Source organism: Ranitomeya variabilis, chromosome 2 (genome assembly GCF_051348905.1).
Source record: "Ranitomeya variabilis isolate aRanVar5 chromosome 2, aRanVar5.hap1, whole genome shotgun sequence".
Taxonomy (NCBI): Eukaryota; Metazoa; Chordata; class Amphibia; order Anura; family Dendrobatidae; genus Ranitomeya; species Ranitomeya variabilis.
This window is the reverse complement of record NC_135233.1, coordinates 1,004,802,633-1,004,861,782: the sequence shown is the minus strand read 5'-3', so window position 1 is coordinate 1,004,861,782 and position 59,150 is coordinate 1,004,802,633. Positions and strand designations below refer to the sequence as shown.

Genomic DNA, 59,150 nt, shown 5'->3' with positions numbered 1-59,150 from the left:
TTTGTGCGGAATCCACAGCGTTTTTACACCTATTCCATTATAGGAATCCGCAGGTGTAAAAACGCAGGCAAAATCCACAGGTAAAACGCAGGTCATCATTTTACCTGTGGATTCTGCAGAATCCGTGCGGAAAAATCCGTAATGGAATCCGCAACGTGTGCACATACCCTTAGTCTACATTAATTTTACACATGGTCCAAAAATTATTCTTCGGTGAAGGGGATGCCTGCCTCGCCAGTGTTTATTCACAGGAGGTGCAAACGTAAAAAGTAGTTGCTTTTTCACATGAGGTGGTGCAAAAATTCTGTTTCATGGAGTTCCAAGAGTTTTATTCTTTCCTAAATGAAGAAGCAAAAGTGTTTTCACAAGGCGTCTGGAATGTATCTATTTAGGAAAACTGGTTTGCTCAGCAATATTAAAAGTGAAGATGTAATAGCTTCACCAACAGTAGTGAAGAATTATCTCTATTTTTGGGACCTGGACATGTTTGCTATTTTTAAAAATAGTAAACAATTACAAAGGCTTTTTTATCAAGTCTTCCAAGAGTTATCCCTTTTTTAATTTTTTTTAGGAAGCCGTAAAGGGCTAGATATTTTTAAAGTGAAAAAGCAATCCTTTGTTGTTAACAAGCCATTGCAAAGATATGCCCTATTTTATAAGCGTATAGTGTGTGTGTGTGTGTGTGTATGTAATATATATATATATATATATATATATATATATATATATATATATATATATATAAAATCCATGTACTCTCGAAATTACGTTTCACATCAGCAATACACATCAATATAAATGACCGTGAGTAGCCAGGAGCTGTGCGGCTGGCTTGGCAATGGCAGAAGCCACACGGTAAGGAATTAGAGGGGGTCAGGCAAAAAGATGTCTAGTAGTGCAGGGTCAGCAACTACAGCTCTGAAGGCATCAGTAATGTTTAGCACTTAAAAACATAGTGGGCAGGCAAGTCGGAGGTTGGTAGCTGGCATGGCTGTACAATGGCAGACATAGAAGCTGCATGGAGCATTAAGATATGTCTGAAAATTAAATATTCCAATTGCCTCTTCATGCTTTGCACTGACAACTGTTAACATCATGAAACCCTGTGTCTTCATATTTATATGACAAGGGTTGATATTTGGAGTTCAAGTCCTCTCAAGTCAAGTCTGTTTGCGTACCCAAAAATCATTCACGATTTTGATAAAAATGGAAAATTTTGTTAAAGAAAATATTACATGGAGAACTGTAGAACCTGCAGGGAGCAGAGACATTTGTTAGTCAGTCATCTGGTCAACAGCCGTTTGTGCTGTGAAAGGTTCTCCAAGTAGCAAACACAGCTTATCATCGTAATACGCCAATTCACCCACCCCAAAAAAATTATCAATTTCAATAAAAATTTAAGAGTTTTGGTTTCAGAAGTTACAATAATGTTGTTCTTTGTGCCCTGGCCATTGCTAGGATATAATCCTGTCGAGGGTGCTACTGGGGGAAAGTACCCCAGATTTTTGTACAATACGATTCAGTTTCAGCCAAATTTATAAGTAGGGGAGGCCAGGCCTCAAACTGTTCCTGATACTGGGACCCTAACTACCCCTGTCTCGGTGCTACTCTTGATGGTAGAGAGGCCCGAGTCTCTGATCTTACTATGCTCCTGTTCATCCCTTGTCTGTCCCCTCCCCCACCCCATGAGGCATGGGACAGAAATGTAATGTGAATGATACAGAAGACAAAACGGATAACAGAAAACCTCTATCATACAAAAGCACCAACTAACAATAGGGAGGCGGATAGGGACAGGGAGGCATAAACTAAACGGAAAAGGGACCAGGAGATACACATGTACTACAGAATACCTCCACAACAACTTCTCTAAACACTTAGCTTAAGCACCCAGCACAGGAAGGCAAATCTCCAATAGCAACAACAAACTCCTTTTCAGCATATTATCTCCAAAGAGCAAGGAAGTAGAGCTTTCATTGGCAAGACAGAAAGGGTCTCGCCAGGTTTTATAGGAAGAGGTAACGACTGGATCAGAAGCAGCTGAAAAATGGAGCAGCAGGTTTCTTACCAGCACAGAAAGTGTCGTTAACCTCCTCAGCACTAAAGAAAACCAAATTCATTTAATATGGGACCCAAACACACAGGCTCAATGGAAAACCTGCGATTTACAAAAAGCAGAGATCTTCTATTCCCAGATCTCCCAGGTAGACGTGACAGAAGGTGAGAGTTGTGAGATGTATTGAAATTTTCATGCCCAGGGGGCATATTGCATTTTGAGCCAAAACCTGTCAGGCATTTTTTTTTAAATAAAATAATGGCAGCGAATTAGCTTACATTGAGACAGATTGCACACAGTCACATTGCAAAAGTCAGCACAATAAAGGCAAAGTCCAGGTGGTTTGTGTGTGGTGTGGATTGATTGGGATGAACTTGAACACGTGGAAATTCAGTTTCCATACACATGACTGGACGCATGTTTCTTGGGCAAATAAAAGGCTGATGGCTAGTGATGAGCGAGTGTACTCATTACTCAGGTTTACCCTAGCACACTCAGGTGGTCTCCGAGTATTTGGATTTGCTCGGAGATTTAGTTTCCGTCGCCGCAGCTGCATGATTTGCGACTGCTAGACAGCTTGAATACATGTGGGAGTTGCCTGTTTGTTAGGGAATCCCCGCGTGTTCAGCCTGTCTAGCAGCTGCTGCAACGAAAACTAAATCTCTGAGCAAATCCAAATACTCTGAGACCACCTGAGCGTGCTAGGGGAAACCTGAGTAACGAGTACACTCGCTCATCACTATTGATGGCGCATCACAGGGAGATAAGGAAGCGTATAGAAAGCAGTAAGTGAGGATAATGATGAGGCTGATGACAATGTCAAGGCACTACTTGTGGGTGCAGACTGGTTGTCAGAAAGATAATGACAAATAAAAGGTAGCTTGAGCCTTCCTCATCTTGCTGGTGCTTTTGCCACCCCACATGAGCAGGTGATGCCGTTTCACGGGCTGATCGAGTGATGTAGTTCCTAGTCAATGTGTACCAGTATGTACAAAGCTTATTTTCCAGAAGTAAATCCTGCACACTACAATAGGTTGGTCCACTGACAACATGGAAAAGAAATCCCATACCTGAGATGCTCACACATAGGCAGCACCACCACAACTTTCAGACTCTGTTGAGACCCCCCACCAACACTATCACCTGCTTCAGATTTTGCCCAGAGGATTTTTTGACTGCGTGTCACCTGTGCTGTGTATTGGAGGGGCCAACACCTTGCTCTTCTGATTTCACCTCAGCAACATTGACTAGTTCCCACCACAGAATCATCATCATTTTTCATTGCCAATTCAGCTGACAGTTGCCTTTGTGTTGGAAATAGCCGTAGCTCCTCTCCCACCCACCTGATTACCACCTTAAAATTTTCTTAAAATGTTGTTGTGGTTTTATCTCCTTTAGCCTTGGGTGCTGTGGTTAGGGGACTAACGGTCTAAACAGAAACAGGTGTCATTTATGGAATAGAAATTCAGTCCTGTACAACATTAAGTATTATGGCAGCAGAGGAGGTGGACTGTGCAGAACACTGACTCCAGCAGATGGTGTCGCTGTCAGAGGCTATTTCATCCTTCTGTGACCGAGAAGAATGTAGCGCCCGCATCTCTGCCTGCAGTCCCTCTCTCCCTGCAGAGACACCAGCGTACTCACCGACAAGGCTCCCATCCTGCTCCCTCTGGGTCTGCTGCTGCCCGGGGTGCACCCACTCCTAGCAGGTCTCCAGGTACTGTGCTTAGAGCGCGCGCACACTTCCTCTTTCTTAATGGGGTGGTGCGCATTTCTCTAAAGTGTCCCCAGCCAATAGCTGGAGGTCTCTTACTATTTAAACTGCCTCTTCCAACATGGAAGTGTCTGTGCAATGTTGTGAGTTTGTTCCTAACACGCTTGTAAGTTCTCAGATCCCTGTAGTAGCATTCCCTGTACTATCTTCCTTCAACGGTAGCCGAGTCTGCTGCACCCACCAGTACATTTTGGGCACAAATATAATGTTTAGGTCCTCTACCAAAATCTGGAACCATTACACATCTAGCGAACTCTGAAAAACAGTGGAATAAACCACAACTGTAGAGCAGGAACTCACGTGATGGACAAAAAGGATAATGAAGTTCCGTAATAATGGGGTGACGCGCATGTGTCTCTAGTTCACAATATAAACAAGTGTGCCAAAACAGGCTAAATAAGTCAATTTACTCTAATAATGTCTATTCAAGCAAATTAATTACCCCAAAATCAAACATATAACAACAAATCAATGCCAGGAGGTAGGAACACAGTGTCAAAATACAGCAACGACCCACAGTATAGTTGTCGGGTGTACGACTGGCAAATTGAAATAGTCAAAAAGGGCTGCAGAAAGTAAATCATGTGTATAATATTTTCACATTTCTATTTATATATTTTTGAAGCCACGATTATCCCCTCTGATCAAAAAACCTAACCGAGAATGTTAAGTTGTTTTAGGTCCACGCACAGTAAGTAATTTACAGCAACAGCATGTGGCTTGTATATATTGTTAAATTTGACTACTAAAACATTTGATTCTTAAGCCTTAACCATTTTTTTTGTTTTCCTTTTTTTTCTAAATTATTCCCCCCTTGCGAAAACATGCGATGTACATAACACTAATAACTATGTTGGAGAGAAGGTACACGGAAGAGGCACAGAAGGTATTTTGCGGTATCAGCCAGCAGGATTGTTCTCATGCGTCCGTTGTTAAATTTGACTATTGCTGTGGCCTCCGGCGGCCATTTTCCCAGAGGCCACAGCATCGAGGCAATAGAAGTGTGGGGGCTTTCACAAAATGTTGCCAGGGCCCCCCGCCTCACCGAGCACCGCTGAACCTGCTGCACCAGCCGCACCAGGCTGGGATGGGAGCGAGATCATCGCCCTGCAGCGTCGGACCACCAGAAGAATCGCCCGACTCCTGCTCCCACCACACTAACAGTATGTACATTCCTACTATAAGACTCAACCCCATTTTCCCCAAAATTTTTGGGGAAAAAACTGTCTTGTTGTCCGAAAAATGCGGTAGTCATCCATACAGTATTATGGGCACCACATAGTCCTCTATACAGTATAATGAGCCCCATATACTGATTCATACAGAATAATGAGCCCCATTTAGTACTCCATACAGAATTTTTTTGAACAGCACGTGCACCAGCAGAACAGAGTACAAGTCTGACATGTTATGAACGACTCAAGAAGATGGTGCAGGAGTATCTTGTGCTTAATGTCAATTGAATTGTTGCTTTCATTTACACAACGCAAGTGCTAAGACTGAACACGCAAAGTACATTTTGAAGGTCAACTTGTCAAACACAACTTCAATCCCAAGTATTTAGGCCTAATGCTTGATAGAAGCCTAACCTTCAAATCTCACTTTGATAAGACAGCACAGAAAGTGAAAGCACGCAATAATATTATTCAGAAACTCTGTGGATCTTCCTGGGGTTCCTCCACACCTGTCTTGCGAATGTCTACCCTTGCCTTGGTGTACTCTGCCGCAGAATATTGTGCTCCAGTATGGCTGAATAGTTGTCATGTGAATGCAATTGACATTCAGCTGAACAACTCTATGCGCATAATATCTGGTGCTGTCAGACCTACACCCGTCCACTGGTTAGCTGTCTTGAGCCATATCGCACCTGCAAATCTGAGAAGACAAAAGCTCCTACTTAAAGAATACACCAAAGTAGTGAATGATGAAAATCTACCAATACATCAAAATATCCATGATGTTCAAATACAGCGACTGAAATCAAGACATCCACCCATCTGAACCGCAATTACACTGTATGAGCACGATTTCAATTTAGAAGAGAAATGGCGTGAACTTTGGGTCAGTGCAGTAGACGGTGAGCCTCAAAAGTTTCCTCACTTTCAAAATCCACCACCAGGCTTCAATCTGCCAGGGAAAACCTGGGTCACTTTGAATCGTATCAGAAAAATTTTGGTGTCTGTGCAGATCTTATGCATAAGTGGGGAAAATCTGACTCTCCTACTTGTGACTGTGGAGCTGACCGTCAAACAATTCAGCACATTGTTGAGGAATGTCCCCTCAGATATTACACTGGTGACAAGAATGATTTCTACACCGGAAATGATAACGTTATTGCATACATAGAAAACCTCGATATCCAACTCTGATTTCCGTTCCTTTGCTCATTTCAATCACTTTTTATTGTTGGTTATTTATGCTTATATGATGTGAAATATACGTCCATACGATTAAATAAATAAATAAATGTCAATGCTATCAGGGGGAATGTGGATCCTTGTGCATTTTGGTCTTCAAAAATGGAAGATTGGCCTGAGCTCGCCTGTCAAGATTTGGAGGTTTTGTCATGCTTGACAACCAGCTTTATCTTAGAACGTGACTTCAGCGCTGCTAGTGGTGTCCTGATAAATAAGCACATCCGGCTGTCCCCTGGAAGTGTAGACTACCTAACTTTCATCAAGATGAACAAGTCATGGATTTCCAATGTCTTTTGCACCCAAGTCACAGACTGGGCAGACTACGCAATGGTGCAGGCTTTAGTGTGATGCATTGATCTCGCATTACTGCAGTCTGTTACACTTTTGTCGTGTCTTCAGTGCCTGCTGTTGCTACTGCTGCTGTTACAATTTTTTTTCTCAATATGGTGACTCCAAGTTGGGTCTCCATCTGCAGAGTTTCCTGTAGTTTAACCCCTTAACCCCCAAGGGTGGTTTGCACGTTAATTACCGGGCCAATTTTTTCAATTCTGACCGCTGTCCCTTTATGAGGTTATAATTTTGGAACGCTTCAACGGATCCTGATGATTCTTAACATTGAAACCCCCCCACAAGTGACACCATTTTGGAAAGAAGACCCCCTAAGGAACTTATCTACCATATGTGGGAGGGAACCATCGTTTGGGCGCATGGCAGAGCTTGAAAGGGAAGGAGCGCCGTTTGGAATGCAGACTTACTGTAGATGGATTGGTCTGCAGGCGTCACATTGCATTTGCAGAGCCCCTGATGTACCTAAACAGTAGAAACCCCCCACAATTGACCCCATATTGGAAACTAGACCTCTCAAGGAACTTATCTAGATGTGTTGTGAGAACTTTGAATCCCAAGTGTTTTACTACAGTTTATAACACAGAGCCGTGAAAATAAAAAATCATTTTTTCCCACAAAAATTATTTTTTAGCTCCCGGTTTTGTATTTTCTTAAGAGTAACAGGAGAAATTGGACCCCAAAAGTTGTTGTCCAATTTGTCATGGGTACGCTGATACCCCATATGTTGGGGTAAACCACTGTTTGGGCGCATGGCAGAGCTCAAAAGGGAAGGAGCACTGTTTTCCTTTTTCAACGCAGAATTGGCAGGAATTGAGATCGGATGCCATGTCGCATTTGGAGAGCCCCTGATGTGCCTAAACAGTGGAAACCCCCCAATTCTAACTGAAACCCTAACCCAAACACACCCCTAACCCTAATCCCAACCATAACCCTAACCCTAATCCCAACCGTAAATGTAAACCAAACCCTAACTTAAGCCCCAACCCTAACCTTGACTTTAGCCCCAACCCTAACTTTAGCCCTAACCCTAACTTTAGCCCAAACCCTAACCCTAACTTTTGCCCCAACCCTTACTCTAACTTTAGCCCCAACCCTAACCCTAACTTTAGCCCTAACCCCAACCCTAACTGTAGCCCTAACCCTAACTTTAGCCCCAACCCTAACCCTAACTTTAGCCCCACCCTAGCCCTAACCCTAACCCTAGCCCTAATGGGAAAATGGAAATAAATACATTTTTTTTATTTTTTTATTTTTCGCTAACTAAGGGGGTGATGAAGGGGGATTTCATTTACTTTTATAGCGGGTTTTTTAGTGGATTTTTATGATTGGCAGCCGTCACACACTAAAAGACGCTTTCTATTGCAAAAAATAGTTTTTGCGTCTCCACATTTTGAGAGCTATAACTTTTCCATATTTTGGTCCACAGAGTCATGTGAGGTCTTTTTTTTTTTGAGAGACGAGTTGGCGTTTTTATTGGTACCTTTTTCGGGCAAATTACATTTTTTGATCGCTTTTTATTCCGATTTTTGTGAGGTAGAATGAACAAAAACCAGCTATTCATGAATTTCTTTTGGGGGGAGCTTATATCATTCCAGGTTTGATAATATTAGTAAAGCAGTTTTATTCTTCGGTCAGTACGATTACAGCGATACCTCATTTATATAATTTTTTTTATGTTTTGGCGTTTTTATACGATAAAAACTATTTTATAGAAAAAAGAATTATTTTTTGCATCCCTTCATTCTGAGGACTATAACTTTTTTATTTTTTCGTTGATGATGCTGTATGGTGGCTCGTTTTTTTGCGGGACAAGATGACGTTTTCACCGGTACCATGATTATTTATATCTATCTTTTTGATCGCATGTTATTCCACTTTTTGTTTGGCGGTATGATACTAAAGCGTCGTTTTTTGCCTCGTTATTTTTTTTTTACGGTGTTTGCTGAAGGGGTTAACTAGTGGGACAGTTTTATAGGTCGGGTCATTATGGACACGACGATACTAAATATGTGTACTTTTATTGTTTGTTTTATTTAGATGAAGAAATGTATTTATTGGAACAATATATATATTTTTTCTTTATTTAGGATTTTTTTTTTTTTGCACATGTAAATATTATTTTTTTTACTTTATTACATTGCCCCGGGGGGATATCACACTATAGTGACAGATCACTGATCTGACACTTTGCAATGCACTGTGTCAGATCAGCAATCTGACAGGCACTGTAGGGAGGCTTCCAGGCGCCTGCTCTGAGCAGGCGCTTGAAAGCCACCTCCCTGCAGGACCCAGAAGGCCCCCGCAGCCATTTTGGATCCGGGTCTGCAGGGAGGAGGAGGTAGGAGACCCTCGGAGCAACGCAATCTGATCGCGTTGCTCCAAGGGTCTCAGGGAAGCACACAGGGAGCCCCCTCCCTGCGTGATGCTTCCCTATGCCGCCGGAACGCTGCGATCATGTTTGATCGCAGTGTTCTGGGGGTTAATGTGCCAGGAGCGGTCCGTGACCGCTCATGGCACATAGTGACGGATGTCAGCTGCGATAGTTGACACCCGGCCGTGATCGGCCACGCTCCCCCTGTGAGTGCGGCTGATCGCGCTGGGCGTACTATCCCGTCACTGGGAATTAAGTCCCAGGTCATCTCGACGGGATAGTACGTCCAATGGGATTAAGGGGTTAAAGGGTGTCAGAGGCTCATTATACTAATTGTGCTTTGGGGAAATTGATGTCACTTTGGTGGTGTGTGACAATATTTTTTTTAAATGTTTGCACTCCAAGTTGGGTCTCCTTCATGTGTGTTGCCTGTAGCAGTAGGGCTCCCAGACCGGCAGGCCTGTGCTTACTTTCAATAAACTACCTGTGTTACTTACCTTAACTTTTTCTAACATTATTGGTCTACCAAGCTGATATTTGTAGCACCTGAGTGTGGCTGAGCAAAAATCCAGTTGGAGCTGCTGCATGAGGTATTAGGACCCCCCAGCACAGCAGGCTTATGCAGCGCCCCAGGGTCCTGGTCGTTGCAGTAATGTCATTCTCCTCTAGGCAGGAGTGATGTTATGTTTGAAGGCAATAAAGGAGATCTAACTAACAGGTAACACCAACACACAACACACTTCATACTCCAGTCCACCAGGGGGAGCTATGCTCCTATTTATTAAGGCACTCTTCACAATTAGGTAAAACTGGTGGTCTGGATAGAAAGTTAGTCAGTTGCTGGCTGAGCTTCACTCAGGCAGTTGGCCCTGACAAGGGTGGGATCCTGTCAGAGGCCTAGACAGAAGGCCACGGAGCTGCGCCTGCCCAACGTGCGGCAGCTTCTAGAAAGAGACACGAACAGAGAACTGTATTGTAAAGCGTGAAGGAAGTCATAGCAAAAAGGAGAGGAAACCAGAAGGAGTTCTGCCCTGCACAGGCTGCCTCCTTCAGAGGCTCAAGATCCCGTTAGCTGGAACACCGAGGGAGCAACAATCTTTTAAGCCTTGCTCCAGAGACCGGCAGGACAGCTAATTTCACGTTACCTGCCTGCCCTATACCCAGGAGGCAAGGTGGCACCCACGAGAGGCTGGGGCGTGCTAGAGTCCCTGTAAAAAGCCTCAAGCCACCGGTCATACGGGTTTGTCCTATCCATCTGGGGGACAGAGAGACACAACATCTAGAACATCCATCACAGTTGTGAGGACCTTATGAGAGGCTCAGCAGTAAGGTACTACAACACCCAGGCACTAGAGGAAGGCTACTGATTTCCACCTGGATAAGGGGACTCTGGATTTGCCTTCAGACCGGCCGGACTCTGCCTACCCTGTGATCTGGTGCTCTGGACTGTGGATGCTGAAGCCTTCAGTAAAAAGTAAAGAGACTGCAACCTTGTGTCCTCGTTATTCCCTGCACCTTACATCATCCACCATCAACACACTGGGAAGCCCTGGGGATACACTTCACCTGTGGGAAGGTATACCATCTAGCTGCCATAACATCACCCCAGCGGACCCATTAAAGCAGCGTCGGTCATCCTGATTGAATACCACAGGTGGCGTCACGAAAACTTTCCCTTTAAAGACCTTTCCCCCATTTACAACGGATGTCCCTAGGGCCACGGACCGGGTCAGCCACCGTGACATCCCCCTTGAGAACCGAAGGACCCGGTACCGAGTACCCCGCTGCCCAACTGGGGGCGCTCCACTTACACTTGTCCCTCAACCATCTAAAAGATTTGTTTAAGACTTGTGTGTTACCAAGGAGGCGTGGCTCACAGTATTTTCTCGGGGTGTGTCTTTAGGGTGTTTTGCATTATTATTCTGTATGCCACACCCATTTAGTAAACACCATAAATTATTAATAAGTAAAAAGGCTCATATCTATAAAACTGTAAAGAGCAATAAAAAATGGATTACTGTTCGAGCAGCAGGGATAAAAGCAAAAGAGCAAAAATTGCTGACTTTTGGCCTGGCAATAGGTCCGCTGTAGAACATTCTGAGTTTTAAAGCGTTAAAGGCAAGACAAACATAATTATTTAAAATCAACAACACTTGACTGACAATGATTGAGGTTGGCTGTCCCCAACTGACTGTGTCTTCTGCAGAAACCTCACTTTATAAAGTCATGCCCTTTGTGGTTTCAAAGCTTTTCCTGTAATGATCTACTCTTCTCAGATATGCAAATTGTTGAAAAGTAACAAAATGCAAAAAAAAAAACTTCACCAAAAAAATTCAGCTTTGAATGGAGCTTGTAAGGTCTCCAGATGTTATTTACCTGCAAATATAGGGTTTTTCTGCAGATACATAGCATTGCAATGCTATCCAGCCATTGTACTGAAAGTGTGGCTACTGGGAAAAAATGAATTTATACAGGCTCAGACTGGCCCACAGGAGAATAGGAATATCCCCTGGTAGGCTCCTATGCCGGAGTAAGCCACTTACTCCCCAACATGAGCAACAGCTGGCCCAATACCGCTTTGCTTCACTCTGTACAGAAAAAAAGCGCCATCTCTTCATTCACTAAACAAACTACAGTATTATTACTTAGAAGCAGAGGTAAATTTGTGAATGAGGTCAATGCAATATTTGCATGAAGGTGAACAGTGTGCCACCAGAGTCAGTGTTACTGGTGGGCTTTTGGCACCTCAGTCTGACACTGAACTTATTTCCTCCCAGGATTCACCAGCTTTCAGCCATAGAGACGAGCACAGAGCGGCTACAATCACCTTTCAGTGAACAGTGAGCTGTAAGCATGCCCAGGCACTTTGACAGCTTGCTCTTCACAGTTGAGCGGTCAATCCAAGTTCCACGGTGTGCTTACTGCCTCCATCCACTGTAGACAAATAGGTGGCTGTACCTGCTGCAGGCCCGTCTCTATGACTGAAAGCTGGTGGCTGCCATGAGGATGTAGGTTAATTTTCAGCCAGTAGCCACTCTTTCATGTGATGATGAGATAAAATGGTGTCCCTGATATAGTTCAGTTTTCAGCCTAGCCTAGTCACGTGTCAGGTTGCGCTGCAGACTAAAGACATAAAAGCTCCAAAGACCCACATCTCATGTGACAAGAGCTGTATCACACATACCTCCGATGGAGGTAGCGGCCAGGAGCACGGCTGTCATATGTGAAGAAATAAATCACTTCCTTGCTGAGCACAAGGAGGGAGTTATTTCCAGCTTCATCCTCCTCAATGTTTATTCCAGTTAGGTGCAGTCTGTCAGTCTCTGTGTACTGCTGTAAAGCTGTCAGCCTGATGGAGGAGGGGGAGAGTCAAGCTGCAGATCTCTGAGTTAAAGGGAATCTGTCACCTACTTTTTCGTATATAAGCTGCGGCCACCTCCTTTAGGGGCTTATCTACAGCAGATTCCACGTCACGTCCCACAGTACACCCCGAATACGTTACCTTCCCTTCACGTGTTTCCAAGTCCATCGTCCCCTGTACGCCAGAGGATAAGACACTTTCCATGGTACCTGTACGGAGCCTTGAACTCCCGACGTTAAAGGAATGTCCGCAAGGGATTCCAGTAAAGCCTCTTACTGCCATGAATGATACATCCTTGCTGACACTAGCAGTGCACTTGAACATGGCCTTGGTTAATGTACTTCCCTATCTAACTAACTACTAGGAAGCAGTCCCTTTTTACTGGGACTTGTCCCTCCTACTATGGGCTAGTCATAAACTTTAACTATGTCTGTCCCTATAGTATGTAGCTGGGCAGATCACCTTCACAACATTATACAATACAATTCACTTCTGTAAAATCCTATTACATTTAAAGTCACTTATCTTTACATTATAGAGAATACCTGCTGCACACTACAGTATGTATATTGTGCTAAAAATCCTTAAAATCCTTATCACACTCTATACGTTATACATTTGATATATTACACTTACATTGCTTATCAAGTACATCTTACATCCTAAATCTTATCTTGTACCACTGCTACAGTGTACACTATAGATACCACAGTATATATATAAAATGCGTAACCTTATTCACACTATACTACAGTGTGATCGGTGGCTTCATTGGTAGTAACGCGACAGTACAGTCCTCCACTCTTTCATCGGCACTGTGTCTCCTGGAGCTCATGTGACTTTGTTATACCATGTGAGCCCTGCAGACAATCAGCAGTCGCTTTTGGTCTCCTCTGCTCTCGCTTCCATCTAACAAGTGGAAGAAGTGAAAGCACAGCAGCTTAATAGCAGTCACTGATTGGCTGCAGAGCTCAGGTGGCATAACAATGTCACACAAGCTACCGAAGACCAGGCGTCAACATTGTCCAGGTACTAGACAACCCCTTTAGTTCTTGATAAATCTTCCCCACGCTCTATCAAGTTTACTATAGAGTCATACTTTTCTTCTATTAATTATTAATGAGTCTGATGAAAAAAAAAATTATTTGTTCCACGTTCATCGTCTTAAAGTGGGTTGACCGGCCTTAAAGGGGTTGTCCGGTCTTAACGTGGTTGCTGGTCTAAATTGATAAGTCTGCAGTCACTCTGTTTCACTGCAGACTTATGAATGCCCCCAGCACACACACTGTGTGCTGTGAGGTTTCGTCAGTTTCTGAGCCAGGAACAGCGGTGATGTATGCGATATACATACTCCCTGGCAGAAGCAGTCTAGTGGGCGCGTCCTTGCTCCATACACTTGCATTGAGTGGGCCGCGCCCCTTCAATCCCTCTAAGCTAAAAGTCTGCAGTCACATAAAGTGACTGCAGACTTGAGAATCCTCATATCAGGCGTATTGCGTATTGTGAGGACTCTCTGGCACTGGGACTGGGCGGTCATGGGACCACAAGTATACAATTTCCCACATTCCGAATAGACTTGTCCTGCCTCACTCAATACAGTTACATTGAGAGGGGCCGCACCCATCTAGTTGGCATGTGATTGCATATATGCACAAATCAAATACTGGAAGTTATGTGCCTGCAGCTCCCAGCATCAAAGAATTCTCACTACTCGCAGTACTCACAATGAGACTGCAGACTTGTAGGTCAAGACCAAACAACCTGCTAAGAAACATTCTCCGAATAGCCTCCATTCAGGCCCCATGCATTTGGCTTTGCCTAAAACCATGCAAAATAAGTGAGTTTTTCATGTTGTAGACCCCATTCCTCACACGCAGTTCATGTAAATAGACTTAAGAACAATGTGACACTAAAACCTGAAGAAAAATATTGCGAGTCACCCAGAAAGTCTTTGAGGTTCTAAAGATAATTAATTTAAACCGAGAAGAAGAAAAAGAAGAAGTATCTATAGGTGACACACAGCCTGGTGACTGCTCTCAAACTTTTTTTTCATTTCACAGCAGTTCATGTGACTTTGGTTTCCGTTATTTCCTTCCGCAAGAACTAAAATAACCTCTAAAAGGAAGAAATGTGCAGTTCTGCTTCAGAATGTGCCAAAGCCGACCACATGTACACCTCGCTAATCAACTGAGTGGCTAAGCCTCAAGCAACGTCCTACAGATGCCTTCAGTGGCCCATGGTCGCCTCCAGTTCAGCCAATATTAGGTCACTTTGCTCTTTTCTTGATGACCTTTGCATGGCTGAAACTGTGGGATTTTCGTCACCTCTCTGCAAGGATCTCCACGGAAGAGTTTCATACGAATGTTGTAGGATTGCTTTGTGGATTTTGCTGATGAGTTCCAATTCCAAATCCCAAGGTCATTCAATGTGATGACACCACTTCTTCTTTCATTCTTGTGGCCCCGAGCAGCTCAAGCGGAACCCAAGATGGTGTGCTCTCAGTTATGTGCGGTAAGTGACTCTCCTGTTGTGTCTTTTGGGGTTTTGTAGCCCACAAGCAAATGAATGAATCAATCAATGAATAAAGGAGTTGCACTATTAAACTATACGTATAGACACACCCTATATCACGATATTTGGGCTATTGCAGGTCAGAAGATATTATAAGTGCAACTGCCAGCGTGTAACATTGCACTTGTATTCACCTTAGTTATGGCTCATCCCCTTGTTCCAGTATCAACGGAGGTAAGAAAATACACCATTTGGCCAGGTTTACATAAGTTCTTATGCTTTTATTTGAAAAAAAAAAAAAAAATACACATAGAATGCCTGCCAAACATGATTTACATTTTCGCTGCTAATTTCAGCACGTTTTTCTGCACGTGGCTTTAGATTTGCTGCTTATGGCAGATTAAACACTCTATAGAAATCTGTATAGTAGAAAAAAGAATTGAATGAAGAATGGCTTAGCCAGCGCAGGCTGTATTTTGAGAAAAAAAATGGCTAATAAATATGCCAAACTTAAATACTATGTATGTAAAATCATGTGGTCCTATAGACTAAAAATGTGGAGAAATAGATAAAAGGTGTTTGTGTGAATCTGGAGTTGTCTCATGGAGGGCAGATCACCATCTCTAGACCCCCTAATGGAGAACAACTCCACCCTGTCCATCCACTACATAGACCTCTATTCATCTGAATGGTGGCCACTGCAAGTACAAATTTTGTCTGGACACCAACCTCCATATGAAAAGGGTCCCACCTCATTAGTAGGCGAACAGTTCCTTTACAGAATCACAAAAGTGGGATAGGTTCAATACCAGTTATATTGGCTTTCCTAGAAACAGGAGTGGGATTAGATTTAAAGGGAAACTGTCACCAGGTTTGACCGATATGAGATAAGGCCACCACATTTCAGGGCTGATATACAGATATACAGTTTGTATAATAAAAGTGATTTTTCTTCTCTTACAGGTTGGTTTGGTAGCTGATAAACAGCTTTATAGAATGCTGTATATCAGCCCTGAAAGGTGGTGGCCGTATCTCACATCGGCCAAACCTAGTGACAGGTTCTCGGAAAAATGTTTGATTAGAAACATTACAATTTTAAGCTTGGCCTAAGAGAAAACAATATGGGAAGATTTGTTGTTAAACAATATGTTTAATCAGAAGAACTTTTTTCTATGGGAATTTCTTGGCCGCTCCCCACAAGCCTCCATGCCCACATGGCTATCCATGAACCTACAATCAGAACATTGGCAGAGGTGGTCACAAACTGCTCCTTCTGGGCTTCTTCTTACTACTGCCTACTTACTACTACATCCAGGGTGGCCAACTTGGCTTATTATTTTTTTCTGGACGGCTTATCAATATATCACAAGCAGACAATATTTTTTTATGGACACATAAAACCATAATAAATCATTCTGATTATATAGTATACATGTCTACAGCTCATAATTCTGATATGAGAATTACAGTCAGAATAATCTATATAAGTTTTTTCCCCTTCAGAAAATTAATGGACTCCTCAAATTTTTTCACGGACAGGGCAAAAAAAGTGCTCGATTTTTACGAACTGTCCAGGAATTCCTGGATGGTTGCGAACATCTTGTAGCAATCTATTTTGACACTGGGTATATTCACATTCTATTAATGAATCTGTCATGGTTGCCATTCATTTTGTCAGCAGGAATAGTGCGGCACGCAGCTTTACTTTTGCTGTCAAAAATTACAGAACCTCTATGAAACTCACTGGACGCCATTATAAGTTTATGTGGTCTGTTATGGGACACTTAGACATGATGGATCCAGTAAAGTGCTGCAGCTGCTATTATAAACTGAACCATCAACACCAGTGAGAACAAAGCCCCAGCAGTAAGCCCTAATAGTAAGGCACTGCTGTGACTATAGCTGAAGGAAGGGAACCGTGCAGGCCAGAATAGTTCTATCACTACCGGGGGAAATCCTCTGCTGTGACTAATATGGAAGAGAAGGGAGACTATGATGTGACTATAAGGGATCATAGAGAATTCTTAATCCTGGGAGGGAAGAGAGGGAGCACTAATTATTGAAAGGACGTAGGGACAACGCAATGATTGCTGCTATTACTTATTTTGCGACTACGGAAAGTGAGAGTGGGAACAGTGCTGATGACCTTACCGGAGAGGTTACACGGTGCGGTGATGACTGTTTCAGGGCTAGAGTTGTACCAACTGGTGAGAGTGCATGACTGTTGTGCTTACACTGTGAAAGCTATTATACAGTGTGTCCGTAAAGTCATGGTGTACTTTTGACCAGTCACTGGAAAGCAGCAAAAAACGTTAGAAATGTGAAATCTGCTCTAAATAAAAGAAAAACTCTCCCAGTTTCATACCTATTCAGTGCAGTACGATGTGGTCTCCATTTATTGCCCTACACACATCCAAACGATAGTGAAGTTCTTGCCACACACAGGTAATGACGTCTGGTGTAACAGAGTGACTAACGTCTGTGATTCTCTGTTTCAAGTGATTAGTGTCAATGATACATTCAATGTACACATGTTGCTTCACATAACCCCAAAAGTAAAAGTCTAAGGGCGTCAGATCCAGGGATCGTGGTGGCCATGGCTTGACAGAACCCCTGCCTATCCACCGCTGGGGGAATGTTCTATCCAGAAACTCATGAACAATGGTGGCGTAGTGTAGAGGAGAGCCGTCCTGTTGAAAGATGATTATTTCTGGAAATTGTGGCACTGCATACAATTCCAACATGTCAAGATATGTGTTTGCCATCACAGACCGCTCCGTGAAAAAAAAATGGGTCTATCACCTTATCATGCATCAGCCCACACCACACATTCACTTTAGGGGTGTTACGTTCGTACTCAATGTAGGCATGAGGATGTTCAGCAGCTCATATTCAGACGTTATGGCGATGAACATGTCCACAGATATGGAAGGTCGCCTCATCGCTAAACACAATCTTCTGCAAAAATCTTGCATCATTGTCGATCTCATGAACCATATCCATAGCAGACGCACATCGCTTGGGTCTATCCGCCGGTTTGATAGCGTGCAACAGCCGCAATTTGTACCCCGTAAAACAGAGACATTTCTTTAACACCTTATGAACTGTAGTCTTGCGTAGGTGAAATTATCGAGCACACGCACAGATTTTTTAGGGCTCCTTAGGTAGCTATCCCGTATAGCCGCTACAGACTCGTCACTGACTGATGGCCTACCAGAACAGGGTTTCTCCACCAAACTGCCGGTTTCCCTCAACTGATTATCCCATAGAGTAATGTTATTCCTACGTGGTGGTGCTTTGTTATAAAAGCGCCCTTAATTCACGTAGCACTTTGTTCACGGATTAAAATTTAGCGAGCCACAGAACACACTGAACTTTCCTCTGTACCGTCCACATCTCGACTGGCATGGAAAACCACCCAGCTGGCATAAGCTTGTGGCTGCATGATGTCTTCAAAAGGGTGGCATTTCTGACACCAGAAATGTTACTCCAATCTGTGACTGGAGTAACATGTTTTGTGAGGTTCACAGAGGGGTATACCCTGATGAGATTTGCCAAAATCATTGAATTAGGGCACATCTTGAGTGCTCCTCTCAATGAATTTGGAACATCTTATTACTGCACACCCCTTATTAAGAGATAAAGCAAAATAAAAATGGTGCTACAAAATATCTCAACTTTATTAAATATAAAATATCACGCCCCTTATTAAGACTGGTGTACGAAACACCAACCTTAATTAGAACCTTTATTTATACAATCACTGTATGTGTTTCCAAAGTCTTCCAGAAACAGTGAAAACCTGTCCCTGTGTGCTATCTGTTATGTAGCACACCTCCATTAAATAAGTTGTAAAACTTAAAAAAAAAATACAATTGATGAGGGAGTTTTTTTGCATAATGAACTAGGGCATGTTCTTCAGCTATAAAACCAGTGGATCCAAAGGCACAGTGGTTTGTGCCAGGACAGGAAAAAATGATGTCCCATTATTCAGTCAAATGACTGCTAAGACCTGCGATTGACTGCAGCTGTCAATTGATTGGAACAGGACATCATCTAAGGCAAGGTTAAATTCTATTTTATAGCAGTTGGACAACCGGTGTGGTGGCTGGCACAGGGTGAGGCTTCGGTGTAGTGGCAGAATAGAAACATGAGCCGGATTGTTGCATTCATAGTAGATTTTAGGGGGGAAGGCTTAGTCATAAACCACCTCATTTATGACTCTTCACAAAGACCTTATATTTTTTTAAAGCTGTAGAGGGATCCCTTGCAAGCAGGACCCTAAAATCAATGTGAAATAAATTATCATTGAACGCTCTTTGTTCAGTGGCTGCACTACCCTAGGTGATTAGATCGTTAGAGGAGGCTCCAGCTACTAAATATAATCCCAAATTTACCCCCTAAGCCTGTTTTCACCTTCATGACCAGACCAAAGTTCTACTCCCATTAGCCTATGCCTGCTGTTGCTCATAACAGAAAGAGCAGGCGCTGCTGATGGGAGTATTTATCATCCGGTGACTGCGCTATAAGAAAATACATTTTTTTAAAAATGACCTAGGGTCTATTCTATTTTTGATAACCAGCATGGCAAAACAGACAGCTGCGGGCTGCAATCCTCAGCTATCAGCTTTATTATGGCTGGTTATCAAGAATAGAGGGATCCCCATGCTGTTTTTTAACTTATTTAAATAAATAATTTAAAAAAAAATGACATAGGGTCCCCCCATATTTGACAAACATCGAAGCTAAAGCAGATAGCTGGGTGCTGGTAGTCTCAGGCTGATGGGGGCCATGGATATTGGCCACCCCAACCAAAAAAGAGCAGCCCGCAGCTGCCCCCCAAAAAGGTGCATCTATTAGATGTGTTAATTCTGAAGCTTCCCACTTCCCGCTTCAATGGAATAAATAAATTTGTAAAACAGGGTGTGGATTTTTATTTCAAATTAAATTCTGGGTGTTTTTTTTATTTGCAATATGACTATGGGTTTAGCAATGGATAGGCATCTTATAGACGCTTCTTAATAACTAGCTTCTGGGCTTGATATCCCCTGACAATACAAAGGTGACATCAACCTCACAAATATTACCCCACTTGCCACCGCCACAGGGCAAATGGGAAGAGCCGGGCAAATTGCCAGAATTGATGCATCTAACAGATTTGTATATATTTATATTTATTTTTTTTTTGTTTTTGTGCTTTTACACAATAAAAACTATTTTCCAGAAAAAAATAATAATTTTTGCATCGCTTTATTCTCAGAGCTATAGCTCTTTTATTTTTCTGATGATGGAGTTGTATGGTGGATTGTTTTATTGAGGGAAAGATGATGTTTTCAGTGGAATCATTTTCATTTGCTTTTGTCATTTTGATCGCGTTTTATTTCACTTTTTGTTCGGTGGTATGATGAAAAAGCATTGCTTTTTGCCCCGTTTTTTTTACGGTGTTTACTGAAGGGGTTAACTAGTGTGATGGTTTTATAGGGCAGGTCATTCCAGACGCAGCGATACCAAACGTGTATTTTTTTACATAAATATACAATGTACAGTATATACGAGTATATACTCAGCGTTGCCGGTTCTCTGCAGTGACTGTTCTGGCAGAGTGCACGCACTAACCACGTCATCGTGCCCTCTGACCTGAACGTCACAGACAGAGGATGCGGAAGACACAGCGTGGTGGTGGAACAAGTGAATATCGCCCCCATAGCGCCGGTGTCCCTGCCTGCTCAAGACACCGGCACTTGTCCCGGTGCCAAGGCCAACTGCCGACCCTGTCAGCAGCCACCGGAACACTTACCGAGGCTGCAGGGGAGCGCGGACATGTTCCGGAGATGCCGGGGACCTCTGCACTGGGACCGTGACTTGTCTATAAGCCGAGGGGGGTCTTTTTCAGCCAAAAAAAGGGGCTGAAAAACTCGGCTTTTACATGAGTATATATGGTATATATTTTTTATTATTATTTACTGTTGTTTTTTTTTTTATAGTTTTACTTTTTTTTTTAACTTTTGTACTTTGTCCCTCTCATGCACTCTCACTTTTACTGCTCTGATTGCTGTTATAAACCATTGCAATGCACGAGTATTGCAATGGCTTATAACTGTCAGTGCTGCACTGGCACAAGTTAGTTAGATCATGCACAGTGCATTATCTAACTAACTTGATAGAGCCTGGTGATCCGGATGTCATCAGGGTTACATCGAGTCGCCATGGCAACAATCGGCCCCTGTGATGACGTCACGGGGGTGCCAATCGAGGGCAGAGGAGACTCCCTCTGCCTACCTTCCAAATGCTGCAATCAATATAGATCGCAGCATTTAGTGGGTTAAACTGCTGGGAGCGGTGCGGGCACTGCTACTGGCAGTGAGTGCCGGTGTCAGCTGTGATATCAGCTGATCAACCGGCCGCAATCATGTGCGTACACCTTCAGTGAGCGTGACATAACCAGGTCGTACCCAGTGCATCCAAGGTCAGTATGCACTTCCCAACCATGATGTACTGGGTACATCCAAGGTCAGGAAGGGGTTAAATAATAAGTGACTATGACTGATAAGGAGGCTGACTGGTCAGTGCTTCTCATATGTTGCAAATTCAATTACACATAGCATTACAAAGTGATCAATAAACTCCATGACGACAGATAAATGTGCATAGTCTGCCAGAGACCAGCTCACATTGTACCTAAAGTGACTAGCTGACTTTTGTGAAATTTGCTGTGGTACTGTGTCATTAGAAGATAACTCAGTCTACTACGTCTGAGTGTCCATCTCCAGTAGGCATATATGCCCAAAAATGACGTGAGCCACCGAGCGGGTGCCGGAACGCAATGTGAAAGCAGCTTTTCAAAGTGGTACTTTCTCTTTACGGACAGCTCACTTAATAAGTACCAATAGTAATATCAGCAGTAAGTCTGCATGGGTCAATTCCAACTTTCAGCTTACAGTGCGATATGTAAAACTGTGGTAAACACAGGAAAAAAGTTACCCTCTATTTGGCATATCTTCCAAGGGCTCGTTGGGCTTGTCATTGTCGCTGTTGACCACAAGAGCCTACCTACTCCACCATACTAGAAAAAGAAGTACTTTTCAACAGGCCTCAGGGCAACCAGTCTCGGTAACCTCTGGCCTCTTCAATACTAGTTTGGCACTTTCACTGCCCATACTGTCTCCTTTAGATTCTCAAAGTATCTCTCTATCACCACTCATTGTTGACTTCTACAGCAATGACACATGGTCGTATAGCTACAGCTTCATTCAGTGGTCTAGATCCTCTGACACTTCAGTCTGGCCCAGTAACAGTCTCACGGCAGTTTTTTTTGGACCACACATCACTTGAAGAGCAGATATCCATACTTAGAAGCAGTGTCACAGCAAAATTTTAAGACACCGGACCCAATAATTAACATCTACCAAAACTAACAAAGATTTTAATCTCAGTATGGTTTCTACCCCTGGATGCCAATGACATCTGATTTTTATTTTTTTTATTGTAATGCTTGTAATATCTCCTAGAAAGTGATTCATCTTTTCAAAAGAGTAGTCACAACAGAGGGTTGAAAAAGACTGTTGTAGAAATTCTCATACAAACGATATTTAGAAATTTTTGCCATTCTTACCCACTATGCAAAAAACTTGTTAGGTTGAAGATTTACCCAGTTGGCATGCCCTGCATGCCCTGATCATTTTAATAAATAATACATGTTTTAGTTGATGGACTTAATAACGTGTGTGGATGAATTGAGGATACATGCTTGGTAGTGTCATGGGCCATTGTATCTCTAGACAATATTTATGGATGATTATCAAAAAAAAATTATCTGGAGTATATGTAAGTGTTCATGCAAAATATAGGACCATGTTCACACTGGCCATTAAACAGACAAAACTATAGGCTGAAACAAAAAGCAAATAAGTAAAAGCAATAGTGCATATAAAAACATAGGGCACTTAGAAACCACCGTTTTTTATTAAAAATAAAAGAGGAAAAGCTATTCCATCAGGGTCATGGTGTGCCGAAATTGGGATAGTCCTAACCTCTCCTTTTTTTACGCTGCCTGTGTAAGCATGTGACTTGTAAGTAAGTGAAATGCACATTTGTACTAACGGTGTGAAGGCGTATTGCCGCCCTTGCTGAGTGAGAGAGGGCAGATCATAGATGTTCCCACAGAAGAGTGCTTGAGGAGCAAAGAGTCCTTTGATCCTGAGTTTTGAGCTACCCAAGGAAGTACACTAAGATATTGATGAGGCCACCAGAGAGAGAATTGTGGGTGGAAATGCCATTAAGGCCTGAAAATGTCAGGTAGGTCCTGAAACTTGAAGGCATGAGGAATCCTCATGTGAGTTTAATCCCACCAGACTTTGTCCAAGAGGGCAACCGCCATGTGGGAAAAACAAAATGTCTGAGAAAAAGAGGAAAGATACAGCTGAATAGACGGTGAAGGAAAATAAGCCAAACAGAAGTAAAAACAAGTTTGAACTGTTTCTTGTCCATGTCCTTGCCTGCTTGTTTGGGTAACAGTCTGGCCATGTGGTCTATCCTATTATTGGTAGAGGACCACTAAAACAGCTCTTACAACTTACATCAATGTCTATAAGACTGTTTCAAATGTAGTGCTCCTATATCAGTGGTTTCGAACACAAGGCCCCTGAGGCTGTCTTCTCAAGTCCACAGGCATCCTCAAGGCAGAGGAAAGCAGGAGAAGCATGCTTTTCCAAGGAAGTACGCTTTAACACTTCCCTGATTTTTCATGTCCTAATAGACAATAGGCTATTAGGATGCGAAAGGGCAGTGATTAATAACCATGCAATCATAATTCTAGGGTGAATGAAGCATAGCAGTCTTTAGGTCCCCCTGCTACCAGTTATGGAGCAGAGGGAATTCATTGTTACCAGCATTTGCAGCAGCTCAATTAACTCAATTAATTAATTAATTTACTTTCTGCTGTCAACAAGTGTGATAGAGAGATTGCTCCCTATTGTCATTCCTTTGGCTTCTTGCTGTGCATTATGATGAATGCTATGCCAACCAGAAACTTAACAATGGCCTCCATAGGCCATAGACCATACATCAAAGCCTAATAGACTGTGTAAGAGACCAGGTCTATTAAATAGGCTGTCGTGGTGAACAATTGATCAAGGTCTGACACAGACATAATAGGGCCAAAGTGTGAAAACAAAATATGGGCTTTTTTCAGTCTAATAGCTCATCATAATGCACCTCTCCACCTGCTTTGGAGGTGGTAGTGACTCCCTTACCTCTTAGACCCTTGTGTAGCTGCACTGATTGCAACAATGATATATTTGCACTGGGTAATGCACTGTACTGCATATTTAGTGCAGGGTATTAGCATTTGTGACCCCTTGTGGGACTAATACATATAATAAAAAAAAAGTTTTTAAAGAGTGAGTTGTCCTGGTTTATTACAAAATTCTGCAGTCACTTTATGTGAATCCTCACACTGCGCTGTGAGGGTTCTCCAGTGCCGGCGGTGTGACCAGGAGGTCGCGTGACCACAACTATGTGACATGCATACTCCTGGCCCCATTCCAACCAGACGTGCGTGGCCTCACTCAAACCACTTGTAAAAGTAAAAAAAGTTGAAATTATTTTGCGGCCGTATCAACAAGTACAATTAAAATATGTTTATTTATTTTAAACAGTGACAGCCGCAAAAAAGATATTAAATGCTACAGTAGAATTGCCATTTTTGTGCATTCCGCATTGCATATAAATAAATAAAAAGTTATTGTAAAGACATTTGCACCCAAAAATGGCACCAGTAAAATCTACATCTGATTACATTTTTAAAAAATCCACTATCGAACTCTGTACTTGGAAAAATGAATAAAATATGGCTCTTTGAATATGAAAAAAAATAAATAAATTTCTTAAGTGATTTTCTTGTGCCAAAGTAATAAAACATAATGGTGAAAAATGGTATCAATTGGGCATCACTTTAATCTTTTCGACCCGTATTATAAAGCTATATGTCTACTGATCCCTCACAAAGAATGCAAAAAACAAAGCCAGAATTGCAGATTTTTTTCATCCTCCTACAAAAAATGTAAATAAAAAGTTATATGTACCCCCAAAATGGCACCATTGAAAATGAAAACTTGTCCCCCAAAAAGTAATTCATCACACAACTCTGTCTATGGAAAAAATAAAACAGTTATGCCTCTGGGAAAATGACGACCCAAAAAATTATTTTTTTGTGGTGTGATTTTTTTTTTTAGGAAAAGTAGTAAAAATTAAAAAACAAAACAAAATTAATTTAGTATTTTCATTATTGTATTGACCAACAGAAAAAGGGGTACGTTAAATATTGTAAATGGGAAATGGTGTTTAAAAAAAAGCTAATTATTTCCAGAATTACTGCCTTTTTGTTCAATCCACTTGGACATTTTTCTATACGCTGCCCAATTACCCGGCCAAGTTTGAGATCCGCTCCCCTATATGTTATGCTAACACGAATCATTTCAATGTAGCAATATTTTCCAAAAACCAATCTGTGCAGTAACAGACACCTAATTCTGGACATTCACGGGGCTGGAGAGTCACGAGTTACTGAGATGAGGCCCATGAGCCACACTGTGGCCACCTCTGTAATAGAAAGACAGGTTAGAAATGGAAAGGTTGTACCCAAAATTAAACAATCCCTTTAACCACTGGTCACATTGATAAATGTATGTAATAATGACGATAGGATTATACTGAAGAACCAAAAAAACCTGACATTTTAAATATTTTATCCTTTCTTTTTCTTACCACAATTACAAGGTCTCATCATTGGTCGTGTTTTAGGAAATTGACCATGGTCTATGAGCAGCTTTACATTTTACCTACTGTATGTATCCATCACAATGACACATTGATTAGATATTGGATGCATAATTCTTCAATACAGAAGAGGAAGCACATGGAGGGAGCTGTGGTCACCACTGACTATATTTATATCTACTGTATATATAGAGATACATACACAATATATATATATATATATATATATATATATATATATATATATATATATATATATATATATATATATCCATGAACAAGAGAAAAGAAATCGGACCGCACTAACAGTCTATGGAAAGCGTGGTGGGGAACCGCTCACCTGCATATATATATATATATATATATATATACAGTGGCATTTAAGAGTTTGGGCTCCCCTGGTCAAAGTTACTGTTATTGTGAACAGTGAAGCAAGTGAAGGAGAAATAATCTCTAAAAGGCCTAAAGTTAATGCAGACACATTTCCTTTGTTTTAGGCAAAAAAAATATTGTCATCTTTTACATTTTAAAAATTACAAAAAGGGTGAATGCAAAAGTTAGTACCCACTTCGTTAAAATAATAAAATTTATTGGATATACATAATTATTCAATAAAAAATTATACACAAACGTGAGGTAGACAAGAAATGATTCATGAAATCACGCAAGGAAACAGCCTTAGAAAAGAGGACGTGTCACTGATCACAATGAACCGGTATGGATTAAAGTTTCATGTCAAAAACACAAGTCATGAGAATCTCATAAGACAAAAGTGAATTGGTATAATACCAGATATTACAATTCATCAGCACATAATAAGTTAGCTGCAACAAACTATTAAGACCCAATTTGGACAAAGTACATAGCAGCAGAAGGATAAAGTGCAAAGTGCATGTGCCATAGAATTAGGATCAGTAATACTGACCCATAATTATCTGCAAGTGCAAGGCAAGGTTCCCAGGGGACGTCCGATTGTGTCTAGAATTGGGGGGTATGTGACCCGGTGTGTAAGTTAATTGAATTCTACCTGAAACCTCTTCTGGAAAAATTACCTTCTCACATTCGTGATACATCGGACATCCTGACAAAAATAGATGGTATAACATTGGAACCTGATATGTGGTTAGTCACGGCCAACGTTGAGTCTCTCTACACTTGTATCTCTCACTCAAATGGTTTGGGGGTGGGCTGTTTTTTTCTGCGGGCTTGCCAACCGGGACAGCCAATTGTGTAATTTGATTTTGGAGCTTTTGGAATTCATTCTGACCCATAATATCTTTGTTTTCAAGGATAGATTTTTTTCTCCATAAGCAGGGCACTGCCATGGGGGCAGCCTGTGCCCCATTATATGCCAATTTATTTCTTGGCTTCTGGGAATGTTCCATCTTCCAGGGTGATGGGGCGCAGGCTGCTGACCATGTGCAGTGCTGGTTAAGATATATTGATGATCTACTCATTATCTGGCAGGGCTCTAAGATTGAACTTAAAAACTTTATGGATAACCTCAATCCATTTAACATCAAACTTATGTTTAAGGCCAGTCAACGTCAGATCGAATTCCTGGATATCTCTTTAGAGGCAGGTAATGAAGGTGTGCTAGACACTGGTGTATATCGCAAGGAAACTTCAACCAATTCGTTGCTACATGCATCCTCTGAACACACGTCCTCCACTATTAAGGCTGTCCCAGTTGGCCAATTCCTCAGGATGAGAAGGATCTGCTCCACCAATGAGAGATTCGAGCATCAGGCCATAGATTTAAAATCTAGATTTCAAGAAAGGGCATACAGCAATCGATGCATTAAAAAAGGTTACTCCCGTGCACGTAAAACCACAAGGAAACATCTATTATTTAATAACAAAAAAACTAAAAGTATTGATCAGGAGGTCTGATTTATCTCCACCTACAATTGTCATTTCATTTTCAGAGTGCTATGTAGCTGCTTAGAAGAACCTATGGCTGCTGTTAAGTTTTTATAAAGCTGGGAAATTTTAATCCCCTGGCCTTTCCTAACGATGATACTGACCAAGCATTAACCCTAACAGGCTAACTAAGGTCTGAAATCTTGGTCAAAGGTATCTGAGCACACAAATCTCCAAGGGGGTCCATACCTTTGCATCGGCCCATTTTCCTTTTTGTAATTTTTGAAAATGAAAAAAGACAATATATATATTATTTGTTTCCCTAAAATACAAAGGAGATGTATCATCTTTAACTTTAGGCCTTTTAGAGATTTTTAGAGATTTCACCAGTGGAGCCAAAACTTTTTCATGACACTGGATAGATATATATATACATATTTATACACATATAAATATTTATATATGCATATTGTATATTTTTAATCACTAGTGTTTGTTTCAGTTTTTGGTTTTTTTAGCAACTTCCACTTACATGTATAGTAAGGATATGGTAAGATATCACCATGTAAATGTGTCCTGTATAACAAATTCAGCTGTGATACCACAGAAGTCACGACTGTCTCCTTTTCCTTCAGCAGGACATCTACTGATGATATGGCCATTGTGTCCTTTTGCTGCTTATTGATTTACATGTCCATTTTATTACACTGGAGGAATATTGCTGATGGAGCAAAACATTTATCACCAAGTGGCTGCCAGCTGGTAAGTATGGCTATCCCAAGCTGGATCCATTCATTATGGTAGAATCGGTGCATCCATTCAGCATTTTATATTCACTATGCATTATTTTTTTTACAAATGTAACACAGGTCTATGTGAGGAAACAGCTTCATATTTCCATAGGTTATCAGTTTCATTATCTATTAATGTGCAACCTTCTATCCTCCATATTGGTAAATCATACAAGTCATATAAAACAAACTACTAAAGGCTGCACTTTTGTAACATACAGGTGCTTCTCACAAAACTAGAATATCATCAAAAAGTTAATTTATTTCAGTTCTTCACTGCAAATAGTGAAACTTTCTGTTAATGTTGATGATTATGGCTTACAGCCAATGAAAACCAAAAGTCATTATCTCAGTAAATTAGAATACTTTATAACACCAGCTTGAAAAATGATTTTAAAATCCGAAATGTTGGCCTACAGAAATGTATGTTCAGTAAATGCACTCAATACTTGGTCGGGGCTCCTTTTGCATCAATTAGGGCATCAATGTGGCGTGGCATGGAGGCGATCATCCTGTGGCACTGCTGAGGGGTTATGGAAGCCCAGGTTGCTTTGATAGCAGCCTTCAGCTCGTCTGCATTGTTGGGTCTGGTGTCTCTCATCTTCCTCTTGAAAATACCACATAGATAGATTGGCCAGCAGGTGAGTTTGCTGAACAATCAAGCACAGTGATACTGTTGTTGTTAATTCAGGTAATAGTACTTTTGACAGTGTGGACAGGTGCCAAGTCCTGCTGGAGAATGAAATTTCAATCTCCAAAAAGCTTGTCGGCAGAAGGAAGCATGAAGTGCTCTCCAGTTTCCTGGTAGACGGTTGCGCTGACTTTGGTGTTGATAAAACACAGTGGACCTACACCAGCAGATGACATGTCTCCCCAAACCATCACTGATTGTGGAAACTTCACACTAGACCTCAAGCAGCTTGGATTGTGGCCTCTCCACTCTTCCCCTAGACTCTGGGACCTTGATTTCCAAATGAAATGCAAAATTTACTTTCATCTGAAAACAACACCTTGGACCACTGAGCCACAGTCCAGTTCTTTTTCTCCTTGGCCCAGGTAAGACGCTTCTGGTGTTGTCTATTGGTCATGAGTGGCTTGACACAAGGAAAGCGACACTTGTAGCCCATGTCCTGGATACGTCTGTGTGTGGTGGCTCTTGAAGCAATGACTGTTCCCCATGATTGTGGAGCCCATTGAAACAGAATAAGGGACCTTTTTAAATGCCTAGGAAGCCTTTGCAGGTGTTTTTTGTTAATTTTTCTAATTTACTAAGATAATGACGTTTGGGTTTTCATTGGCTGTAAGCCATAATCATCAACATTAACAGAAATAAACACTTGAAATAGATCACTGTGTGTGTAATGACTCTATATATGAGTTTCACTTTTTGTATTGAAGAACTGAAATAAATTAACTTTTTAATGATATTCTAATTTTGTGAGAAGCACTTGTACTTGTATGATGTAACTTTAAAGGGAATCTGTCAGCAGATTTTTTTCTCTGTAATCTGAGGGCAGCATGAGGTAGGGGTTAAAAGACAGAACTCAATGATGTATCATATGTCAAGCTGTGTGCTGTTGTTTACTTAGGCCACAGTCACACATTCAGTGTTTGGTCAGTATTTTACCTCAGTATTTGTAAGCCAAAACCAGGAGTGAGACAATCAGAGGAAAAGTATAATAGAAACACGTCACCACTTCTGCATTTATCACCCACTCCTGGTTTTGGCTTACAAATACTGAGGTAAAATACTGACCAAATCCTGATCATGTGAACGTTTCCTTAGACTGAAGGTTTAATCACCTGATGACTATAAGGCACGGCGAGCACTAATGCCACTACGCCCCCTCCTGTGATAAGCTAAGAAGGGTGTACACGCAGAGCCTGGTGTGGGCGGGGGCAGCTTTCTCAGCTCTGCTGCATTGTTAAATCTAAAAACTTAGAACTGCTGCACCCAGTAATCTAAGTGATTCATCATTGGACTCACGGTCTATTTGCCTACATTACTCTGCTCTAAGATGAGGTAAAACATTCTGTCAGATTCCTTTTAAACCCTTCCAGGCCAGATGATTTTTCCATTTTTGGGTTTTTTGTTTTTTAACTCCCCTCCTTCCAAGAGTTCCAAGAGCTATAACTTTTTTTTTTACATTTTGGAGCATTTTTTTTTAACGGTATTTATAATTTCTAAAAATGACCTGCCGACATGATTCTCCAGGTCAGTATGATTTCACTGATATCAAACTTGCATCTTTGTGTCTTTTTTTTTATTAAGTGGAACAAAAAATTTAGATACTCATAAAAGAAATGTTGTTTGAGTCACCATATTCCAATAATTGCAACATTTTTAATTTTCCGTTGATTGAGCTGTGTGAGGGATTGTTGTTTGCGTGGCGATCTGGCATTTATTGATACTCTTTCTCATTACGGTGTTTACCAATCAGGTTAATTAAATTAATTTTATATTTTGATAGATCAGACTTTTACCGTCACAGCAATTGCACAAGTGCATATTTTTTATTTTTTTATCATTCTTTATTTTTGATGGTGAAAAAAATAGATGATTAAAACTTTTATATTTTTACACTTAAAAAAAAAAAACAACTTGTTATGTAGTAGGTGTAATAATAATATTAGCAAATACCTTCAATTAGAAATGTAGTATAGTTTTTCTGATTCGCTATGTCTCTTTCCTCATGAGCAGGCATTGCAGGACCTTAGGTATCCATGGTTACGACCACTAGAAACTAGCGCTCTCTTGATCAGTGGGTGTAAGAATGGATACCTAAGGTCCTGCAATGCCTGATCATGAGGAAAGAGATATAGCAACTCAGAAAAACTATACTGCATGTCTAATTGCAGGTATTTGCTAATATTATTATTATTATACCTACTACATATTGGGTTCGATTTTGGAGATGGCAATACCCACGCTACTGGGGGGGGCAGAGGGGGCCATCGCCCCGGACCCTGTCAAATGAAGGGGCCCACTGGGAGCCAGGGCAGGGCCACTTCTGTGAGGAGGCAGAACACCGCATAGGAGGAGAGCAGTATAATGTCTGCTCCCGTCTGACGGAGACTCTGCACGCTATTAGCACAGTGTCCTGCTGCAGTCTCCCCCCTGCAGTGAATGGTTTCGCCCGTCTGACCTGATCGTGAAGCTTTTCCCCGGCTGCAGTTTTCCTTCACTCTGTGCACGCTGGGATTGGCTCAGGCAGGCTGGGTCCTAGTGCCCACACTCTGCATTTCACTCACACTTCCTGGTCCTGCCTGCAGTGCAAACTTCATCAGTAAGTGCTGGGGATGGAACTTATTAGGTTTATTAAATTCAGGTATGTGACTGTGAGACCGTTGGGGTATTGTGGGGGCTGAAAGTGAGTGAGGGGGGACAGGGTACTGGGGGGTGAATGTGAGACCATGGGGGTATTGGGTACTGAAGTGGGGAAGGGGAGACAGGTCACTGGGGGGTAAATGTGAGACCATGTGGGTGTTGTGGTGGGTGAGGTGGGACGGGGCACTGAGGGGTGGATGTGAGATGATGGGGGTATTGTGGCTGAAGTGGGGGAGGGGGGACAGATCACTGGGGGCTGAATATTATAATGTTTTGTTATGATATTATATGTATTCCATCACATGTAATATTTGCTGTCTGGGGAGGCTGGAGATGGGGGGGTAGGGGGCTTTTGATACGTACCACCTGGGTCTTTTATGAGTATTAGTATAAGGAGCCCCCATACAGTAACCAAGAGCTGCATCACATTTACAGCACCACTCCAGCATTAGTTTTTATTTCATTGCTGGAGCGGTGCTGACAATCCCCGTCCCCTGCCCCCTGTCTGATACTCACCTTCCGGCGTTTTCATCTGTTTTAGTCTCCGCTCGGCTCCGTCTCCTGCAGTTTGTGGCCTGTCCGAGGCTCCAGTGTATCATGCAGCAGCGCAGAGGTCACTAATCAATGTGAGTCTATGGGAGCCTCGTTCTGGCCTCTTTCTCACTCTCAGGCTATGTGCACATGGTGCGGATTAGCCGCTGCGGATTCGCAGCAGTTTTCCATCTGGTTTACAGTGCCATGTAAACCTATGGAAAACTAAATCCACAGTGCACATGGTGCGGAAAATACCGCGCGGAAACGATGCGTTTTATTTTCTGCAACATGTCAATTTTGTGCAGATTCTGCAGCGTTTTACACCTGCTCCTGTATAGGATTCCGCAGGTGGTAAACCGCAGGTGAAATCTGCACAAAAACCGCAGGAAATACACGGTAAATCTGCACACAAATCCGCAACAAGTGCACATAGCCTCATAGTCTTACATTGAGCGCTTGTGACATAGCTTCTAACTTCTGGCCTGTCAGAAGCTGCACTCACAAGTTTGAGCAGCGGCACTGCAGCAGTGCCACAAAATAGTGAATACGCCGGAGGATGAGTAAATGACCGGGGCATCCAAATCATTACAGGGAGCTGTGAGTCCATCATACTGTGTATACGGGAGCTGCGGGCCAATCATACTGTGTATAAGGGAGCTGCGGGCCCATCACACTGTGTATAAGGGAGCTGCGGGCCAATCATACTGTGTATAAGGGAGCTGCGGGCCCATCATACTGTATATAAGAGAGCTGCGGGCCCATCATACTGTGTATAAGAGAGCTGTGGGCCCATCATACTGTGTATAAGGGAGCTGCGGGCCCATCACACTGTGTATAAGGGAGCTGCGGGCCAATCATACTGTGTATAAGGGAGCTGTGGGCCCATCATACTGTATATAAGGGAGCTGCGGGCCCATCATAGTGTGTATAAGAGAGCTGTGGGCCCATCATACTGTGTATAAGGGAGCTGTGGGCCCATCATACTGTGTATAAGGGAGCTGCGGGCCCATCACACTGTGTATAAGGGAGCTGCGGGCCCATCATACTGTGTATAAGGGAGCTGCGGGTCCATCATACTGTGTATAGGGAGCTGCGGGCCCATCATACTGTGTATAAGGGTGTTGTGAGTCCATCATACTGTGTATACGGGAGCTGCGGGCCCATCATACTGTGTATAAGGGAGCTGTGAGTCCATCATACTGTGTATAAGGGAGCTGCGGGTCCATCATACTGTGTATACGGGAGCTGCGGGTCCATCATACTGTGTATACGGGAGCTGTGGGTCCATCATACTGTGTATAAGGGAGCTGCGGGCCCATCATACTGTGTATAAGGGTGTTGTGAGTCCATCATACTGTGTATACGGGAGCTGCGGGCCCATCATACTGTGTATAAGGGAGCTGCGGGCCCATCATACTGTGTATAAGGGAGCTGCGGGCCCATCATACTGTGTATAAGGGAGCTGCGGCCCATCATACTGTGTATAAGGGAGCTGCGGGCCCATCATACTGTGTATACAGGAGCTGCGGGCCCATCATACTGTGTATAAGGGAGCTGCGGGCCCATCATACTGTGTATAAGGGAGCTGCGGGCCCATCATACTGTGTATACGGGAGCTGCGGGCCCATCATACTGTGTATAAGGGAGCTGTGAGTCCATCATACTGTGTATAAGGGAGCTGTGAGTCCATCATACTGTGTATAAGGGAGCTGCGGGCCCATCATACTGTGTATAAGGGAGCTGCGGGCCCATCATACTGTGTATAAGGGAGCTGTGAGTCCATCATACTGTGTATAGGGGAGCTGTGAGTCCATCATACTGTGTATAAGGGAGCTGCGGGCCCATCATACTGTGTATAAGGGAGCTGTGAGTCCATCATACTGTGTATAAGGGAGCTGTGAGTCCATCATACTGTGTATAAGGGAGCTGTGAGTCCATCATACTGTGTATAAGGGAGCTGTGAGTCCATCATACTGTGTATAAGGGAGCTGTGAGTCCATCATACTGTGTATATGGGAGCTGCGGGCCCATCATACTGTGTATAAGGGAGCTGTGGGCCCATCATACTGTGTATAAGGGAGCTGTGCACACATCATACTGTGTATAAGGGAGCTGTGAGTCCATAATACTGTGTATAAGGGAGCTGTGAGTCCATCATACTGTGTATAAGGGAGCTGCGGGCCCATCATACTGTGTATAAGGGAGCTGTGAGTCCATCATACTGTGTATTAGGGAGCTGTGAGTCCATCATACTGTGTATAAGGGAGCTGTGAGTCCATCATACTGTGTATAAGGGAGCTGCAGGCCCATCATACTGTGTATAAGGACGCTGCGGGCCCATCATACTGTGTATAAGGGAGCTGCAGGCCCATCATACTGTGTATAAGGAAGCTGCGGGCCCATCATACTGTGTATAAGTGAGCTGTGGGCCCATCATACTGTGTATAAGGAAGCTGCGGGCCCATCATACTGTGTATAAGGGAGCTGCGGGCCCATTATATTGTGTATAAGGGAGCTGCGGGCCCATCATACTGTGTGTAAGTGAGCTGTGGGCCCATCATACTGTGTATAAGGAAGCTGCAGGCACATCATACTGTGTATAAGGAAGCTGCGGGCCCATCATACTGTGTATAAGTGAGCTGTGGGCTCATCATACTGTGTATAAGGGAGCTGTGGGCTCATCATACTGTGTATAAGGGAGCTGCGGGCCCATCATACTGTGTATAAGGGAGCTGAGGGCTCATCATACTGTGTATAAGGGAGCTGCGGGCTCATCATACTGTGTACAAAGGAGCTGTGGGCTCATCATACTGTGTATAAGGGAGCTGAGGGCTCATCATACTGTGTATAAGGGAGCTGCGGGCCCATCATACTGTGTATAAGTGAGCTGTGGGCCCATCATACTGTGTATAAAGGAGCTGCGGGCCCATCATACTGTGTATAAGGGAGCTGTGGGCCCATCATACTGTGTATATGGGAGCTGCGGGCCCATCATACTGTGTATAAAGGAGCTGTGGGCCCGTCATACTGTGTACAGGGGAACGGTGAGGGACATCATACTGTGTATAAGGGAGCTGTGGGCCCATCATACTGTGTATAAGGAAGCTGCGGGCCCATCACACTGTGTATAAAGGAGCTGTGGGCCCATCATACTGTGTATAAAGGAGCTGCGCGCCCATCATACTGTGTACAGGGGAACGGTGAGGGACATCATACTGTTTGACGGGAGCTGCGGGCCCATCATACTGTGTATAGGGAACTGTGAATGCATATTGTGCATATGGGAGCTGTTGGCCCATTACACTGTATATAGGGGAGCTCTGGGAGGCATTATACTTTCTATAGTGGAGTTCTGTCAGCATTATACTGTGTATAGGGGAGCATTGGGCTCATACTGTGTAGAGGGGAGCAGTGGGAACATCATACGGTGTATAGGGGAGCTGTGGGGGCCTTATACTGTGTATAGGGAAGTGTCATGTTCCCAATGGCAGGGAATTGAACACATAACACGGGCAAAAACAGGACGAGCTCTAGGGTGATGGAACCTGAGCTGACTGCGATCCTGAACCTCAACACTCAACTAACAGCAGCCGGGGAACGTTCCTGGGGGGACTCTAGACGTCTCGCGCCAGCCGGAGATCTAGCTACCCCTATCAGAAGAATCACAGACCTATCTTGCCTCCAGAGAAATATTCCCACAGAAATAGCAGCCCCCCACATATAATGACGGTGAAATGAGAGGAAGGCACAAACGTAGTTATGAAAACAGATTCAGCAAAATGAGGCCCGCTTAAGCTAGATAGCAGAGGATACAAAAGGTGAACTGCGCGGTCAGCTTAAAACCCTTCAAAATACCATCCTGAAATTACTTGAACTCATTTGCCAACTCATGGTACATGAGTGGTAATTTCAGCCCACTAGAGCAACCAGCAGCAGAGAATTACATATCTGCAAGCTGGACTAAAAACATGAAAGCAAACATGAAACAGGGAAATCCAGACTTAGCTTGTCTTGAAGGCCTAGGAGCAGGTAGCAAAGGTAACAGAGACACACTGATACATTGATAGCCGGCAAGGGAATGACAGGAAAGCCAGGTTAAATAGGAAACACCCAGCCTCTGATGGACAGGTGGAAACCAGAGACCGCAACCCACCAAAGTCACCCAGTACCAGCTGTAACCACCAGAGGGAGCCCAAAAACAGAATCCACAACAGTACCCCCCCTTGAGGAGGGGTCACCGAACCCTCACGAGAACCCCCAGGGCGATCAGGATGAGCTCTATGGAAGGCACGGACCAAATCAGTCGCATGAACATCAGAGGCGACCACCCAGGAATTATCCTCCTGACCATAACCCTTCCACTTAACCAAATACTGGAGTTTACGTCTGGAAACACGAGAATCCAAGATCTTCTCAACAACATACTCCAATTCTCCCTCCACCAGCACCGGAGCAGGAGGCTCAACCGAAGGAACAACGGGCACCTCATACCTCCGCAATAACGACCGATGGAACACATTATGAATAGCAAACGATGCTGGGAGATCCAAACGAAAAGATACAGGGTTAAGAATCTCCAAGATCTTATAAGGACCGATGAACCAAGGCTTGAACTTAGGAGAAGAGACCTTCATAGGGACAAAACGAGAAGACAACCACACCAAGTCCCCAACAAGAAGTCGGGGACCCACGCGGCGACGGCGATTAGCAAACTGCTGAGTCTTCTCCTGAGACAACTTCAAATTGTCCACCACCTGATTCCAAATCTGATGTAGCCTGTCCACCACCACGTCCACTCCAGGACAATCCGAAGGCTCCACCTGACCAGAGGAAAAACGAGGATGAAACCCCGAATTACAAAAGAAAGGAGAAACCAAAGTAGCAGAACTAGCCCGATTATTAAGGGCAAATTCGGCCAGTGGCAAAAAGGCAACCCAGTCATCTTGATCAGCAGAAACAAAACACCTTAAATAAGTTTCCAAGGTCTGATTAGTTCGCTCCGTCTGGCCATTCGTCTGAGGATGGAATGCAGACGAGAAAGACAAATCAATGCCCATCTTAGCACAAAACGTCCGCCAAAATCTAGACACAAACTGGGATCCCCTGTCAGAAACGATATTCTCCGGAATCCCATGCAAACGAACCACGTTCTGAAAAAATAAAGGGACCAACTCAGAGGAGGAAGGCAACTTAGGCAAGGGTACCAAATGAACCATCTTTGAAAAGCGGTCACACACAACCCAGATAACGGACATTTTCTGTGAGACAGGGAGATCTGAAATAAAATCCATGGAAATGTGCGTCCAAGGCCTCTTCGGGATAGGCAAGGATAACAACAACCCACTGGCCCGAGAACAGCAAGGCTTAGCCCGAGCACACACTTCACAAGACTGCACAAAGGTACGCACATCCCTTGACAAGGAAGGCCACCAAAAAGACCTGGCCACCAAGTCTCTAGTACCAAATATTCCAGGATGACCAGCCAACACAGAAGAATGGACCTCAGAGATGACTCTACTGGTCCAATCATCCGGAACAAACAGTCTTTCTGGTGGACAACGATCAGGTTTATCCGCCTGAAACTCCTGCAATGCACGTCGCAAGTCTGGGGAGACGGCGGACAATATTACCCCATCCCTAAGGATACCAGTAGGCCCAGAGTCTCCAGGAGAGTCAGGCACAAAACTCCTGGAAAGAGCATCTGCCTTCACATTCTTTGAACCTGGCAGGTATGAAACCACAAAATTGAAATGAGAAAAAAACAACGACCAACGAGCCTGTCTAGGATTCAGACGCCTGGCAGACTCAAGGTAAATCAGATTTTTGTGACCAGTCAAGACCACCACACGATGTCTAGCACCCTCAAGCCAATGACGCCACTCCTCAAATGCCCACTTCATGGCCAAAAGCTCCCGATTACCCACATCATAATTGCGCTCGGCGGGCGAGAATTTTCTAGAAAAGAACGCACATGGCTTCATCACCGTGCCATCGGAACTTCTCTGTGACAAAACCGCCCCCGCTCCAATCTCGGAAGCATCAACCTCAACCTGAAAAGGAAGTGAAACATCTGGTTGACATAACACAGGAGCAGAAGAAAACCGGCGCTTAAGTTCCTGAAAGGCCTCCACAGCCGTAGGAGACCAATTAGCAACATCAGCACCCTTATTAGTCAAATCAGTCAAAGGTTTAACAACACTGAAAAAATTAGTAATGAACCGACGATAAAAATTAGCAAAACCCAAGAACTTCTGAAGACTCTTAACAGATGTAGGTTGTGTCCAGTCACAAATCGCCTGAACCTTGACGGGATCCATCTCAATAGTAGAAGGAGAAAAAAATGTACCCCAAAAAAGAAATCTTCTGGACTCCGAAGAGACATTTTGAGCCCTTCACAAACAGAGAATTGGCCCGCAGGACTTGAAACACCTTCCTGACCTGTAGAACATGAGACTCCCAGTCATCAGAAAACACCAAAATATCATCCAAATACACAATCATAAGCTTATCCAGATATTCACGGAAAATATTGTGCATAAAGGACTGAAAGACTGAAGGAGCATTAGAAAGTCCAAAAGGCATTACCAAATACTCAAAATGGCCCTCAGGCGTATTAAATGCGGTTTTCCACTCATCACCCTGCTTTATCCGCACAAGATTATACGCACCGCGAAGATCTATCTTAGTGAACCACCTAGCCCCCTTAATGCGAGCAAACAAATCAGTCAATAATGGCAATGGATACTGATATTTGACTGTAATCTTATTCAGAAGGCGATAATCTATACAAGGCCTCAGGGAACCATCTTTTTTTGCCACGAAAAAAAAACCTGCTCCCAGAGGGGACGAAGATGGACGAATATGTCCCTTTTCCAAGGACTCCTTAATATAATTCCGCATAGCAGTATGCTCTGGCACTGACAGATTAAATAAACGACCCTTAGGGAACTTACTGCCAGGAATTAATTCAATAGCACAATCACAATCCCTATGAGGAGGGAGCGAATTGACCTTAGGCTCCTCAAAAACATCCCGATAGTCAGACAAAAACGCAGGGACCTCAGAAGGAGTAGATGAAGCGATTGAAATCAGAGGTGCATCATCATGAACCCCCTGACATCCCCAGCTTAACACAGACATGGTTTTCCAATCCAGGACTGGATTATGAGTTTGTAACCATGGCAGACCAAGCACTAGTACATCATGTAAATTATACAGTACAAGGAAGCGAATCACCTCCTGATGAACGGGAGTCATGCGCATGGTCACTTGTGTCCAGTACTACGGTTTATTCATAGCCAATGGTGTAGAGTCAATTCCCTTCAAAGGAATAGGAACTTCCAGAGGCTCCAGACTAAAACCGCAGCGTTTGGCAAATGACCAATCCATAAGACTCAGGGCAGCGCCCGAATCCACATAGGCATCGACGGAAATGGATGACAGTGAACAAATCAGAGTTACAGACAAAATGAACTTAGACTGCAGAGTACTAATGGCAAAAGATTTATCAACCTTTTTTGTGCGTTTAGAGCATGCTGATATAACATGAGCTGAATCACCACAATAAAAACACAATCCATTTTTCTGCCTATAATTTTGCCATTCACTTCTGGACTGAATTCTATCACATTGCATAGTCTCAGGTGCCTGTTCAGAAGACACCGCCAACTGGTGCACAGGTTTGCGCTCCCGTAAACGCCGATCAATCTGAATGGCCATAGCCATAGACTCATTCAGACCTGTAGGTGCAGGGAACCCCACCATAATATCCTTAATGGCCTCAGAAAGACCATCTCTGAAGTTTGCAGCCAGGGCGCACTCATTCCACTGAGTAAGCACCGACCATTTCCGAAATTTTTGACAATATACTTCCGCTTCATCATGCCCCTGAGAGAGGGCTAATAAAGCCTTTTCAGCCTGAATCTCCAGGTTAGGTTCCTCATAGAGCAATCCCAGTGCCAGAAAAAACGCATCCACACTGAGCAATGCAGGATCCCCTGGTGCCAATGCAAATGCCCAATTCTGAGGGTCGCCCCGCAGGAAAGATATTACAATCTTGACCTGCTGAGCAGGGTCTCCAGAGGAGCGAGATTTCAAAGAAAGAAACAATTTGCAATTGTTCCTGAAATTCAGGAAGGTAGATCTATCTCCAGAAAAAAAACTCTGGAATAGGAATTCTAGGTTCAGACATAGGAGTGTAAACAACAAAATCCTGTATGTTTTGAACTTTTGCAGCAAGATTATTCAGGCTGGAAGCCAAACTCTGGACATCCATGTTAAACAGCTAAGGTCAGAGCCATTCAAGGGTTAAGAGGAGGTAAGAAGCAGCTAGACAGCAATTAAGGGCTAGGCAGCAAAATTCTGAGGGGAAAAAAAAAAAAAAATTCCCTTCAACACTTCTTTTTCTCCTGCTTCAGCCCAAACAATTAACACTTTGTGGGCCGGCTATACTGTCATGTTCCCAATGGCAGGGAATTGAACACATAACACGGGCAAAAACAGGACGAGCTCTAGGGTGATGGAACCTGAGCTGACCGCGATCCTGAACCTCAACACTCAACTAACAGCAGCCGGGGAACGTTCCTGGGGGGACTCTAGACGTCTCGCGCCAGCCGGAGATCTAGCTACCCCTATCAGAAGAATCACAGACCTATCTTGCCTCCAGAGAAATATTCCCACAGAAATAGCAGCCCCCCACATATAATGACGGTGAAATGAGAGGAAGGCACAAACGTAGTTATGAAAACAGATTCAGCAAAATGAGGCTCGCTTAAGCTAGATAGCAGAGGATACAAAAGGTGAACTGCGCGGTCAGCTTAAAACCCTTCAAAATACCATCCTGAAATTACTTGAACTCATGTGCCAACTCATGGTACATGAGTGGTAATTTCAGCCCACTAGAGCAACCAGCAGCAGAGAATTACATATCTGCAAGCTGGACTAAAAACATGAAAGCAAACATGAAACAGGGAAATCCAGACTTAGCTTGTCTTGAAGGCCTAGGAGCAGGTAGCAAAGGTAACAGAGACACACTGATACATTGATAGCCGGCAAGGGAATGACAGGAAAGCCAGGTTAAATAGGAAACACCCAGCCTCTGATGGACAGGTGGAAACCAGAGACCGCAACCCACCAAAGTCACCCAGTACCAGCTGTAACCACCAGAGGGAGCCCAAAAACAGAATCCACAACAGGGAAGCTTTGAGTTCACAATAGTGTGTATAATGGAGCAGTACATGGGGGAACTTAGGGGACATTATTATTGTGCATATGGTCCAATATGGCGGTAAAGTCAATGTTCGTTTTTGTATATAGATTTATTTTCAATAACAGTAGGGTCATATTCTGAGGTTCCCCTATATTCACAATAAGTGCGCAACCATAGCTGTAATCAGGGTTAGCTGGTTAGAGGCCCACTCAGATGTTTCGCCCCCCCTAAGCTGAAACCCTAGCTACGCCTCTGGCAATACCCCTCTAATATTAAAGACCAGAAATAAATCCTGTGCTTAGAGTGCCCTCTTCAAGTTTTATAATCTTCCAAAATGGAAACGTCAACTCTTCACGCAAAAAAAATAAACCCTCACACAGCTCAGTAGGTAAAATATTATAGCTCCCTGAATATGATGATAAAAAAAAGCAAATGAATATGTAACACTAAAAAAAACAAAAAACCTAGTAGCAACTAGGAAAACATAGAAAACATACTTTTGTAGAAATATTGAAGAAATGCTATATTATTACTTTTACTTGCCTTTTGTATTAACATTTCTATTTTAGCATATTACATTTTCTAAAACTTTTACTATTTAACCTCCATGACTGAATTAAGAAGACCATGCACATTACAGGTCCTTCTCAAAAAATTAGCATATAGTGTTAAATTTCATTATTTACCATAATGTAATGATTACAATTAAACTTTCATATATTATAGATTCATTATCCACCAACTGAAATTTGTCAGGTCTTTTATTGTTTTAATACTGATGATTTTGGCCTACAACTCCTGATAACTCAAAAAACCTGTCTCAATAAATTAGCATATCAAGAAAAGGTTCTCTAAACGACCTATTACCCTAATATTCTGAATCAACTAATTAACTCTAAACACATGCAAAAGATACCTGAGGCTTTTAAAAACTCCCTGCCTGGTTCATTACTCAAAACCCCCATCATGGGTAAGACTAGCGACCTGACAGATGTCAAGAAGGCCATCATTGACACCCTCAAGCAAGAGGGTAAGACCCAGAAAGAAATTTCTCAACAAATAGGCTGTTCCCAGAGTGCTGTATCAAGGCACCTCAATGGTAAGTCTGTTGGAAGGAAACAATGTGGCAGAAAACGCTGTACAACGAGAAGAGGTGACCGGACCCTGAGGAAGATTGTGGAGAAGGACCGATTCCAGACCTTGGGGAACCTGAGGAAGCAGTGGACTGAGTCTGGTGTGGAAACATCCAGAGCCACCGTGCACAGGCGTGTGCAGGAAATGGGCTACAGGTGCCGCATTCCCCAGGTAAAGCCACTTTTGAACCATAAACAGCGGCAGAAGCGCCTGACCTGGTACTTTTTTCTGATGAAAGCAAATTTTGCATGTCATTCGGAAATCAAGATGCCAGAGTCTGGAGGAAGACTGGGGAGAAGGAAATGCCAAAATGCCTGAAGTCCAGTGTCAAGTACCCACAGTCAGTGATGGTGTGGGGTGCCATGTCAGCTGCTGGTGTTGGTCCACTGTGTTTCATCAAGGGCAGGGTCAATGCAGCTAGCTATCAGGAGATTTTGGAGCACTTCATGCTTCCATCGGCTGAAATGCTTTATGGAGATGAAGATTTCATTTTTCAGCACGACCTGGCACCTGCTCACAGTGCCAAAACCACTGGTAAATGGTTTACTGACCATGGTATTACTGTGCTCAATTGGCCTGCCAACTCTCCTGACCTGAACCCCATAGAGAATCTGTGGGATATTGTGAAGAGAAAGTTGAGAGACGCAAGACCCAACACTCTGGATGAGCTTAAGGCCGCTATTGAAGCATCCTGGGCCTCCATAACATCTCAGCAGTGTCACAGGCTGATTGCCTCCATGCCACGCCGCATTGAAGCAGTCATTTCTGCCAAAGGATTCCCGACCAAGTATTGAGTGCATAACTGAACATTATTATTTGATGGTTTTTTTGTTTGTTATTAAAAAACACTTTTATTTGATTGGACGGGTGAAATATGCTAATTTATTGAGACAGGTTTTTTGGGTTATCAGGAGTTGTATGCCAAAATCATCAGTATTAAAACAATAAAAGACCTGACAAATTTCAGTTGGTGGATAATGAATCTATAATATATGAAAGTTTAATTGTAATCATTACATGATGGTAAATAATGAAATTTAACACTATATGCTAATTTTTTGAGAAGGACCTGTATATTAAATGGTCTGAATCCCATAATTTTGGTTAAATTGTCTGCCGGTATAAAGTTTAAGGTGACTGTCTGACATTTTCCCAATTTTCACATGCCTGATTCTTTCCTCCATGGCAGTTACAGTACCGATTAAAAGTTCGTCCTCACCTGTCCATTAAATGGTTTTCCTTGTTCTTTTTGGAGTGTGCATATTGTAGAATCAAAGTGAAGGAAGCAAAACTACAAAAGGAACAATGTTTAGTTTCCTCAAAGTATGCCTATTTTACTCTGATGCCAGCTTCATACACCTTCGTCATTTTCTCAAGCAGTTTCATCAAGTAGTTAGTCACCCGGAATAGCTTCAAATAAACAGGTATGCATCATCAGAGTTCATTTGTAGAACCACCAGGGTACATAATGTGTTAACAGCCATCAGATGTGGTTTGCAAAAGTAGTTTTAGTATTCAGTTCCATACAGTGCTGACCCGTATTCTTCAACAGTTCTAAGCCAGAATATGGCAAGATTCACTCAACTAAGTAAAAAGAGACAACAGTCCATTACTAAATGATATTAAGTCTATCCGGGAAATTGCTGGACGTGATGCTGAGTCACTTCTTACAGACAAGCAGTGAGGCGTGGAAGTCAAGAAGTCCATAGTCAAAAGCCAGGAGGGTACATCAAAGACAAAGTGATAAGACAAACAGAGATTCAGAGGCAATGTCCAGGGTCAGGAAACTAAGGTCAGTGTGTGTCAAAGCAAAAAGTATAATACAAATGAGTAGTCAAGAGGTAAACCCAAGGTCTGGCAACAAAGGTCAGAAAATTAGAACACAGAGCAAACACACCACAGAGCAAGGCTACAACTGGCAATGTTCTGATCATTGCCAGCCAGCTAAATAGCCAGGTAATAACCATGAAAAGGTGACACCTGGAGAAACCATAATTACAAAATAAATGTTGAGGTTCTAGTGGACTGATTGACCTGACTGTTAAAGGCGAACTCAGCAAGAGATAAAAATGAAGACCAGTCATCCTGCTGAGCCGCCACAAAACACCTTAAAATTTGTTCCAAATATTGATTTGCCCTTTCTGTCTGAACGTTGGTTTCAGGATGGTAGGCAGAGGAAAATGACAAGTCAATCCCCGTTCTATTACAAAAAGCTCTCCAGAATTCGGAGACAAATTTCACTCCCCTTTCAGACACAATGTTAAGTGGAATTCCATACAATCTCACATGATAAATAAACAACCTGAAGAGTGTCTGTGCATTAGGTAGACTTGACAAAGGAATAAAATAAGGCTGTTTACTGAATCGGTCAACCACCACCCAAATGACAGTTTTCCCACCAGAAAGAAGAAAATCTGTGATAAATCCATGGATAGATGGGTCCATGGTCTTTCTGGAATTGTCAATGGAGCCAATTCACCAGCTGGCCGAATATGACAGACCTTAGCGAATGCGTAAACTTCACAAGCGGACACAAAATCTTTAATATCATTAATCATAGATGGTCACCAAAAGAGTCTAGCAAAAGCTTTCTGCATAGCTGTGACCCCAAAATGACCACTCAAGCCAGAATCATGAAACTCCTTCAACAGGCGCAGTCTTAGGTACACAGGTACAAATAACTTGGATTCTGGAGCAGTGGGAAGACGAGTTTATGAATCTCCACTTCCAACTCCGAGGATACCACAGAGACCACAATGCCTTTAGGGAGAATGGAGGATGGAGATTCTGAAAGAGAAACTGAATTAAGATTGCATGATAATGTGTCAGCCTTCACATTCTTGGACCTCAGCCTGGATGTGATAGAAAAATTGAATCTAGAGAAAAATAAGGACCATTTGGTCTGTCTAGGAGTTAGCTGATTCAATGTACTGTATACTACATTCTTTAGGTGAGTGACCACAATGACTTGATGAACTGCCCTTCCAAAAAATGCCTCCATTCCTCAAAGGCTAATTTAACAGCGAGTAACTCACGATTCCACACATCATAATTTCTTTCAGCAGACAAGAGTTTTCTCGAGAAAAATGCACATGGCAGCAAATTGGTCAGAGGTTTGGAACTCTGAGATAAAACACAATAAATGGTTCCTAAACATTTGGGGTGGGTTAAAACAGGAGCAGACATAAAACTCTCTTTCAAATTTTTCAAAAGCCTCCCATGACCAAACCTTGAGATCCGCCCCCTTATGTGTGAGGTCAGTAAGAGATTTAAGCAATCTGAGAGCAACCCCTAATTCATTTTCTATAATAGCGGGCGAATTCTAGAAAATGTTGCAACGCTTTCAGGTCCCTAGGATAATCCCAATCTAATTTGGCTTTCACCTTCCCAGGATCCATCTTAAACCCATCAGCCGATAAAATGTATCCCATAAACAGAATTTCCTGAACAGAAAAAATACATTTCTCAATTTTAGCAAACCACTCTCCCTCAACCTATGTATTATGAACATGTTGCTGGTGAGAGTCCAAATCTGGTGGAAAAATTAAAATATCACCAAGGTAAATCACAAGAAATCTCCCAATGCAATCAGAAAAAATATAATTCGTAAAGTTTTGAAATACTGCTGTCGCATTGATTAATCCAAATGTCATGACAAGATTTTCTAATAAACCCCCAGATGTCAAAAACACCGTTTTCCAGTCATCACCCTTCCTGATGAGTACAAAATTGTAAGCCCCCCTAAGGTCAAGCTTAGAAAACCACTTATCTCCCACAGGCTGATTATTAAAGTCGGGAATGAGTGGAAGTGGGTATGTATTCTTAACCGTGATTTTGATCAGTACTCGGAAATAGACGTAAGGACAGAGGTCACCATCTTTCTTTTTTACAAAGAAAAATCCAGCAACTACAGGGGAGGAGGAAGGACAGGTACGACCCGTAAACTTTTGTTCACGTAATTTTTCGTGGCGGTACATTCGGGCCCAGACAAATTGTAAAGACGAGCTTTAGGTAATTTGGCATTAGGGACAAGATTAATAGCAGAATCGTAAGGACGATTGGAAGGTAATGTTTCTGTCTCTTTTTCCAACAACACATGTCTGAAGTCTTTCAGTGGAACCATCATTTGTCTTGGAACAGGACAATGATCCAAAACACAGCTCAAGGGAATGTAAGGGTTATGTGACCAAGAACGTGAGGTATGAAGTGCTGCATCAGATGACACATCCTAAACACACCTCAAATTCAACCAAATTTAGATGGTTTGAGATGAGATGGACTGGATAGTGAAACCAAAGTAGGCAAGAAGTGCTCAGAGTCAGCACCTCAGGGAACTCCTTCAACACTGCTAGAAAGACATTCTAGGTGAACACCTGTTGAAGCTGCTTAACAGAATGCCAAGAGGGTATGTACTGTATATTGTTGTCAAAGTAAAAGTGGGGTACATTCAGAAATCTAATATATTCTTGTTTATTTCACAAGTGTTTCTTTACTCCTTGGTTCCATGTGTTCCTTCATGTTTTCCTGCCTTCAGTCTGAATATACAATGTGCATATTCTAATAAAAACCAAAAAAAATCAGTTCAAGAACAGGTGTTTAAACTTTTGACCAGCACTGTAAGTAAGTCACTGTTACTGACATCTGTTACATGTATGACCATCATTACTCAAAAATATATTATTTTGTTTTCTTGCATATGTTAAGTAACATGTTGACTCTTCTTTAGGTTTCCAAAGCAGCAAATTGCAGATATTTACAGCTAACGTCAATTCCTGAAGACCTCCCATCTGAAATACAAGAACTGCTTGTAGATCACAACAATGTGAAAAGTCTAGATGAAGATACTTTGCAGCAATATCCCAATCTTAACAGTTTGAGCTTAATATCCAACAGTTTGTGTCATATAGACTTGAATGCTTTTAGGCATACTTCAAAGCTGGAATCACTATCACTACAGGACAACACTATTTTCAGTAAATATACTTTGATATCTTCAGGCTTGAGTTCTGCTTCATCTCTTAGGTGGTTGGATCTTTCTAGAAACGCTCTGAATGAGGACATGGTAATTACTCTTGTATCAAATTTGACATCCCTGGAATATCTAAATCTGGACCACAATGTTATCATGCGTCTGGATAGGTCGTCTTTTGAAGGTCTGATGAACTTAAAAGAGTTGAGCCTTCAATGGAATTATATTTATGATATTGGAATAGATACATTTGACAGTCTGGTGAACCTGAAGACTCTGAACCTTGCTTTTAACCTGCTGCCATGTATTGTAGACTTTAGTCTGACGCAGTTACAAATTCTCAATCTCAGCTACAACCATATTGAATGGTTTTTCTCAAGGGAAGTTGATGTTGACTTCCAGCTGCACAAACTAGACATTTCTCACAACCAATTGTTATTTTTTCCATTTTTGCCGAAGAGGCATCACTTACATACATTGCTGCTGTCTGATAACAAAATGAGGTTTTATAGCAAACATTTTGATGAATCTTCTTCCTCTGCGGATTTCCTTATTTTTAAAAACAATGGGTCCAATATCACCACTGTTTATCTGTGGGAGGATACCTTAAGTGACCTCTCTGCATTAAGTGTCGTGGATTTTAGCAGAAACCAATTTGATTACTTGCCTGAATACTTTCTTGCTGCAATGTCATCAATGTCTTATCTAAAACTGAACTGGAACTGCTTAGAAACATTTGATTTATCAAGTAAACAGATTACAAGTAATCTTAATTTTTTGGATCTCAGTAATAATAGACTGTCAAGGATAAGCTTAGAGGAGAGTACCTCCAGCCTTCATCAGCTAAGCTACTTTAACCTTAGCCAGAATGAACTACAAGACCTGCCCGGTAAGATTTTCCACACCATGAAAAGTCTTAGCACCCTGGATTTGAGCCATAACCATATCTCCCTTTGCTCTTCAACCAATATGGTTGGTTACCCGAACTGTGTGGACCTTAGAAATATACCATCTCTCCAGCATCTTCGCTTGTCAGGTTGTGGGTTAAAAATGGGCAAACAATTTATTTTCCATGGAACTACATTAACATATCTGGATGTTTCATACAACCAACTTATGAACCTTGACTTTTTGCAAGACACCGTCAAAATGCTAAAGTCTCTCTCTCTCCGAAATAGCTTACACTTTGTGAGCAACATTGACTTCTCTGAGTTCAAGAGCTTGACTTCCCTTGATATATCTGAAAATAACCTCACTACATTCCCCATGTCATTAATGGATCTTACTCTTCAGTTTTTGGATGTCCATGAAAACAAGCTAACTTCATTACCGGTATCTAGTTCTTACCAACCTCTCATAAGGAGCCTCAAAACCGTTTACCTAAGTGGAAACTCATTTGATTGCTGTAAGTTAAGCTGGTATGAGACACTTACCACATCCAAGGGTATTAACATCCCCGATCTCGGGCAGATCACGTGTAATTTCACCAACAACTATATGTTTGTGCATGATCTTCCGGAGTCTGTTATTCATGCTTGCCATTGGAGAAATGGAGGCACTTTGTTGTCACTGGTACTTTCTCTTCCCATCTGTTTGACTTTGTTGGTGGCTTTTATCCTTTTGTTTCTTCTATTCAAGAAACCATTGCTTATAATGTTCAAGAAACATTTCAGGACATCATCAAGCTACTAAGATTTAAAAGTAGATGGAGTAGATGTAGCCAAAAATATAGAATGACTATTCCAGAGATAGTGGTGCTATACATTTTTATGTTTGAAGAAAAAATGGTAAGCATGCATAATGCATTAGTAAAGAAGCACACCTATCAGTAGATAAAAAAAATGTTAACTGCACACATTATTAAATAGATATTTTATACCTGAGGAGACTGGTGTATTTAAGTTGGATATCCATGTCAAAAGGCTGTATAATCCAGATATAAAATATAAAGAAGATGAGAGAAACTTTGCCCCCCAATAAGTGTAATTAATCTTTATTCAGGCAATCCAAAAAGTGAGTCAGTGAGGTTTTGGCCCTACAACATGGGACTTCATCAGACACGGATTACAATGAGTATAAGAAGAGGTATAAGTGTAGTATGTCCATGTTATGGAATGATGAATTGAATTGCCTTGTACTAAGCGCTCATCTTTTTCATTTGCATGGGGTGGAACTCTTCTTAAGCAACCAATCCCTTTATTCTTCAAGAGTCCCATATAACTACTTTTATACCATATATAAAATAAGAATTTTATGAGTCCAGCTAACGAATGAGCTCATGAGTCCAAATGTGTTTAGTCTCTGTCTCTACCCACCCAGCCTTAACAACAGATGCAGCTTGTACTGAGCAGTGAGGGATCAGAGCAGGGAAGAGGGACACTTAGGTGCTGTCAGTTAGGCTAGGTTGGCAGAGAGGGAGTTTAAACTTTCAAAAAGGATTACACATCCATTCCATTCTGACATGAATTGTCAGAGTAACTAAATCAGTCTCATCTGGTTGAAAAGACCTATTAAATAACTTTTACAGTTTTTATGGTGAAATTTAATGATAGACTCCCTTAAAAGCAGCACTATCATCCAAAACAAACTGACAGTGTAAACTTAGCATGTAGTCAAATATGGGTTATAGCTCCTGTAAAAATCTCATATTTAGAATTCTAATTGTGATCTCCATTTTTCAAAAAATGAAGTTTAATCAAATATGCAAATTAGGATGTTTGATGTGCCCTTGCTGTGGCCAAAATGCTCAGCGTACCTTTGTGCCCACTGGTGTCGCATGTCCCTGCCTGAATCACTGATGACTTGCAGTGCTGGCTTGCCTCGAGCGAGCAGTGTCTGCAGAGAAAGATCCGCATTGTCCTTCACCAGTGTGTGAGGCGAGGACATGCAAAACCAGTGGTCGGAACAGTGCACGAAGTCTCTTGACCCCACCAAGGGTGCACCGAGCACCCCAATTACCATATCGATTCAACTTGAGTTGGTGCAGAATAATGGCAAGGATTAGTGCTGGAAAAGTACAGATTTTACAGGGTCTATATCCATTGCAGGCCTATGTCCTTAATTTATAGTATCAGTTTGGGCTGACAGATTCCCTTTAAATAGAGAGCCTCTTCTTAAAATTGCATAGATTATGTAATACATATACTCCATAAAGTTTACTCATAATACATCTATAAACTCAACAAATTGCGATACAATTCACCTTATGCACCATCCTGACGTTGAGCTGAACAGATGCAGTTATGAGCCAGTAGTTCTGTTATCTAATTATCTGTAAAATCTTAGCTGGCAACATAAAACTGTGGTCACATCTACCTCTGAATAAAAAGAAAATATTTATTTTCAGAGACTCTTAGATATTAGAGTAATAGAATAGTTTTGGAGTTACCAACATATTAATAAATATCAGCGCTTAGAACACCGCCCCAAGGTAAAATTAGAAAAATGCCAATTATACTTTTGGTTTATAGTGAAAGTATAAGAAAATTGATGACTCAGTGAAAGCTGTCATTTTAACACTGATCCTTAATTAAACGCATAAAAGAATAAGAAAAAAGTACATTTCAATTTATTTCTTTGATCATAATTAATAAGTTATACAATTGGATGTGTTTAAGAAAATGTTTTTGTGCTGAGATACTTTTATAAATGTGTCCCTGCTGTGTACTGTGTAATGGCTGTGTCTGACCATGATAAGCTGCTCTAGTTTATAATCATGTATACACAGCTCCTGGCCAGGGAAAGAAGCAAAAGTGAATATACTTTAGAAACGTCAGGAACTCTTAACTGCTTGTTTGTATGTGGGAGCACATTTCCCTGCCTATTTGTTTTATCACTACCGGTATACTTGATATGTTGTCCGGCCAATTGGTTGTTCGAGCATATAATATTAATGAATTATCCTTAACATAGGTAACCAATATCGATGGGTGAGAGATAGACACCTGGTACCCCCACCGATCAGATGTCACTACCGACAGTAGAACAGCTCCATCCAATGTGCATCAGCTGCTGAACAGAACTGCAGATCATCTGTTGAGTTATAGTGAGGATACTCACAACTGCTCCATTATTTGCCTTCTGTATTCTGACTGTGAGTGTCATATGTATGAAACTAGTCTTAGTCTCCAATTTTTTAAAACGATAACACTTAACAGGACTTATTTTTACAGGTCCTCCTGCTTCTAATGTGAGTCTCTGAGCCAAAAATATGGATATTTTTACCATGCAGTAGATGCTCTGCTCACAAATATCAGCTGATGATAATTGTTCTAGATTTTCCCTTCCCCTTGGTCACATAACCAAAATGTTTGCATGTGTGTGGGCTCATAAGTTCAAGCGTCAGTGATTTTATCAGAAAAATAAGGCTTAGATTTGAATCTAAACTACTACTGAATTACTAAACTCATATGATCTAGTGGTAAACAGAATAATACGTCACCACAATGTCAGTAAACACATTCAAAAAGAGGAACCATTCCTGTACCAAATAAAATGGCTTCAAAACAGACTTGTTGCTGACATGTATGTCCCCACAGTTCTTAAAATTATTATTATTATTATTGTCAAAGAATACAAAAAAACTAGCTTGGATTTTAATCACCTCTGATGGTGCTGGACATGCCTGCAAAACTCTCCCTGATCTAATAGCAAATAATATGATACAACAAAAAAGTAAACAACGTTCACCTGTTAAATCCACTTTCTCCAGGAGTTCCTGCGGCAAATGACGTACCACACTGTACATTGCCTCCTAGATGAAAAGTTAAGCAAATTTCTGTATAGTCTTCATTACAAATTGTCTACCATTTTGCTAATACAAATGTCTGCAAGTCCTTTATTTAGCTGATTTTGCACAAATCCATCAGAGCCACTGCCTTTGCTCTTATAGATTCATTCTGCTGTCTGTCCCTCCTCTCAGTGTTAGAAATAGCAGGTCGCAGAGGGAGGTACACAAATCTGCAATGGAGAGAGTGGAGAAAACAGACAAGACTGAAGCCAAGGAGAAAAGCACAAGAATCAGAAGTTATAGCACAGTGTCACGATTCATTCTATAATAATAATAATCTTTATTTTTATATAGCGCTAACATATTCCGCAGCGCTTTACAGTTTTACACACATTATCATCACTGTTCCCGATGGGGCTCACAATCTAAATTCTCTATCAGTATATCTTTGGAATGTGGGAGGAAACCGGAGAATCTGGAGGAAACCCACGCAAACACGGGGAGAGCATACAACCTCCTTGCAGATGTTGTCCTTGGTGGGATTTGAACCCAGGACTCTAGCGCTGCAATGCTAGCCACTGAGCCACCATGCTGCCCTATTAGAGTATTTGGACAGTTCAGCCATCCAATCTAGGGCAGGGGTGTGCTGAGGAGTCAGTATGGTGATGGAAGGCTCAGTAGTCCAATCGGAGGCTGGGGCGTGGTGAGCTGTCAGTGTGTTGCGTAACAGTCCAGCCACCCAATCCAAGCCAGAGAGTGCGGGTTTATCTCCATGTGTCGCTTGTTTGGAGTGATTACCTGGCAATTTAGCTGGCTCTCTGCCTCTCAAAAATGCCAGTTGTAGCTTGTACTCAGTAGTGTCTGTGTGCATTTTTTGTTCCTGTGCTCAGATCTATTGTTACCTGACCTTTAACCTTTCTTCTGACCATCTGTTTGCCTTGCCCCTCTGTCGCGATCCGCTACCTTTAGGGAATCCTGACCTCGGACCTGTGACCTGACTACGCCTATTCCTTTGTCTATGATAAGCTCTCTTAGTATCTGACCCTGGACCTCTTGACTAGCCTCTCTGCCAGTGAGCAGTGACTAATATCACACACAGGAGTTTTGTCTACACATGAAAACAAGTGTAGTGTAAGATATATTAAAATTCAACGCAAAGCCACAGAAAAAGGAATACAATTCTCCCAAAAATTCAAGAATTACCACAGCAAAAAAGGCAACGATATTTACCTTCTCAGGACACAGAAACTAATGCACTAGCAGGATGCAGCAAACCACCTTAATAAAGATGGAGACAACACAATTGCAAAATAATGATGATACAAACACTCACAACCTACCAATTAATAGAGTGGATGAATGCTTAAAAGTGCAGACCATACCCTGTATATATTATATATATTTTATGCAGGGTGCATTCATTTCTGTGACTTGGGCAGGTAAATACTTTTGGCCTGTTTTGCAATGTTGATTAAGATACAATAAAGTAAGTGAAGAGAGCAGCATCCTGGATCCTGGAAAAACACTGAAATGGCCATTCCCGGAATAGAAAAATGTGATACTGCATCTCAGGGAGTGAGAAATTGAATGAAAGAATGAAGATTGCAGACTGAAACGTAGGGCTCGCTCGTTCTTGCAATTCCATCGGATGGATGAAATACGATTAAAAATTGGATTGCATTCGTACCAATTGAATCCTATGTTTTTGTTCTCTATGCCGTTTTTTTTTCATGCTCTGATCGGATCGCGATTAGTCAGAAAAAAGAGCAACATGCTGCAATTGCATGCAAAATTCAGCTGACACACACCTACATAAGTCTATGGGTGCGTGTGAAACCTCGCACTGCACTCGGATATCACTGAAGTACATTGCGATTCCCGTGGACGCCGGCAGTGGAGGAGATGGAGACATTTTGTCTTTTTTTTTTCGTTTTGTCTCAAAATTGTACACTGCGAAGCGCCTAAAAAATGATTTCCTTCTGCAGGCAGCACATCCCTAAAGACTGGTCTGTCCCAAGCTAATCACATTGGCACTCTGCTGACGACATATAAGTGGCACAGAGGCCATGACATATTTATGCCCTTTTGTTTCATTCTGCAGCATTAAACAGATTCTTATCGAGCCTTTGCAAGGAAACTGTGCAATGGTTTACTTGATGGTTTGAGAAGATACAGAATGAATGAAGATGTCCTCATGATGGAAGATAAAAGCGTTCAGAAGAACTGACACGTAGCATTCTCTGAAGCTTCCTACACATAGCGCGAGCAGAAGTTAGAGGTGTTAAAGATAAAAATCCACATTATTTCTAGTTTTAGGTCAAAGAAGAAAAGTCAAGTGTAGATTGAACTCCGACTTCTCGGCATCTGAAATGTAATTATAATATAATAATTATTATTATTATTATTATTATTATTATTATTAATTATTATGAAGTTTCAGTTCTTTGAGTGATTTGCGGATGTTCAGCTGAGTGAATTAGCAGGAAACCACACAAGTAACTATCTCTGAATCTTTCTCACCTCTCATTAAGAGGAGATGTCGTTAAAACATTATTGTAAAATTGTGATCGGATTGTTTTTAACAGTTTAGCCGCCACTATCAAACCCTCAAAGTCAGTAGCATAGATAATGAGAATAAGCCCCAGTGGATAAAACAAAAGGAGTCCACAATGTTCGCTATTGGAACCACCATTCCCTTCAGACACCAATAAAATCCGAGCCTTTGGTAAGTGAGGTTTGGGTTCAGAAGGACATTTGTGATTAAAAAGGGGAATCTGTAGGCAACACTAAAGAAACATCTATGACTAAAACTTCAGGGGACACTTGTTATCACATTTTACAATGCAAACTGCATATATTATTGAAAGGAACCTGTCAGTCAATTCATGCTGTCCAAATCAAGGGCAACAACAAACTGAGCCTGGCTGAATTTTTATAGCCAGACAGGTTTTACTCTCAAACACTCTGGCGTTTCAGATAAAATAGTTTGTAAAGTTGACTTTTCCCAGCGCCGCTTCTGATTATTGACAAGTCTTTCCCCATTTCCACACATAGGACTGAACTGTCAATCAACTAAGTTCTTCAAACTATGTTTTTTCTGAAATGCCACAGTGCTTCAGAGAAAAATATACCTGACTGAAACCATGCAGCCAGGCTCTGATTCATAACGCCTGTGGTTTTGGCAACATGATTTATCTGACAAGTTCTTTTTAAAGATTTATTCAGATTTCAAGGCTGAGATGGGAATAACTTTGATCAGATTCACTATGAAAATAGAAAAGTGCTACTCACTCCCAACTTACTCTTACTGAAATAAATATGAAAAAAAAAACAAGAAAAAAACAAAATGAGCATACATATTTTGATCAAAAGAGTGTAAAAGCCATCCCTCTGCGACAAGGCGTACCCAATAGGGACAAAGCACCCAATCAGGGCAAAGGAACTTATTATCCTATGTTATTTACATGTACTATTACTATTTACTTATTTACATGTACAGGGTAATAGTTTTTGTCTGTGAAATGTGTGAACATGCTCTTACACTTTGCAAATATACCAAGTTATGCTCCGGCTCATTTTTTTGATTTTGTTGAAATGAATGTGAGTTTGATAACAGGATATGAGGAGTTTTTGAAATTCCCATTCTGTAACTCCCTCTGAAATCAAAGGGAGTTGCTGAAACATTGCAGCTCAGCAGCTATCTGCTGTTTCTATGGTTCCACCTCCAATAGTCAAAGCCTGAATTGAGTTTTTCTTATTTAAGGCATCAAAAAGAGATGGAAATAACCAATTAAATAGATCTCTTAAACCTAACGTGGCTGAGGTACTTAGTTTGAAAATCTGTATAATATAGATGATCCAAGTTTTTCTACTTTATATTAAAATAAGTATTGTTTGAGTCCAGCTGAGCAATAAGCATTCTCTATTTCCCTCAGTGGTTGCATTCTCTCACTCCTCCCCATCTCTACAGATCAGGCTGGAGTTTCGGGCATGCTCTTGTGTGGCCATGATTAGTGCACCTTTATAGAAATTTATAAACACAGTCTCCTAGAAGTATAATAAAGGAATATATCCTCAAATATATACTGTGGTATCTACACCTCCCCAAAAAAACTAATTAGGGAAAAGAGGATCCATTCAAAATAGATAATTTAAAATAACCAATATTTATTTCCAAGATTTAAAACAATAGTAAAAATTCAAGCAGGACCAACGAACAATAACAAACGCAAGTCAATACATCTAACGAAATCAATCCAAATGGATATAAGCTCATAGGTATAGTAGTATTTCAAATATATCACTAATAGTCCATTTTTTTGTGTATATAGGTACAACCAAAAGTCCCCATATAAAGTGCATGTGCCAAACAATACCAGGGATTTTTGTGCCTAATACTATACTAAAGCAGAGAGATTGCACTCACTAAGTAGGACAAAAGTGAAAGTAAAGTGCCTTTTATGATACTTACATAAAGTGCCTAGGAGCTTAAAGGGACACTGTCACCTGAATTTGGAGGGAACAATCTTTAGACCTAGGGGCGGGGTTTTCGGGTGTTTGATGCACCCTTTCCTTACCCGCCGGCTGCATGCTGGCTGCAATATTGGATTGAAGTTCACTCTCTGTCCTCCGTAGTACATGTCTGCACAAAGCAATCTTGCCTTGTGCAGGCATGTACTACGGAGGACAGAGAATGAACTTCAATCCAATATTGCAGCCAGCATGCAGCCGGCAGGTAAGGAAAGGGTGTATCAAACACCCCAAAACCCCGCCCCTAGGTCTAAAGATTGTTCCCTCCAAATTCAGGTGACAGTGTCCCTTTAAATGAGGTAGATTTGATTAAATGTCACCATCCTGACGACGCCGTTTCACCATATGCTTCTTCAAAAAGGGGGCGATAGTTTCTAACAGAACTGCCTTCTTTTTATAGACCGGTGCGAACCTCTCATTGGTGGTCAGTGTTCATTCGGCGCATGCCAGTTACTGTACATGCTGCATCCCTTGTTTAAGAAAGACTTCCGAGTCAGACCGCGCTGGAAAGCAGCGTGGAACGCAAGCGATCCTCAATGCGCAGGACCGGAAGTCAGCGGAGCAGCTGAATCGACATGCGCACTTTCTGACCAGAAAGGAGTGTACCTATACCGTGGCGCAGTGTACAGGGGACGGGACTAAGTCCCGATATAACCAGGGAATGTTTACTGATAGGATAAAGTGGAGAAAATAAGTAGGAAACTATAAAAGAAAGCTATGTGAGAATTATGTGAAAGTTCTACAGGTAGAACCTTTAGGTATCGATACCTTTATAGAAATGTCTACTTACTCCCACTTGCTAGCTAGCTTTGGCATAGGCATTTCTCTGCTGCCACCTTGCTTCTCCTCCATTTATGTTCTCTGCAATGCAGCATCATCCTTTCTCACTAACACCCTGTGCTAACACATAAGGCTACTTTCACACTAGCGTCGTGGGCTGCACGTCGCTATGCGACGTGGCGGCGCACCGACGCTAGCTGTGGAAGCGCCGCACAACGGGGGCAGCGGATGCTGTTTTTCAACGCATCTGCTGCCCCATTGTGAGGTGCGGGGAGGCGGGGGCGGAGTTCCGGCCACGCATGCGCGGTCGGAAAAGACGGGAACGACGCACCAAAAAACGTTACAAGCAACGTTTTTGATGGCGACGGTCCGACGCAACACAACGTAACCGTCGCACGACGATTGCAACGTGTGGCAATGCGTCGCACTGCGTCGTTAATAAAAGTCTATGGAGAAAAAACGCTTCCTGCAAGCACTTTTGCAGGATGCATTTTTTCTCCAAAACAACGCATAGCGACGTGCAGTGCACGACGCTAGTGTGAAAGTAGCCTAACATGACATAAAATAGCAACAATGTTAGATCTGTATAGGAATAATGCAATGTAGGTAACTAGATGGTACCAACAAAAGGTATCTTAGTCCTGTTTCGCTAAGAACATTAAAGTAAAGATTCAATGGTACAAAGCACCTGTTGTACATCTGATAGCACATGGCACAATCTTTATCTATTGAATTCATATGCAGTTTGACAAATCTCTATATGCGTAAGAATGAAATCAAAGGCATCCTTCGGTTCTCGGTTCTCATTCGCCACTATGTTTCCCAGTGTGCGCTCCCCGCCTTACACCAGCATGTGTCCCATAACATCACCAGTGCACTGGCCAGCACAGTTACTGGGAAGGTCCACTTAATGATCAACACATGAAGAAGTGCTTGTGATCAGGGATGCTACATTTCCTTAATGGCACACTGGATGAACCTAGTGGACCATGGGCTGGCACACATGATCACAACACAGAGGATTGCAGGTCCTAGTTTCATCAGGGTTTCCTCCACCTCCTACACCAGTTCCTGCGTCCTCTCCTCCACATCATCTTCCATCTCTGAATGGTCATCCATATCACTCGCAAGCTAGAAGCACTGTAGCATTGCATTGGTGAAGTGTCAAAATACCCTGCTGAAACTAATTTGTTTAGAAGAGTTGTTGAAATTTTAAGAGACCAGACAGGTCAAAACCTGGTGGCGGCTCTGAAGCTTGGCAAACTCGCACACGTACCATGTCTGGCCCACATGCTTATCTTAGTGGTTCAGCTGTTTCTGAAAACCTACCCAGATTTTCCGGTGCTATTTTAGAAGGAATGTCGTGTGTGCACTCATTTCTGTAAGTCAGATACATCTAAAGCTGGTCTGGCAGTGCTGCAGCAGCGCTTGCATGTACCAGCTCACCGACTAGTGTGCAATGTTCCTGTGATGCTAGTCACTTCTCACGGCTAAGCCATGAGTCAGAGTGGTCAGGGTGTCCAAGGTCAGAAGCCAGGAGTCATATGTCATAAACAGAAGGAAGAGACAAAAGCGTAGTCAGGTAAAGTTCCGAGGTCAGAATACCGGGAGTATAATGGATCAGAATTGGCGGGGTTAAACAGGCGGATGGTCAGAACAAAGTCCAAAGT

At 42.2% G+C, this 59,150-nt stretch overlaps 1 protein-coding gene across 4 annotated transcripts; it reads left to right on the top strand.

Annotated features, from left to right (window-relative positions):
- Window positions 1-14,461: 14,461 nt before the first annotated feature.
- On the top strand, window positions 14,462-51,592 carry NRROS (negative regulator of reactive oxygen species). Of its 4 annotated transcripts, none has more exons than XM_077291237.1 (4): window positions 14,462-14,838; window positions 14,978-15,072; window positions 28,116-28,239; window positions 47,199-51,592. In XM_077291237.1, exons 3-4 carry the CDS (start codon window positions 28,132-28,134, stop codon window positions 49,131-49,133), a joined length of 2,043 nt encoding a protein of 680 aa, XP_077147352.1. In that variant the 5' UTR covers window positions 14,462-14,838; window positions 14,978-15,072; window positions 28,116-28,131; the 3' UTR covers window positions 49,134-51,592. The 4 variants fall into 4 exon arrangements, with proteins under 4 accessions (XP_077147352.1, XP_077147349.1, XP_077147350.1 ...); XM_077291234.1 differs by having other exon boundaries at window positions 28,113-28,239; XM_077291235.1 differs by lacking the exon at window positions 14,978-15,072 and having other exon boundaries at window positions 28,113-28,239.
- The last annotated feature ends 7,558 nt before the right edge of the window (window positions 51,593-59,150 follow it).

What these genes read in the sequence shown, in the direction of transcription:
- NRROS (XM_077291235.1), top strand. Translation starts at nt 28,132, where the DNA reads ATGGCCATTGTGTCCTTTTGCTGCTTATTGATTTACATGTCCATTTTA. An exon ending in CACCAAGTGGCTGCCAGCTG is followed by an intron (nt 28,240 to 47,198) that starts GTAAGTATGGCT and finishes ACTCTTCTTTAG; the next exon opens with GTTTCCAAAGCAGCAAATTG.